At 56.7% G+C, this 51,659-nt stretch overlaps 1 protein-coding gene and 2 pseudogenes across 2 annotated transcripts; all 3 read left to right on the top strand.

The window, feature by feature from the left end:
- Positions 1 to 1,012: 1,012 nt before the first annotated feature.
- On the top strand, positions 1,013 to 46,158 carry PDXK (pyridoxal kinase). 2 transcript variants are annotated; one of them, XM_054468926.2, is made up of 11 exons: positions 1,013 to 1,309; positions 17,448 to 17,502; positions 25,275 to 25,379; positions 27,131 to 27,214; positions 29,630 to 29,676; positions 32,493 to 32,578; positions 33,998 to 34,043; positions 36,115 to 36,226; positions 37,287 to 37,423; positions 39,582 to 39,648; positions 39,826 to 46,158. In XM_054468926.2, the coding sequence occupies exons 1-11, from the start codon at positions 1,223 to 1,225 to the stop codon at positions 39,936 to 39,938; spliced, it is 939 nt and encodes a 312-aa protein (XP_054324901.2). In that variant the 5' UTR covers positions 1,013 to 1,222; the 3' UTR covers positions 39,939 to 46,158. The 2 variants fall into 2 exon arrangements, 1 of the variants encoding a protein (XP_054324901.2); XR_008496503.2 differs by lacking the exons at positions 1,013 to 1,309; positions 27,131 to 27,214; positions 29,630 to 29,676; ... (4 more) ...; positions 39,582 to 39,648; positions 39,826 to 46,158 and adding exons at positions 8,735 to 13,423; positions 14,373 to 14,469 and having other exon boundaries at positions 25,275 to 25,355.
- LOC129022647 (uncharacterized) lies at positions 17,907 to 22,829 on the top strand (annotated as a pseudogene).
- Positions 45,024 to 46,158, top strand: LOC129022648 (uncharacterized; annotated as a pseudogene).
- Positions 46,159 to 51,659: the final 5,501 nt, after the last annotated feature.

Below are 51,659 nucleotides of genomic sequence, written 5' to 3' on the forward strand. Positions count from 1 at the left end.
CTTTCTTTTAAAAACCTAGATCTCTAAGTAATGTCTTCCTCCCTCAGTCCTCAGCACCCGCTGAGGGCTACAGAGCCCTAGATGCGCTGTGTTAGGTCACCAAGACTTTAGTCTGGTGATACTGACCCCAGGGCCCCAAATCACCATGTCTGCAAGTCTGGAACCCAAAGGCCTCCGTTCCCCGGGGTGGTGCAGGGAAGCCGCAGGGAGTGCATCAGCTGTGGAGAGTGTAGGGGTGGGAAGTGAAGGCTGTGGGGTCCCCTAGGGGGTTAGGTTCGTCCTCGAAGGCAGGCCCTCCACAGGAAGACAGGGTTGGGGTGGGATCAGACACATGGCCCAGGCCCGGGCACCTGTGGATGGACGGCCGGGCATGTGGCCAGGGGCTGGGGGCCTCTGCAGGCCGCGCCACCGCAGTGGGTACTCAGGGTCCGCAAGGGTCTGGGGCGCCCCCAGAGAAGCCCGCCGCCCCAGGCCGGTGCGGGGGAGACTGGGTCCCACCGGCCCCGTGTCTGTCAGCTCCCGTGCGGCCCCTGGGAAGGGACGCGGATCGGATGCGGGCTCCGGACCCTGCAGGCAGTTGAGAGCGCGGTTCCCTTGGGGATCCGGGGTCGGGGGTCACTTTCGCGCCTCGGCACTATTTCCACGCCCGCGCGCACTCTCGTGGCTCTCCGCGTTGCGAGAGTGTCGCGCCCGGAGGTCAGGGGCGTGGAGCCCGGGCCCCCGAGTCTGCCCTGCGTGCGGCGGGGCGCGGGGCGCGGGGCGCGGGGCGCGGGGCGCGGGGCGCAGGGCTGAGGCGGAGCACGTGTGTTGAATGAATGAATGAACGAACGAACGGCGCTCCAGAGCCCTCTCCAGGCGGAATGAAAGTGCAAACCCAGCGTTTCGGGCGACAGAGTGGCGGGGGCCACCTGGCGCGGCAGCGCGGCCAGGGTCCGGTTTCGCTTCCTCCCAGCCCGGGGGCGGGGCCTGCGTGGCTGTCCCCGCCCCGGCCCGCCCCCAGCCCGCCCCCGGCGCCGCGCGGAACTCGCGGGTTCGGAGCCGCCCGCTGAGGTCAGAAGGAGGCGTCTGCGCTGATCGGGGCCGCCGCGCGCCAGAGCCGGAGTCGCAGCCGAGGGGAGCCGGTGCCGGAGCCCGAGCCCGAGCCGAGCCGGAGCCCGAGCCCGATCGAGCGGCGGAGAGCGTGCCCCCGCCTCGGCCCCGCGCCGCCGCGGCCAGGCCCGGCATGGAGGAGGAGTGCCGGGTGCTCTCCATACAGAGCCACGTCATCCGCGGCTACGTGGGCAACCGGGCGGCCACGTTCCCGCTGCAGGTACGCATCCGCCCGCAGCCCGGGCTTACGTAACCCGAGCCCGTGACCTTGGCGGGGCTGCCCGAGACGAGCCTCAGTTCCCCCAGGGAGGCTCGGGAGCTGCGGGCAGAGCCTGGCGCGGGCGCCCTGGAGGCGGGCGCGGGATGAGCCGCCCGCTCTGCTTGGCTTGCGGGGGCGGAAGCGAAGGGCTGAGCGCTCTGGGGGCCCCTGCGGGTGGGACGGGTCCGGCGTCGGGGTGCGCGGGTAGGAGAGAGCCCTGTGCGCCAGCTGTGGCGCAGCCGCTCGTCCTCGCCCCTTCCCGCCGACCAGGCCAACTGCCGCGGGGGCGGGGGGGCGGTGCGGCTCCCGGAGGCGAGGAAATGCCGCAGAGCCCCGAGGAGTCCCGGAGCAGTCACGCGAGCCGGGACCTTGCCCCACTGGAACGCAGAGGCGGCCGTGGAGCTCGAGGCGCTCGCGCGCTCACCTACTGGGCCCCTGTGGGTCGGGAAGTCAGGCAGAAGGAGGAAGACGCCGAGTGAGGTCACGGTGCCCACGAGGGTGGATCCACTCGGCCTGATCACGCCAGGAGGTGGCCGAAGGGAAGAGGGTGGGGCAGGGGGTGCCCTGCACCCTCTAGCAGAGCGGTATCCCTGCAGGTGTTTGCTCTGACGAGGAAAAGCCCCAGAGAGCAGTTCGGGACTGTGCGGATTGGCTTTAGGGAGCCACCTTTTAAAACGCGTTAGCCCACGGCTTCCTGGTTGCAGCTAAGTGGCCCGTGGAGGGGTAGGAGAGGCCTGGCTGCAGTGGCGTGGGTGTCACGCAGGGCCGAGGCAGAACCAGGACGACGGGCACTTCCTGGCTTTGTCGAGTCAGCAGGAGGGCTGGGGGTGCCCTGCCGGGTGGTGCTGTCCTATGCTGCCCACCTGTGGCCTGGTCACTGGGGATGGGAGCAGATGTGCCCGGTCCCTGTGCTGGGCCCCACGGGATGTAAAGAAGGGTCACCTGGGCACGGCGGGGCCTGCGGTGCGGGCTGGCCTGGGAGGAAGACAGGAAGAGGGGAGCAGAGCTTCAGTGGAATTTGAGGGCTGACCTAGGCGTGCCCCCAAGAGGACCAAGCTGAGCAGAGTTGAGCGTGGAAAGGCAGGGGGTTTGAGTCCGAAGTAAGTGGAGGTCCCGCTGGGAAGGATGCGGTGCTTCACAGGTGGTCTCACTTGAGACCCTGTTCCATCCAGCTGCGGGCAGACCCTGCCTGGGACAGTCAGGGTGCACCGGTTCTGTGGCCCCGGCTCTTAAGCACTGCTCTGGACCACTCCTAGCTTGAGGGGGTTGGGGGAGGTCACCACAGGCTGGCGGATTGCTTGGGCAGAGTCAGAGGTAGGATTGGGCTTGGGAAGAAAGGTGCAGGGTCCCTGAAGCAGGGGCAGCCAAGGAGTGTGGAACGAGCGGGCTCTGAGGACAGCGGCCACTCTCTTGGCAGAAGTGTGCAGGTCCTGCTGCGTCTGTCCCGTCCCTCTTCCCGTCCACCTCCTACTTCATTGGGCAAACTGTTTCCTTCTTTGGCTCACTCGGGATCCCCCAGCAATGTCCCTTGTTCTCGAACTCCCAGTGACTCAAGGGAGGGGTGTCCTCTGATTGCTCACCTCAGGTGGAGCCTCGAAAGGATGGTGCTGCTGTTCCTACCTGGGGTCTCCCCAGTGCCCAGCATCTTTACCTGTGTGCTCCACAGGGTTCCATGCAGGCATTTTGCTCCCATACCCCGACGTCCAAGCCTGGCTGGACAAGGAGAAGCAATGTGATGACCGAGGGGCTGAGATGGCCGGTGATCCAGCGAGCCTGGACCAGCCTTAGTGGGCACAGGAGGGACTGGGGGACAGAGCCTGGAAGTGGCCTTGGGGCTGGTGTTTGCCGCTTCTAGCTGCAGTTCCAAGGGGACGTGTCCCCAAAGTCTAGAGCTGCTCTTGCAAGAGTTTGTTCTTGATTTTGATCATCACCATATGGCTTAGGATTCCAAAGCCTTGTTCACATGGCTGAATGTGGGGAAAGAAAACTTAGAAACTGGCAGAACATAGCCTCTGGGTGGGCCCCAGAGATTTGCCTCAAGGCTACTTGGAATGAGACTGGAGAATGCCTCAGGGGTGTGGCATGTAGCAGGGCGGCTAGAGAGGCTCCTTATGGGGACTGACCCAGGTGTCAGGGGGTCCCACCTCAAAGCAGGTGTCTCCTCATCTGAGGGACCTGGCCCTGGTTTCTGAGCCTTCCGGAGCCTCACCTGCAAACTAGGCACAATACCTGTTTGCAAGATAGCACCAGGGCTCCTTGTGCCCTTCATGCCAGTCTCAGGGTACACCTATTGCCAGGGAGCTCCCACTGACTCCTTGTGAGTGTAGCACAGATTTGTTGCGACTGGACCATCTGCATGTCTGGGCTTCAGAGCTGTTCTCCCCAGCTGCTTTCTGCCAGGTCCTCTCAGAGGCAGCCACCCTCCCTGGGCAGAGCAAAACCTTGAGCTGTGTTTGGATTTTGTTTCTGGGCCTAAGCCCAAGGTACATTTTAGTGGTGGGGAACTAAAGGAGGGAACATGTTGGCATGACCAGTGCTGGCAGGAGGTGCTGTGTGTCAGGCAGCATGATTGGGGTTTGCAGATTGAACGCGGAGGGCAAGGGCAGGCTTGAGGTTTGGGGGTTCATAGAGGAGAGGAGCTGGGGGGCTGCCCAAGTCAAGCACAGACCTGCCCAGGACAGGCCATAGGATGCGCCCCGGGGTGGGGCACTTCCCTGCTGCTCTGGCTTGGATTCTAGACAGGAAGGAGTGGAGGGAACGAGTGGCTGCGGCCGTCTGCCCTTCCACGTTGCTAGGACGGTTTCCTCTTGGGTGTAGGAAACCTCAGGTTCTTCCAGGTCTGGGAGGTTTGGCTCTTTGGAGCCCCGGGTGTGTATGTGTGGAAAGCCTTCCCGGCTATCAGTTCAGCAGCTCACGTGTTTCTGTAGGCCTCACTGTGTGGGGGAGATCCTGGGGCCCTCAGGGCATCCTCCCAACCCCTTTTGCTCTATTGCTTCCGTAACCCTAAGGTACACAGCTGTAGGGTTATGTACGAGTTTGCCGGATTGAAAATACCCTATGCAGCCTTAGGGTCATGTAGGAGTCTGCCCGGACTGCCATAAAAGTACCACAAACCAGGTGGCTCGTTGTCGCAGAAATTCACCTCTCATAGTCTGGGAGCCAGAAGTCTGAGACCAGGGTGTGGGCAGGGCCATGCTCCCTCCATACAAGGGTCCTTCCCGGCCTCTTCCAGCTCTCGGTGGCCCCAGGCTTCTGGGGCTAACGGCCGAATCACTCCAGTCTCTGTCTCTGTCCTCACGTGGCCTCCGCCTGTGTGTTCTCTTAAAAGCACACTTGACATGGGATTCAGGCCCACCCGGATAATCTGGCGTGATCTCATCTTGGAGTCTTACATCTGCAAAGATACTTTTTCTTTCTTTGTTTTTTGGAGACGGAGTCTTGCTCTGTTGCCCAGGCAGGAGCGCAGTGGCGTGATCTCGGCTCACTGCAAGCTCTGCCTCCCGGGTTCACGCCATTCTCCTGCCTCAGCCTCCCGAGTAGCTGGGACTACAGGCACCTGTCACTATGCCCGGCTGATTTTTTTGTATTTTTAGTAGAGACGGGGTTTCACCGTGTTAGCCAGGATGGTCTCGATCTCCTGACCTCGTGATCCGCCCACCTCAGCCTCCCAGAGTACTGGGATTACAGGCATGGGGCCACCATGCCTGGCCTTCTTTTTCTTTCTTTCTTTTTTTTTTGAGACGAGGGTCTCACTCTGTCGCTCAGGCTGAAGTACAGTGGAGTGATCTAGGCTCACTGCAACCTCCCCCTTCCAGGTACAAGCAATTCTCCTGCCTCAGCCTCCTGAGTAGCTGGGATTACAAGTGTGCACCACCACACCTGACTAATTTTTCTGTATTTCTGTTTAGTAGAGATGGGGTTTCACTCTGTTGGCCAGGGTGGTCTTGAGCTCCTGACCTCAGGTGATCCGCCCGCCTTGGCCTCCCAAAGTGCTGGGATTACAGGCGTGAGCCACCGTGCCTGGCCCAAAGATCCTTTTTCCAAATAGAGTCCCCTTCACAGGTTTCAGTTAAACATATCCTTTGAGGGTCCAGCATTCAATCTGGAAGGAGCCTTCAGAGAAATTTGAAAGTGGCATAAACCAAGGGGTGAATTAAAGGCCCAGAAGTTGATGATGTCAAGCCGTCCTTTTTGGAAGTGAGGGGAGCAGCACAGCTGTGAGTCTCCAAACTGGGCTGTGCAGAGATCGTCCCAAGCACGTCTAAGGCCAGTAGCTGCCCTGTGGGGAGAGGCAAGCCTGTCCTGTCACTGTGCGTCCTGTCCAGGTGGAGAGGTAGTGGGCTCCCGCTGGCTGGGTGACATCCGTGTCCTTCGTCTGTCAGCCTCTGGAGCAGCCGAGGCCGGGTGCCAGGCACTGCCGCCTCGGACACATGTGACCTCCGTGCTGCAGGACCACAGTGCAGGTGTGCTCTCATAGGGCCGCTCCTAGGGAGGAGGTCGTAGACATCAGACATTAAATGATTGAATTCCATGGCTTTGAGAATCTAAATTGGGGCCTTAGCTCAAGACCCATTTAAATACCACATTGCAGAGACCAGAAGGCAAGACCATGGGACTCCCTGCAGCCCCCACCAGAAGACCCTGTGAGGTGGCTGGCTCCGTTTGGGGCCTGCAGGCAGCCTCATTCTTTCATTCTCCTGGTCCGTCGGTGTGGAGCAGACCTGAGACAGCTGAGGGGGCTTGGCAGAGGTTGTATTTCTCTGTCCAGGGGCCTCAATGCCATGCTCGTTAGGCAGGTGGACTGTGGCTCAAACACCCCACAGGAAGAGGCAGGGGGCTCCCTGCCCTGGAACCCTGGATGTCAGCACCTGCTCTGACTCCTGCCTGCTGAGTGACGTTGGCAAAAGTAGCTGTGGCAGAGGCCGAGGGTCCCACCTGCTTACTGGGCCCCGCTTCTCTGGACAGGAGCAGAAGCTGCAGAGCTTTGGGACCTCAGCACTTTAGCAGCACGTGGACACGAGCAGCGAGTCACCCCGGGCTCCCAGAGATGCACGACAGGGTCCCAAGGGGGTTGCTTGAGGGCCCTCAAGTCAGGAGCTGATTTCTATCCTCGAATATTTAAGCATCCCCAAGCCCAGGTGCGGCAGCTCACACCTATAATCCCAGTACTTTAGGAGACCGAGGTGGGTGGATCACTTGAGCCTGGGAGTTTGAGACCACCCTGGGCAACATAGCAAGACTCCAGCTCTGCAAGAAAAAAAAAAAAAAGCTGGCTATGTGACTCACATCTGTAGTCCCACCTACTTGGGAAGCTGAAGTGGGAGGATCACCTGATCCCAGGAGGTGGAGGATGCAGTGACCTGTGATGGTGCCACCGCATTCCAGCCTGGGTGACAGAGTGAGACCCTGTCTCAAAAACAAAAAAAAAAAAGTAAAAAATAAACATGTATGGAAATACAATGTATTTTTAACCAGAAAGTTGACAGAGAATACCGATGCACTAGGTAGACCCTGTTTCAAAAAAAAAAAATCCCCTGCTCTGCAAGGTGTCCTCTTCTTCATAGATGTGGCATCGCTGGAGGGTTCTCTTGGGGAAATGGTTAAAACACCTGGTGTTGGCTGGGCGCAGTGGCTCACGCCTGTAATCCCAGCACTTTGGGAGGCTAAGGCAGGCGGATCACAAGGTCAGGAGATCGAGACCAGTCTGGCTAACACGGTGAAACCCCGTCTCTACTAAAATTACAAAAATTTAGCCGGGTGTGGTGATGGGCAACTGTAGTCCCAGCTGCTTGGGAGGCTGAGGCAGGAGAATGGTGTGAACGCGGGAGGTGGAGCTTGCAGTGAGCCGAGATAGCGCCACTGCACTCCAGCATGGGGGACAGAGCAAGACTCCATCTCAAAACAAAACAAAACACCTGGTGTTTTGAAAAATCTTTACATTTTTTCTTAGAATTCCTAGGATAGAAAGAGCCTTCTTTGTCTTCAGAACTGCACTGTTAAGATCCTGGAAGAATACCACCCTGCCTTTTAAAAGACATCATTTTTGCCTTAACATTTTTCAAGGTGACATGCGTTTGCAAACAGTACAAAAAAGCCAGCGCTGGGCCAGGCACGGTGGCTCACGCCTATAATCCCAGCACTTCGGGAGGCTGAGGTGGGTGGATCACCTGAGGTCAGGAGTTCCAGACCAGCCTGGCCAACATGGTGAAACTCCATCTCTACTAAAAATACAAAAAATTAGCCGGGCGTGGTGGCACACTACTGTAATCCCAGCTACTCAGGAGGGTGAGGAAGGAGACTGCTTAAACCCAGGAGGTGGAGGTTGCAGTGAGCCAAGATTGCACCACTGCACTCCAGCCCCCGCGACAGAGCAAGACTCAGCCTCAAAACAAAAAAAAAAAAAAGAAAAGAAAAGAAAAGGAAAAAGAGCCAGTGATGAAAAGTGTGCCTCCTTCTTTGAGTGGCCTGCACTAACTTCCCTAGAGGTGATGCTGATGCTGCATGTTGGAGACGCTTCTGAGTGTCCTCAGAACACTCCCACGTGCTCTCCAGGCCACGCTGGGCAGCTGGCTTTCCTCCCGTCTAGTTGGGATTCTCTCTCTCTCTCTGGCCTCTGCCAGTCCCTGGATCTGAGCCAGAATGTGTCCCAATCCAGGAAACAGGTGTTGTTTCTGGTATTTCTTCTTTTTCTTTCATCTTTCTCCAAGAAGGAATAAAATTGGCTAGTTTTTTGCTTTTCTGACTCCCTTAGTTTGGGACTGAGGTTTCTGTTATTATTGTTTGGCTGTCATGGAGAAAAACAAGAACTTATCAGTCCCGTTTTCCTTTTTTTATTTTTATTTTTTATTTTTATTTTTTGAGACGGGGTCTCACTCTGTCGCCAGGCTGGAGTGCAGTGGCGTGATCTCGGCTCACTGCAAGCTCCTCCTCCCGGGTTCACGCCATTCTCCTGCCTCAGCCTCCCAAGTAGTAGCTGGGACTACAGACGCCCGCCACCACACCAGGCTAATTTTTTTGTATTTTTAGTAGAGATGGGGTTTCACCATGTTAGCCAGGATGGTCTCGATCTCCTGACCTCGGGATCTGCCCGCCTTGGCCTCCCAAAGTGCTGGGATTACAGGCGTGAGCCACCGCGCCTGGTCGATTTTTGTATTTTGGTAGAGACGGGGTTTCACTATGTTGGCAAGGCTGGTCTTGAACTCCTGACCTCAGGCAATCCACCCACCTCAGCCTCCCAAAGTGTTGGGATTACAGGCGTGAGCCACTGCACCCAGCCTATTGGTCCCATTTTCTGATCTATTTTTCCTTCTTGCCTCTGGCTCTAGCCCACATCGGTGCGTGTGTGTGTGTCTGTGGGTGTGCATGTGTATACATAGCATGCGTGTGTGCATGGTGTGTGTGTGGGGGGTGTACTTGTGTGTACATGGTGTGTGTATGTGGGTGTGCTTGTGTGTACATGGTGTGTGTGTATGTGGGTGTGCTTGTGTGTACATGGTGTGTGTATGTGGGTGTGCTTGTGTGTACATGGTGTGTATGTGGGTGTGCTTGTGTGTATATGGTGTGTGTATGTGGGTGTGCATGTGTGTACATGGTGTGTGTGTGCATGGTGTGTGTATGTGGGTGTGCTTGTGTGTACATGGTGTGTGTGTATGTGGGTGTGTGTGTACATGGTTTGTGTATGTGGGTGTGTGTACATGGTGTGTATGTATGTGGGTGTGCTTGTGTGTACATGGTGTGTGTGTGTGGGTGTGCTTGTGTGTACATGGTGTGTGTGTGTATGTGGGTGTGTGTACATGGTGTGTGTGTATGTGGGTGTGTGTGTACATGGTGTGTGTATGTGGGTGTGCTTGTGTGTACATGGTGTGTGTGTGGGTGTGTGTGTATATGGTGTGTGTGTATGTGGGTGTGCTTGTGTGTACATGGTGTGTGTGTGGGTGTGCTTGTGTGTACATGGTGTGTGTATGTGGGTGTGCATGTGTGTACATGGTGTGTGTGTGTGCATGGTGTGTGTATGTGGGTGTGCTTATGTGTATGTGTGTGTGTGTATGTGGGTGTGTGTGTACATGGTGTGTGTGTATGTGGGTATGTGTGTGCATGGTGTGTGTATGTGTGTGTGTGTGTACGTGTGTGTGTACGTGGGTGTGTGTGTACACGGTGTGTATGTGGGTGTGCTTGTGTGTACATGGTGTGTGTGTACATGGTGTGTGTGTGTATGTGGGTGTGCTTGTGTGTACATGGTGTGTATGTGTACATGGTGTGTGTGTATGTGGGAGTGTGTGTACATGGTGTGTGTGTATGTGGGTGTGCTTGTGTGTACATGGTGTGTGTATGTGGGTATGTGTGTACATGGTGTGTGTATGTGGGTGTGCTTGTGTGTACATGGTGTGTGTGTACATGGTGTTTGTATGTGGGTGTGCTTGTGTGTAGATGGTGTGTGTGTGTACAGGGTGTGTGTGTATGTGGGTGTGTGTACATGGTGTGTGTGTATGTGGGTGTGCTTGTGTGTACATGGTGTGTGTACAGGGTGTGTGTGTGCATGGTGTGTGTGTCTGTGTGTGTGTGTGCATGGTGTGTGTGTGTATGTGGATGTGTGTACATGGTGTGTGTGTATGTGGGTGTGTGTGTACATGGTGTGTGTATGTGGGTGTGTGTGTATGTGGGTGTGTGTGTATATGGTGTGTGTGTACATGGTGTGTGTGTACATGGTGTGTGTGTGTATGTGGGTGTGTGTGTACGTGTGTATGTACATGGTGTGTGTGTATGTGGGTGTGTGTGTACATGGTGTGTGTGTGCATGTGGGATGCATGTGTGTATGGGGCGTGTGTGCATGTGTGTATGGGGCATGTGTGCATGGGGCGTGTGTGCACGTGGGATGCTTGTGTGTATGTGTGTATGGGGCGTGTGTGCATGTGTGTATGAGGCATGTGTGCATGGCGTGTATGCATATGTCTGGGCATGCATGTATGTGTCATGGGCAAGCATGTGTGTGTGTGTGTGGTGTGTTGCTCTGCAGGCCCCAGTGTTGGCCGGTCCCCCCGTCTTTCCTGTAAGTGACTTCCCTCCTAGGAGGCTTGGTGTGACTGGCATTCTCTGGAAAGGGAGGGGCGGATCTGCAGAACGGGCAGCTTCGGGGACACAGGGGCTGCTGATTGGCATTGTGGCTTGTTGGCCTTGGTGTCTGCGGGTGCACACCCACACAGAGCTTTTGAAATGGAATCATGCGCGCCCAGTTCACAGAGCGAGTGACGCTGAGGAATAAGAACAGAGGAAACTTCTCAAGAAGAAAGGATAAAAGGAGTTGTCAGAGATGGGCTGAGCGAAAAACCGTGCGATCGGCCAAGGAGGGGCCGGCAGCGCCTCCCTTCCTGCGCACAGAGCAGCCGCCCTGTGCCCGTCTATTCCCCAGCTCTGCATGGGGCCTCTGTTTTAAAGGGTTCTGTGGCCAAGACAAGCCTGCCAGCCCCTGTCCCTGTCCTTGGCCACTCCTCCGGCAGCTTTCCCCATTCCTGAAGCAGGTGCCTAGCCCTGCTCAGCCTCTTGTCCCATCTCCTTACCTGTGACAGTCACCAAGCCTCTGGGAATGTGGTCACCCTAGGACAGCTAAAGGAGGAAGCTGTGCAGTGCACACAGGTTTGGCTGACCCCAAGGGCCAGTTGCTGTGCGTGGGAGCGAGTTCCAAGGGGTGGGAGGGAGCCAGCACGAGGTGGAGCTCTGCCGGCCGGGGCACAGAGAGGAACAGCATCCGGGAGGAGGGTGCAGTGGGTGTGAGGCCCCGTGGAGCAGATTCTGGAGCTAGAATAAGGTGGCATTTTTGCTGCACGCTGTGGGGGTGGACGGGGCCCGAGGTCACACCAGGGAGCCCATTTGGGTCAGGAATGCTGCTTTGGCAATCCCTGGACTCAGCCCCCAGCTGTCTGGCCATCTGGGCACTTCTGAGCCAGCCATGACCTCTGCCTTCCCTTAGCACTTTGCAGTGAGCCCAGCACCTGGCAGCTCCTGACCAACTAGTGCACAGTCCCTCTGCGGCACCGTGAGCCTGGAAGTAGGGGGCTGGGTGTCCGTGTGCTCTGAGCAGGGCTGGGGGCCCAGGCGGTGTGGGCTCTGGATCTGTGAAGGCTGAGGCAGGGGTAGGTCAGGGATGAGGGGAGACTGCTCTGGGGGGCTTGGGGCCATTTCCACCAGAAGTTTCCCTGGGAGTTTGTAGGACAGAGGACATGGTTGACGTGGATCATAGGGCTGACCAGTGACAGACGGTGGGAGGGACACCGGGTGCTTGGGCCCCAGGTTGATCAGGGTGAAGCAGTCGCATGATCTCTCCCGTCGTCTTTCCTCATTCTGGTTTCCTAAAGTGGTCAGAGGTCTCTTTGCAAAATAAGCTACAGGAAGGGTTCTGCTGGGTGGGTGGCTTCAGCTTCTGTGCAGCGCTCACCCTGCTCTCCCCTGGAACGCCTGGAACTGGGGTGGTCAGGCTGGGGTGGAGGAGCTATGCCGGAATGTTCCAGAGCTTCCCCCACTCCTGCCCTTCTGAGTCACTCTCCCTCCCCGGAGGAGGAGGATCAGCTGAGCTGCCGCGCTCACATAGTGTCTCGCTGTGTCTCGCTGTCTGCCTCACTGTGAGCAGAGTGGGATGCTGCCGATAAGGCGCGCACGTGGGCCCTGGGAGGAGCCCGAGGCAGCCACTCCCGCACGTGGGCAGGAGGAGGGTTGCTCACACCACTGGCCGAGGGAGGAGGACTGCGGGCTGCGCCTGGCAGAGGATGAGCTTGTGTCGCGGGCGGCAGGGAGAAGGGAGTCAGAGAGGCCTCGGCCTTGGATCTGCCACCACTGCTCCTGCGGTCCAGCTGGATGACTGGTCCAGCCAGATGACTAATGAGGTTGAAAGCCCTTCCGCTGTGGCCCCCGCAGGAAGTTCCCAGGAGGAAGCTGGAACCGTTTCTAAGCCATCCCACTGGCCTGGACTCTGCTGGGATTATTTTGACCCCCCAGGGCAGTGTAGCCATCTGACTGGCTTTCTCTCTGGGCAGGAGACAGGGCGCACGCCTGCAGGTGGGGGAGCCCCAATACGTCGCACGGATGAGTGGTGCAAAGCCCAGCCCCCCCATCCCGCACCCCCACCCCCCATCCCCCCGGCTCTTCCCGCCCTGGCTCCCCTGTGTGCTGGGTACTTGTTCCGTTTACGGAGCTACACCTTGCAGTAGAGGCTGAGCAGGAGCTTGTCCTTCAGACTTTTCATCGGAGACAGCCAGGCTGTTCTGTGGCAGCAGTGGGTTTGCCAGAGGCCAGGGGCTTTGGCCAGGGCCGGCAGGGAGCCCCAATCCTGAAGAACCCTCGTTCTTCGCGTGCTGTCGCGGAGGCTACATAGGCACGGTTGCAGCAGGGTCTTGGAGGCTGCAAGAAGGACGGTCTGAGTTGAGAGAGGGGAGTTGGCCAGGCACAGGGGTTTCAGAGCTTTCCAGGGTTCAGAAGGTGCCCAGGGTTCTGCAGCCCAGTGAGGAGTTCACAGAGTGATGGGTGACCCAGCAGCCAGGGACATCAGCTGTGGGAGTGGGACGCTCCGGGAGTCTGAGCTGCATCCTGTGGGCGCAGCAGACCCTCAAGGGCTGGGTTTAGAGGGGTACATCTGGAGGTGCGGGTGGGGAATGCACATTGAGGGGAGCTAGGAGCAGAACGGTAGCACAGGCCAAGCACGATGGCTCACGCCTTGGAATTGCAGCACTTTGGGAGGATGAGGTGGGAGGATTGCTTGAGCCCAGGAGTTCAGGACCAGCCTGGGCAATATAGGCAATATTTCTTCACAAAAAATAAAACATAAAAAATTAGCCAGGCATGGTGACACATGCCTGTAGTCCCAGCTACTCGGGAGGCTAAGGCAGGAGAATCAATTGAGCCCAGGAGGGAGAGGTTGCAGCGAGCTGAGATTGTGCCACTGGACTCCAGCCTGGGCAACAGCGTGAGATCCTGTCTCAAAAAAAGAAAACAAAAAAACAAAAAACAGTAGCACGGCGGCCTAATAAGACCATCCCAAGAAGGGGGATGAGGTGATAGTCCACAGGCCTCAGTGGACCGTCACGGCAGGTATGGGCATCAGAGAGTCTTGCTTATATCTCGTTGATTGATTGATTGATTTGGTTTGATTTGAATTTTTTTTGAGACAGAGTCTCTCTCTGTCACCCAGGCTGGAGTGCAGTGGCGCAGTCTTGGCTTACTGCAACCTCCGCCTCCCAGGTTCAAGTGATTCTCCTGCCTTAGCCTCCTGAGTAGCTAGGACTACAGGCACGAGCCACCACACCTGGCTAATTTTTGTATTTTTAGTAGAGACGGGGTTTTGCCATGTTGTCCAGGCTGGTCTCGAACTCCTGACCTCAGGTGATCCTCCCGCCTCAGCCTCCCAAAGTGCTGGGATTATAGGCGTGAGCCACTGTGCCCAGCCCTCATATCTGATTGAGAGTATGTACTGCCAAGCTCCATGGTGTGAATACTTCCGCTATAGCTGAATGTAAACTACCAACCTGAGCAGGAAAGAGCTGCGCAGCAGCCTCTGTCATGTAGCGTTCTTCCCTCCAGACACAATAGACACAAATAGCTGAGTAGACAACAGATAGGGTAAAATGCTAGTAAACTAGGAAGTGGTGAGGCTAGAATATATATTATGTTTACTTTTAATATAATTTATGTAGTCTGGGTGCAGTGGCTCATACCTGTAGTCCCAGCACTTTGGGAGGCTAAGGGAGGAGAATTGATTGAACTTAGGAGTTCAGGACCAGCCTGGACAACATAGTGAGACTCTGTCTCAACAAAAAAATATAAAAATTAGCCAGGTGTGGCAGCACGCACCTGTAGTCCTAGCTACTCAGGAGGCTGAAGAGGGTGGATCCCTTGATCCCAGGAGTTCAAGGCTGTAGTGAGCTATGATTGTGCCACCGCACTGCGGCCTGGGTGATAGAGTGAGACCCTGTCTCAAAAAATAATAATATAACTTACATAATTGTAAGTTTTATGACTCAGTTTTTTTTTTTTTTAATAGAGATGGAATCTTGCTGTGTTGCTCAGTCTCGTCTTGAACTCCTGGGCTTAAGTGATCAATCCTCCAGCCTCAGCCTCCCAAAGTGCTGCGATCACAGGTGTGAGCCACTGTGCCTGGCCATATGACTCAGTTTTTAATAATGACTCTATGTAAAACTGACCTGCACTATTGCATCTGGCAATTGTGTGGCCCAATCCATCTTCAAAGCCAGCAACAGTCGTTGAGTCCTTCTTTAACTTCCAATCTCTGATTTTTCCTTCTGCCTATCAGCCTGAGAAAACTCTGCTTTTGAAGGGCTCATGTCATTCAATTAAACTGTCCTGGATAAGAAGATCCTCATGGGAGAGAGATCTCATCACACTGACAGGTTTCACCCACACTCAGGGGGTTGCCCGAGGGTGAGCGGGGTCCCTGAAGGTCATTCTTAGAATTCTGCCACGGAAGAGCCCCATAGGCCATTATAGGGACAGGGTTTACTGTAAAACAAGGTGATTCGCATACACAGACCAGCAATGCTGTTCCTAAAGGGGCCCAAGCTGATCCCATCAGTCAGCAGGGCTGCTCACAGGGCACCTGGCCTGTCCTTGATGAAGGCGGTTCCTGTGAAGGCTGTGAAGGAGCTGGAACTGGGGCCCATGCTCCGGGCGGGAGGTGAGCGTTGTGGAGAGCCCAGCAGCCCGCTGGGCTGAACCATGGGCCAAGAACCAGTCTGTCCTTGGCTCCCTTGGGGATGGGGAAAGATGAGGTGTATCAGGCAGGGTCCAGTCCAGAAACAGAAACCGGAGCAACGATTGTAGAGGCCGTCCTTCAGCCAGGTATTGAGAGAGTAGAGAAGGCAAAAAGGGAACACAGGTGTCGTGGAGGAGACCCCTGCCAGCATCGGCTCCACACAGCTGACCCTGGGATAAGAGAATTGCTGGACTCTTTAGAACCTGGAGCTGGGAAGGCAGGTATCTGCCAGCTGGCGGGTGCTGGGAGTCTGTGGGGGCATGTGATGAGGAATTCTGCTGGTGGAGGGAAAGCCACAAAGCGGATTCCGCTGCTGCTATGGGAAGGGACGGTCACTACTGCTGCCCCTGCAGGGAGAAGAGCCCCGGGGGAAGAAGAGCGCTGCTGGCAGAAGCCCATTCTCTTCGCAGGCTTCAGTTTCACATTTTTGGTACCTCTGGCGGTGCCTGGGAGGGAGCCACTGCTGTACAGAGATGCCAATTCCAGAGGCATGGTCCGGCACAGAGCAGTGGCTTCCAGCTGAAGGACACGTGTAAGAGCAGGAGACGTCTTTCTCTGGGGTCCCAGCCTTCCGTCTTGGACCTTGGCACCCCACCCCCCGTGCATCGTCGTCTTCTGAGTCTGGCTTTGTCTGGCACATGAAGTTGGATGGGTAGACTCTGGAAGCATCCAGACCAGCTTGCGATGCTGATGAATAAGCTGATTTTGATGGGGTGTGTGAAATGGAGATGCCAGCCCAGGGGCTCAGCTTGCTCGTGCTCTCATTTAAAAGCAGAAAATAGCGACTTCATTCTCGGATACGTTTGCCAGCCCCAAAGGATTAATTATCTACACACCCAGAAGCAGTGGAGCAGAATATTTTGGCAGGATTTTCAGGATTTGTGTCATCGTTGCTTAATATCTGTTTCTTCACAGTCGGTTAGAATTTTAAAGGATTTGAAATACCGCAAGCTATCTGTGTATAGAGGCTGTGGATTCGGGCTGGTACATTTGCAAAGTGCCCATTTTATTTTTTGTTTTTATTTTTATGTTTTTTGAGACAGAGTCTCACTCTGTCACCCAGGCTAGAGTGCAGTGGTGCCATCACGGCTCACTGCAGCCTCCATCTCCTGGGCTCAGTGATCCTCCCACCTCAGCCTCCCAAGTAGCTGGGACTATAGGCATGTGCCACCACGCCCGGCTAATTTCTGTATTTTTTGTAGAGACAGGGTTTTTGCCATCTTGCCCAGACTGGTCTTGAACTCCTGGCTTCAAGCTGTACTCCTACCTCGGCCTCCTAAAGTGCTGGGATTACAGGCATGAGCCACTGCACCTGGCCGCAAAGTGCTAACTTTAACTTGTTAGATTAGTAAGACTGCTAACGTGTTTCATTAGTTTAGTGATAATACCGGCTTCAAAGAAAGACCTTGGCAAATACAAATCCTAAGCAGATAGCTCAACTCATCATCACAAAGCAAACCCCACGCAGTGAAGAAACAAATTTGGGAAGCCCCGGAAGCCCCTCCCCATCCCCACCCCCCTTCTCCACCCACCCCCCCCCCCCCACCCCCTGCGCTGGAAACAGCCGCTGTCCTAGTGCTGACACCAGAGGTGGCACTGCCTGGCTTTGAACGTGAAGGTGGAACTCAAGGGTGGTTGGCTGTTCAGATGCAGCAGGAAGAGAGGGTTTGGGGCATTGCTGGTGCGCAGGAGAGGGTGGGGATGGCCCCCCAAACTAGCGGAGGCCGGGCTTGGCCCTTGGAGATACAGGAAGGAGGCCCCCGCTCCGTGGATTCCGTCCTCCCTCTCCATCTGTCTCGAACCCTCACCATCTCCCTCCCTCTCTGTCCTCATGCGCCCACTCCCTGTCTCTCACTCAGGCTTTTGAGGCACGTGTGCTGCCCGCGGGGCCCTTGGCCTGGCTTCCTCCAAGGGGTGGGGTAGATGCCCACATTTTCACGGCAGAGACAGCCTCCCAGCCTCTGTTCAGTGTCTGGACAGACGGGTATTGCCTTCGTTTTATCGTTTATTAGTCTTATTGAGTGCTTTCGCTGGGTGCGATTTCTGGAATGATGCGTGAAGTGCTTCCCCATGGAGGTCCTGTGGGCTGGGCGATGCCCTCCCGGGCTGGTTGCTCCCCAGAGAGGGAAGCTCAGCTCCAGACACGCGAGGCCATGCCTGTGCACAGGTCATGTGTGACTCGGGGAGAGCCTCCTGCTCTGACGTGTCAGCCCTCCAGCCTGCACCTGGGGGCCCCGTGCCAGCCGGGACTCATTTACTCCCCTCTTCTGAGTCACCACCTGCTGGGGTTCGTGGGACCCCAGACCTGGCTCTCTTATGCCTACCTGTTCCTTCTCTGTCTTGCAGGTTTTGGGATTTGAGGTTGACGCAGTGAACTCTGTCCAGTTTTCAAACCACACAGGTAAGGCATTGGCTCCAGCAGCCGGCACAGAGCAGACTGTGGGTGTGAGGGACGGGGCGGAGTGTGGGTGTGAGGGACAGGGCGGAGTGTGGGTGTGAGGGACAGGGCGGAGTGTGGGTGTGAGGGACAGGGCGGAGTGTGGGTGTGAGGGACAGGGCGGAGTGTGGGTGTGAGGGACAGGGCGGAGTGTGGGTGTGAGGGACAGGGCGGAGTGTGGGTGTGAGGGACGGGGCAGAGTGTGGGTGTGAGGGACGGGGCGGAGTGGGTGTGAGGCACGCGACAGAGTGTGGGTGTGAGGGACGGGGCGGAGTGTGGGTGTGAGGCACGGGGCGGAGTGTGGGTGTGAGGGACGGGGCGGAGTGTGGGTGTGAGGCACGGGGCGGAGTGTGGGTGTGAGGCACGGGGCGGAGTGTGGGTGTGAGGCACGGGGCTTTCATATGGGTGTGAGGCACGGGGCTTTCATGTGGACGGGGACCTGGAGTCCCGGGCGTCGCTCAGGCAGAGCCTGCATAGCATATCAGGGTGTAGGCCTGGGTGGCCTCACCTCTGAGAGGGGGTGTGTTGACTCAGCTTGGCTGCTTTGAGGCTGTGTGACCCAGTGCAGGTGGCAGAACCTCTCAGTGCTTCAGTTTCCTTATCTGTAAGACAGGAGGGCAATCCTAACACCTGCTGTGAGGTTGCCAGAGTTGATTACGTCAGTTGCATCAAGTGCTTGGACCAACGCCTGGCTCAGAGCACAGCCGTGTGACTTCTGCTGTCGGCCTACCTCCTGGAGCTGAGGAGGATCCCCCATGGGGTGGTCGTGCTGGGGGACGTGTAGGTGGTTCTGGGTTTTCTCTGTTAACAGCAGTGCTGCAGGGGCCTGTGTGTGCATCTGTCTCCGTGCCCTGGGACGCTGAGGACTTTGCTGGCTCAGGGGACTGAGGGTGGCTGGCCTCAGAAGCCCCTCACAGGCCATGCTTTCCATGCCCCCAGCCCCATGGCCTGGAGGTGGAGGTGCGTGGAGTTCTCCCTCCTCTCTGTGGTCCCTATACTGCTTCTTCGGCAGAACAAAGCTGTTCTGTTCTTTGAAACCCCACCTTGCTTCCCCTGAAATTTCTCTGAACCCAGGCGGAACCTTGGGAGCACAGAACGTCCCAGAAACAGCCTGGCAGAGCATCAATGGGATATGTGGGCGGGGGGGGGGCCTGGCCCCTACTCTTGGGAGTGGGAAGGACTGCTGTGGTTTCTCTTGAGGCAGGCATGACACGTGCTAAGTGAGAGGAAAGAGTTGCTCGGCCGGTGCAGACGGACAGACTCCAGCTCTTGGCGGTGCAGATGGACAGGCTCCAGTTCTCGCTGAAACCCTTTCCTGCCTTTGCTTGCTGGGCGCACTGGGTGCTGTGAGATTTGGAGATGTCCCCGAAGACTCAGGCCCCCCAGGAGCCTCCCTGAACCCACATGTCCTTCCTGGCTGCTCTCACCGCCCTCCTTTAGGATTTGTTTTTCAGTGAGTGAGCTGGCTGGCTTGGACACTAAAGCAGGGTGTTGAGTGTGTTTCTGGGGACCGTGTTGTGTTCCATCAGTGCTGGTTCAACATCTGCACCGACCCGGCTGCCCTTGCATGGATTCCAGGATGCGGGGAGAGCCCCGGACTTTGGCAATGCCTTTCGGGCTTGGTGGAAGCTTCTCAGTGGGTGGTGGGCTGGCTGACCCGAGGGCCCAGAGACAGAAAAGCGGTCTTTGGCCTGCCCTCAGGGGGCTGGGATGAGGACAGGACCCCAGGCGCTTGGGAGCCTCCACAGTTACAGAGCCAGACAGACAGCCTGGGGGCGTCCCTTCCCATGGGGTCCAGCCTGTGGTTCCTGGGAGCCCCCACTCCAGCCTCCTCCAGATACCATGGGAGGCCTGCTGGTTTAGGATCCCTTAGCCAGCTCCGTCTATGGCTGTGGGCTGGCTCCCAGCACCCTGTACCCACACTCGGGGTCAGCTGTCTGTGCAGCCTGATCAGGAGGCCCCCGGGTAGCTTCCGTAAGGCCGTTTCTGTGGCTCAGGGGCAACTCCCTAGGGCAGTGAGGGCAGGCACCACTCTCCCCTGCACCGGGGCCCTTCTGCCTGCTCCCCTTCCCTCGCCCCTGCCACACTGTGCTGCTGGGGAGTGAGGCTGGTGCATCGTGTACCTGCCCTGGGTGCCACAGGAGCTGGTGGTCAGGACGGGGGACTCGGCCTCCTCCGTGCAGCCCCTCAGCCCCTCTGGGCTCCCGTGCCGCCCACTGTGAGTGCAGTGCCCACGATGACACTGTCTGTTCCACAGACCTTGACAGAGCTGGAGGCGCTTTTTGTTTTTTGAGTTTTTTTGTTGTTGTTTTTCCTTTTTGTTCCCCCCACCCACTGTCTAGGGGCTAGAGGTGCTTATTTTTCACCAAACTCACCTCCAGGAAGCATTTTACTGGGCCTGATTATGCACAAAGAAAGACGTCTGCATGCGCCACGGGCCTCCTGCATTGTAGGGGCTGTTCTGCTCCAGGCACCCTTGCTCCGGGGCTGCTCTCCCCAGGCTGTCTGGGGGGCCACGTTGTCATGTTCCTCCTGCTGCGTGTCCCATCGTGCGTGCCCAGGACCAGCTCATGCCCTGTGTGACCGGCCACACGAGTTCAGCCACAAGCAGCCCTGCGGACAGTCGGGCCGTTTCCACTTTTTGGCTGTTGGGGTCATGCTGCCATGAACGTTTGTCTCAGTTCTCCAGTGCGCACCTAGGAGTCGAAGGTGGGGTTGCACAGGCTGCGCCTCATTTGGCAGGGAGCTGGGATGATGCTGCCAGGGAGCTCATAAGCGACTCTGCCCAGGGTTTTCCTTTTCCTTTTTCTGTTTTTTTTTGTGAGACAAGGTCTCTGTCATTCAGGCCGGAGTGCAGTCCTGCGGTCATGACTCACTGCAGCCTTGACTTCCTGAGCTCAAGAGATCCTCCCACCTCACCCTGTTAGGTGGCTGGGTCTACAGGTGTGCACCACCACACCCAGCTAATTTTGCTATTTTTCATAGAGACGGAGTCTCACTATGTTGCCCAGGGTGGTCTTGAACTCCTTGGGCTCAAGCGATCCTATCCCCTTAGCCTCCCAAAGTGCTGGGATTACAGGTGTGAGACTCCACGCTCAGTCTTTTCTTTTTTCTTTTTTAGAGACAAGGTCGGTCTCTGTCGCCCAGGCTGGCGTGCAGTGGCACAACCAGCTCACCGCAGCCTTGACCTCCTGGGCTGAAGCGATCTTTCTGCCTCCGCCTCCCAAGTGGCTGGGACTACAGGTGTGCGCCACCACGCCCACCTCCTGCCCAGGGTTGTTACTGGGATGGTCACGTGGGCAGCTTCTGCCTGGGATGGGCCACAAAGCCAGACTCCCGGCGGGGACACGGATGTTCCACACAAGCCGCGTTGTTGGTTCCCTGACGCCCGTCAGGCTGGGGGGTGGGAAAGCCAAGCCCCCAAGTGCCTGCAGAGCCCACCTGGCACAGGCCTTGCCGCCTCAGGGCTGCTGCTCGCACTTCTGCCCCTTCCCCTGGCTAGGCCCCCGTTCCTTGAGGCCGCACCACACCCCCATTCATTTTTCCACACCCTGAGCTGTGCCTCCCAAGCCAAGGGCAGCCAGGCTTGGCAGAGCCTCCGCCTTGCGGCCAGTATGCCCAGTGGCCCCTTTGAGAGGATTTGTTGGAGCTCTCTGTCTGAGCTTCCTGGACTGAGGGCATTGGGAAGGAGCCTGCGGAGCTGGAGGTCAGCGGGTGGACGGGTCGTGCTGTCCTGGCTTCTGGAGTGTGGAGGCAGAGGGGGTGGGACAGGTGCCCTGCTGCTGGGCTTGGTGGTCCCTGCTGCAGGGAAGGGGCAGCTGGTGTGAACACGAGGAGCTGCAGGGCTGGAGAAGGCCAGGGCCAGAAGCCTGCCAACGGACACCAGCGAGGGGCCAGACCCGGGCCAGGAGGCTGCCGATGGACACCAGTGAGGGACCAGGCCAGGGCCAGAGCCTGCCGACAGACACCAGCGAGGGGCCAGGCCAGGGCCAGGAGGCTGCCGACGGACACCAGCGAGGGGCCAGGCCGGCTGGGGTCTGACAGGAGCGCCAGGCTCCTTGGGCTGCCCGAGGAACCGCTTGTTTGCCTCTGTTTTTTCATCTATAAATGGAATGAGTTGGACACAAGATCCAAACGCCCTTCCCTGTTTGAGAAGGTTCTTGTGGGCTCTGGGCCCATCCCACATCCCACAGTGGGCAGGAGGCCACCAAGAGCTGCAAGACCATGCCCCCTGTTTTGATAGGAAGCTGGGCCTCACAGGGGCCTGGGGCCTGTGTCTGAGACCCGGCCAAGTGCTGGACGTCTCCCCTTCCTCATGGCTGTTATGGCTGAATTACGTCCCCCCAAATTCTCATGTTGCAGCCTTAACCCCAGCACATCAGAGTGGGACTCAGAGCGGGACTCAGAGCGGGACTCAGAGCGGGACTCAGAGGGGGACTCAGAGCGGGACTCAGAGGGGGACTCAGCGGGACTCAGAGCGGGACTCAGGGCGGGACTCAGAGCGGGACTCAGAGCGGGACTCAGCGGGACTGAGTTTGGAGATGGAGCCCCTACAGAGGTCATCAGGTTAAAAGAGGCCATCAGGGTTCTGGGTGGACCCTGATCCAAGCTGATTGGTGTCCTTGTAAGAAGACGAGATGAGGACACAGACACACACAGAGGGACAGCCCCGTGAGGAAACGGGGAGTCAATGCCGTCTGCAAGCCCAGGGGAGAGGCCTCAGGACCCCAGTGCCCAGGACAGAAGGAGAATTGGAGCCGCCTGGCTGCAGTCCTTCCCGATGGCGCCCTGTATTAGTCCATTCTCACACTGCCAATTGTTGGGAAAGGGCTTGTGGAGTGCCTGTATAAACTGGCCATGAAAATATGGGACAATAAGTTGTGGAAAGCCACAAGAGGCCTCTGAGGAGGAAAGCCTCCTAATTGTCATCATGTTCCCATGCTCAGAGCGAGACCCGCTCTCTTATCTGTAAACACTGTGTTCAAGGAGAAACACTCCTTTGATGCACTGGAATGTGGACAGACACACGGGCTCCTAGTTAAGCCCGCTCCCACCAGCTCCTCTCCGATAAGTTAAAGATATGCTGTTTGAGCACAAAGGAGATTCATTTAAACCGCTATTGCTATAGGTTACGCCTATGACGTACTGCCTCCCTTTCACTGTTTGGCCGTGAACATCTGCTTCTTAGATCTAAGTGACTGTACTCAATAAATAGCGTGGAGACCAGAGCTCGGCGCCTTTTGCAGCTTCCATTTTGCAGCTGGCCCCCTGGCTCCCACCTTTATGAACTCTTTTCTTTCTTTTTTTTTTTTTTTTGGAGACGGAGTCTTGCTCTGTTGCCTAGGCTGGAGTGCAGTGGCGCGATCTCTGTTCACTGCAAGCTCCGCCCCCTGGGTTCATGCCATTTTCCTGCCTCAGCCTCCCAAGTAGCTGGGACTACAGGCACCCGTCACCACGCCCGGCTAATTTTTTTGCATTTTTAGTAGGGACGGGGTTTCACAGTGTTCGCCAGGTTGGTCTCAATCTCCTGACCTCACACACCACGCCCAACTAATTTTTGTATTTTTTAGTAGAGATGATGTTTTACCACATTGGCCAGGCTGGTCTCAAACTCCCGACCTCAGGTGATCCACCTGCCTCAGCCTCCCAAAGTGCTGGGATTACAGGCGTGAGCCACTGCACCCGGCCCCACCTTTATGAACTCTTAACCTGTCTCTTCTCATTCCTTTGTCACCACCAGACTTTGGGTACCCCATGGGTGGTGTTGAGGCTGGTCCCCAACACTAATGAAGACATACCTGAGACTGGATCATTTATAAAGGAAAAAGGTTTAATGGACTCACAGTTCAGCAGAGCTGGGGGGGGCCTCAGGAAACTTACAGTTATGGCAGAAGGGGAAGCAAACACCTCCTTCTTCACGTTGGCGGCAGGAAGGAGAGGTGCAGAGTGAGGGGCCCAGGGTTTTAAAAGCCCCTTGAAACCATCAGCTTTTGTGAGAACTCAGTCACTATCATGAGAACAAGATGGGGGAACCACCTCCATGACTGAATGACCTCCTGCCAGGTCCCTCCCATAACATGTAGGGATTATGGGAACTACAATTCAAGATGAGATTTGGGTGGGGACACAGCCAGGCCATGTCACCTCCCCAGGAAAGGAGCACATGTGCAGCAGTGGTGAGTCCCACCCTGCCTGGAAAGATATTCAGAATCCGAGGGCAGAAAGGACCAGGAGTGACCATTGCTCGCCTCCCTCCTACCCTTCGCCCCAAACCCCGCCCCGGCCTGGCAGAAGCCTCCCCAGCACACACCCTGCACTGGAGGGGCAGGCTGCTGTGTGAGGCACTGACCTCGCCCACGGTGGATACCCCCTGCCCCTCCTGACCCCCAGTGACTGTTAACCCAGAGTCCATCAGGGGCTTGGTCTCTGGCAGACCCACCCCTCAGTGTACACACTCTGGTGTCCCGGGCAGAGCACAGGGCAGGCGCCCCCAGGTGCTCCCCCCAGACGCCGCACTGTGCCTGGAGCGTGGCTTCTGATAGCAGTCTCAGGACCTTTGCGCCATACGTGCTCCTGTGCGACAGCTCCTGGGGAAAGCCAAAGGCGTCCCTTCCAGCGGGAGCCAGCGACTGGTACGCAGGAGGGCCCTCAGGGGCAGGAGCCATGGAGCCCTCCTCTGGTGTGGGAATTCAGGGGATCTTAGCCACAGGGCATGGCGCGTGGGCTCAGAGCCGGCCGTGACCTACCAGTGCGTGATACTTGTACTTTGCTGTTCTAGGAACCCATACATCAGTTTTCCTTATTTGCTGAAAAAGGCATGCATTAGAGGGGTGATTAATGTGGGAGGAGGCCAGGAGCCCCTCGATGTGAGGCGTTTCTCATGGGCGAATGTGGGGTATCCATGGTGGACCCCCACCCTGTGTGGATGGCTGCCCCCTGAGCAGTGCTTTGAGCTGGAGCTGTGGTCGGGTTCCACAGTGCAGGAAGGGCTCCCAGGAGGCTAGTGGTCCCGCCTGCAGGAAGCTGATGCGTCTGTCCTCACACATTGATATGCCTGTCTGCCTGGGACAGACACTTCACCCTGGCTACCCGTCGGGCCAAGGGCAGGTTGTATACACCTGGGCTGAGGCCTCTTTCTCATTCACGTTTATCTCTTGCTCAGGAGTTGATCTAAGACAGGCTCTAATGGCACCTTAATAAGCTTGTTGGGGAGGAGTTGGGGGTGGGGACATAACAAGCCCTACCTGCCAGGGTGTCCGGGTGGCAGTGGCCGGTGGCTGAGCACCCCGGCCTGAATAGCTGGGAGCTAATGCAGGAGACGCTGGGAAACAAGAGGCTGTGACATTGTGGGGAGGGAGTAGCCGGGGGCATTCCGGACAGCAATGGGAGAGCAACGCAGCTGTGAGCTGGTGTGTCTCTCCCCACACCCTTCCTGTACCTGGGACGCAGCTCCCACAGGAACTGGCAGTGGGAGGGTGGGAGCCGCTGGAGGTCGTAGTAACAATCCCTGACAGTGTAGGGGCAGGGGGCTCACAGGGGACTCGAGGCATCCCGTGTGGACAGCTGTCAGGACCTGCCAAGCACTGCGCCTGGTGATCCCCTTCAGGTTTGAGCCAGTCCATGGGGAGGAGCCGTCCACCAGGCAGCCTCAGGGAGAGTGGGCGGGTGTCGAGGGAAGCCCGCGGCCCCAGCTGGCCCCCTTGTGTCTGAGCCCCCGTGGTTTCCTCTGCCTCTAGGCTATGCCCACTGGAAGGGCCAAGTGCTGAATTCAGATGAGCTCCAGGAGTTGTATGAAGGCCTGAGGCTGAACAACATGAATAAATATGACTACGTGCTCACAGGTAGGTGCTGGAGCGAGCTGCCGCAGGAGACTACGCACCCCACTCCAGCCAGGGTGGGCTCAAGGAGGTCCAGAGCACCCCCACCCTGGGCCTGTCTCGGGTCACTGCCCCTTCAAGGAGGGCCTTGGCGTGCCCAAGCCACCATCACACCCCCGGTAGCCTGGGGGGTCCTGGCCACACTATGCCTGCCGGGACAATGACTGCCCAGGCTGTGCCAAGTCACCCCCACTCCTGTGACTACACTGGGGTTCCAGTGCCCAGGGGAGGGTGCAGGCAGGGTGTTGGGAACGCTGACCGGGGCAGGACAGGTGGGTAGGACACTCAGGTAGGTGACGGGCTGCTACCTGGTACACTGCCATCCTTTGTCAACTTTCTGGTTAAAAAAAAATTGTATTTCTATACATGTTTATTATTATTATTATTATTTTTGAGACAGGGTTTCACTCTGTGGTCCGGGCTGGAGTGCAGTGGCGCAATCATAGCTCACTGCAGCCTCAACCTCCCAGGCTCAGGTGATCCTCCTGCCTCAACCTCCCAAGTAGCTGGGAGTAAAGGCGTGCACCACCATGCCCAGCTAACTTTTTACTTTTTTTTTTTTTTTGTGGCGACAGGGTTTTGCCATGTTGCCCTGGCTGGTCTTGAACTCCTGGGCTTAAGCCAGCCACCCACCCTAGCCTACCAAAGTGCTGGGATTACAGGCGTGAGCCACTGCAGCCAGCCTGGTTTCTACACTTTTAAATGGTTAGGGGAAATACTTAGCCTCCCAAAGTGTTAGAATTACAGGTGTGAGCCACTGCGCCCAGCCTCTCTACATGTCTAAAGGTCACATATAAGGCCAGGCACAGGGGCTCGAACCTGTAATCCCAGCACTTTGGGAAGACTAGGAGGGAGCCTCACTTGAGGCCAGGAGTTCAAAACCAGCCTGAGCAACATAGTGAGACCCTGTCTCTACAAAAAAATTGTAAAAAATTAATTAGCTGGGCACAGTCCCAGCTACTCGGGAAGCTCAGGTGGGAGGACGGCTTGAGCCTGGGAGTTCAAAGCTGCAGTGAGCTATGGTTGAACCACTGCACTCTGGACTGGGGGACAGAATGAGACCCTGTCTCAAAATAAATAAGATTAAAGTGTCATATGCTTATTACTGAAAGTAGAAATATAAATAAAGGAAAGATTACTCCTTCACCTCTCGCCTGTGGGTTCATTCCTGTGAAGCACAGCGTTTCTGTTGGAAAATGCTGCCGGGTCTGCCCTCCATGTCTTTGGACTGTGAGGACACCTCGCCTGCACCCACCTCCCTCCCCCCAGCTCCTGAGCACTGTGGGGACACCTCACCTGCACCCACCTCCCTCCCCCCGCTCCGAGCACTATGGGGACACCTCGCCTGCACCCACCTCCCTCCCCTCCACCCCCAGCACTGTGGGGACACCTCACCTCCACCCACCTCCCTCCCCCCAGTCCCCGAGCACTGTGGGGACACCTCACCTGCACCCACCTCCCTCCCCCCAGCTCCTGAGCACTGTGGGGACACTTCACCTGCACCCACCTCCCTCCCCCTGCTCCGAGCACTATGGGGACACCTCGCCTGCACCTCCCTCCCCCCTGCCCTGGCCAGCACTGTGGGGACACCTCGCCTCCACCCACCTCCCTCCCCAGCCACCCCTCTGCAGGTCTGCTGGCACTTCTCTTTCTTTGTGCCACAGTTGATCGTGGTGAGTCTGTTTCTGAGGGTAACCTGGATTCTCCCCCTAAAGGTTATACGAGGGACAAGTCGTTCCTGGCCATGGTGGTGGACATTGTACAGGAGCTGAAGCAGCAGAACCCCAGGCTGGTGTACGGTAGGCAGGGGCCCACCCTCAGGTCTGGCTGCTTGGCCCCACACGGGTGGGGCTGGACTGGGAGCCCGGGAAGGGACGTCTTAGCCTCCTTCCTCCTCTGCACGCCTCCGTGCCCTGCCTCTCTGGGCCAGTGAGTTGTGTCTGCCCGGCCTCTGAAGATGTGGGCCTGCTGAAGTCCGCTGGGCTAGAAGCGTTTGCAGGTGACCCTGGTGTCTTGTGTGGCTGGTGTGAGACAGGAAGGGGTGTCAGTGTGCTCATATAGCGGGGCTGCTGTGTGAAGGCCTGGGGCCCAGGCAGCACTGTTGTGTGACTACACTGATCCTAAAGGCGGAAGGGCAAGGGGCCACACCCAGGCAGGACCAGCTAGGGAGTTGGAGAAGGGAGGGGTCGCACCCAGGCAGGGCCAGGCTAGGGAGTGGGGAAGGGCAAGGGGCCACACCCAGGCAGGACCAGCTAGGGAGTTGGAGAAGGGAGGGGTCGCACCCAGGCAGGGCCAGGCTAGGGAGTGGGGGAGGGAGGGTCACACCCAGGCAGGGCCCACTAGGGAGTGGCCAAGTCTTTGGGGCATCTGCCTAGATCGGTCTTTTGTTAGAGGCCAGGCAGTGCTGGATCCATCTTGCCGCCTGGGAGAAGGGGCAGTGTCTCCAAACCTTGCAGACAGGCTCTCTCTGGGGCGCAGGTTTCCCGAGTGGCAGGAGGACAGGTCTGGCCCAGCACATGGTTTGCCACGCTGTGTACTATTGCCCAAAAGGAGTGTGCTTGTCGGTACAGACGTGTGAGGCCCGGATTGTGTGTGCTCAAGGCCAGGAAGAGGAAGGGAGCTGCTGCACCTGCTTGGGTGACAAACAGTGATGAATAGCACCTCACAGCAATTAGGATGACTGTCATCAAAGACACAGAAAATAGCAAGTGTGGGCGAGGATGCAGAAACCCTCATGCACAGCTGCTGGGAGTATAAAAGGGTACAGCCACTGTGGAAAACATGTTGGTAGTTCCCCAACAAGCGGAACACGGACACCATGTGACCCAGCAATTCCGCCTTGTGCGTGTATCCAAAATAGCTGACAACAGAGACTCAAGCAGATGTGCGTATTTCCACGTCTGTAGCAGCATTGTTCCCAGTGACCAAAGGTGGAAACAGGCTGTGTCCGTTGATGGGTGATAGACAAACAAAGTGTCCGTGCATACAATGGAGTATTACTCAGTCTGGAAAAAGAAGGAAATTCTGACACACTCTGCAATGTGGATGGTGCTTGAGGACATGATGCTTAGTGAAAGTAGCCAGACACTAAAAAGGGTGACTGTTACACGATTCCGCTATCGGAAATAGCTAGGAAAGGCCAGTTCATCGCGGTAGAAAGCAGATGAAGGCCCGGTGGGGCTAGGAAAGGCCAGTTCATCATGGTAGAAAGCAGATGAAGGCCCAGTGGGGCTAGGAAAGGCCAGTTTATCGCGGTAGAAAGCAGACGAAGGCTCGGTGTGGTGGCTGACGCCTGGAATCCCAGCACTTTGGGAGGCCGAGGTGGGTGGATCACCTGAAGTCAGGCGTTCGAGATCAGCCTGGCCAACATGGTGAAACCCCATCTCTAATAAAAATACAAAAATTAGCCAGGCCTGGTGGCACGCACCTCTAATCTCAGCTACTTTGGAGGCTGAGGCAGCAGAATCACTTGGACCCGGGAGGCGGAGGTTGCAGTGAGCCAAGATTGTGCCACTGCACTCCAGCCTGGGTGACAGGGCGAGACTCCATCTCAAAAAAAAAAAAAAAAAAAAAAAAAGCAAGCAGACTAGACGTTACCAGGGCAGGGGGAGTGGGGAGTGAGTGTATAATGAGGACAGAGTTTCGGTTTGGGAAGATGAAACGTTTTGGTGGTGGATGGTGGTCGTGGTTATACACGGCGAGAATGTCCTTAGTGCTCCTGAATTTGTACACCTAAACATGCTTAAACTGGCAAAGATTATGGTATATATTTTTTACTATATTAAAAAGTTAAATTAAAAAAGGGAAGATATCTACTTCAACTTGGCAGCTTAAAAAGAAAAAAGAAAAAAGCCAAATGTGTTTGCTCACACTTGTGATCCGAGCACTTTGGGAGGCCGAGCTGAGAGGATCACTTAAGCCTAGGAGTTCAAAACCAGCCTCGGCAACATGGTGAGAACCCATCTGTACAGATCATTTAAAAGTTAGCTGGGTGTGCTGCTGCATGCCTGTGGTCTCAGCCACTTGGGAGGGTGAGGCAGGAGGATCGCCTGAGCCTGGAAGATCGAGGTTGCAGTGAAGCATGATTGCACCACTGCACTCCAGCCTGGACAACAGAGCAAGACCCTGTCTTAAAAAAAGAAGAAAGAAATGTTGAGGGTTTCTTACTCGTCAGCTGTAGCCTTTGCTGATAAGATGCCCTTGTGTCTCTGCAGTGTGTGATCCAGTCTTGGGTGACAAGTGGGATGGTGAAGGCTCGATGGTGAGTAGTTTCACGGTGTGATTTAAAAGTGTGGTGAGTGGAGCTATTCCTGTCCAGCCAGAAGACAGGCCCACATCTCTAAGTGTCTAACTTGGTGGGACTCCTCTGTCCAAGGGTAAAAAGACAAACCTTGTTAGGAAGAAGAAAGGGGACCGACATGTTTTCTGTAAAGTGCCTGACAGTAGATAAATATTGATGCCTTTGCCGGCCGCACAGCCCTGCCACAGCTGTTCGCATTAGAGCACAGCCGCAGCCGCAGATAAGAGGTGTACAAACATGATGACTTCTTTTCTTTTCTCTCTTTTCTTATTGAGACGGAGTCTCACTCAGTCACCCAGGCTGGAGTGCAGTGTCACGATCTCGGCTCACTGCAGCCTCTGCCTCCTGGGCTCAGGCAATTCTTATGCCTCAGTCTCCCAAGTAGCTGGAATTACAGGTGCGCAACACCACACCCAGCTGATTTGTATATTTTTACTAGATACGATTTCACCATGTTGTCCAGGCTGGTCTCGAACTCCTAGCCTCAAGTGATCCGCCTGCCTTGGCCTCCCAAAGTGCTAGGATTACAGGCGTGAGCCACCATGCCCAGCCATGGATGACTATTTTCTAATAAAATTTCATTTGTGGACACTGAAATTTGAATTTTCTATAATTTTCATGTGTCACAAAATGTCATTCTTTTTTTGACTTTTTTCCCCTAACCATTTAAAAATGTAGAAACCAGACTGGGTGCAGTGGCTCACGCCTGTAATCCCAGCACTTTGGGAGGCCAGAGCGGGTGGCTGGCTTGAGCCCAGGAGTTCAAGACCAGCCTGGGCAACATGGCAAAACCCTGCCATCTCTAATCAAAATACAAGACAATGAGCTGGGTGTGGTGGCACCTACCTATAGTCCCAACTACTTGGGAGGCTGAGGTGGGAGGATCACTTGAGCCCAGGAGGTAGAGGCTGCAGTGAGCTGAGATCGCACCACTACACTCACTCCACAGAGCAAGACCCCATCTCAAAAAAACAAAAGAAATCTAGAAACCACTTAACCCATGAGCTGTATAGTAATAGCAGCAGCTGCAGCCCACAGACCTGGACATCGGATCAAGTGGATGGAGAACAAATCCATTGTGACCAGTCCAGAAGCCTAGAATTTAGAGGCGGAAGGAACCCAAAGGTGATCCTGCCTGTGGGTTTTTAACTCAGCCATTCAGTGCCCAGGCGATTTCAGTATCTGCCTTCTTTGTTGTTGTGTCTAGTGTGTCTGTTTGCTCACTGTATATTCACTGAGCACAGCGGGCTTCTCCACTGGCGCAGGGCATGCCTGGGCCTGTGCCCTCCCTGCCCCGCTGGGTCAGTGGTTGAAGTCCCGATATCTGTCGTTGGGCATCTAACTGGGTGGCGTGGGCTGGTGTGCTCAGCGTCTGTCTATCCACTTTCTCCCGTGCTTGTTCTCTGGAAGGTTCCCTGTCCTGCACCCATCCTACAGGACCCCAGCTTGCAGCTCTCTGCCTTCCCTTCATGATGCTCCCTGGCGTGGGCTCTGCTGACCCTCGGCAGACACTCGCATTTGGATCACGAAGAGTTGGGGCCACTGTCCAGTTCAGTGCGGCTACAGGATCTGGCCCCTTGATTTTGATCACATTTGTTTTCCTGAACGAGTGGCCTAAACACGAGCTCCTGTCTCAGATGAGCGGTCACCCCGTATCTCCCCTTTCCATGAGGTTAAAGGGGTATGTTGGCCCTCCCTACCCAAAATGGGGCTCTAAAGAGCTTTCCTGGTCCAGGGATCGGGGACATCCAGGTGCCACCCACCCATCCTTAGTGCCTCCTAAGCCATGTCTGGAGCAGTGGCCGGTGTGTGACCACCTCGTGTGCTCTGAGCACCAGGTGCAGACATGCCTCCTGTGGGGCCTCTGATCTCCAAGGGAGGTTTCCGGGAGCAAAGTGAAGTGAAGGGATTGGAAACTCAGGCCACTCAGCCAGCAGGGGCTGGTGAAATGTTCCATAAAGCCCACAAAATTCTTCCAGAGCTTCGCACTGGCTCCGGCTTAAATTTGATTGCTAAAGAAAACCATGTGTTGCCTGGCACAGTGGCTCACGCCTGTAATTCCAGCACTTTGGGAGGCTGAGGCAGGTGGACCACCTGAAGTCAGGAGTTTGAGATCAGCCTGGCCAACATGGCGAAACCCCGTCTCTACTAAAAAAAATACAAAAAAATTAGCTGGGCATGGTGGTGGGTGCCTGTAATCCTAGCTACTCGGGAGGCTGAGGCAGGAGAATCGCTTGAGCCCAGGAGGTGGAGGTTGCAGTAAGCCAAGACCACGCTGTTGCACTCCAACCTGGGCAACAGAAGCAAAACTGTCTCAAAAAACAAAACAAAACAAAACAAGTGTTGAATTGTTTGTCAGGCAACTTAGATAAAAACAAGTAGATGAAGGGTGCGTTGACTCAGCCAGGAAGAGCTGGCGGGTTGAGCTCCCAGTCGCAGATGGGCATGGCCAGCACCCCCCAGCCTCCCCAGATGGCCAGGGCCGCTCCATCCACCCGTGGGGTTTCCCTTTCCTCGTCTCCCTCCTCCCTCCCTCCCTCTCTCCTTCACCTCCTTCTCCTCCCAGACACTCTGCAGGGACCCACTGTGCGCCCTGAGTCCTCCCTCGGCATAGTGTGCCTCAGCTACACGCTGCCCCCGTGGTGGGAACAACTTGTCTCTACAGTCGGGGGGCCTGGCCCCTGAGCCTGGACTTCAGGGGGCTTTTTGGGGAGCACTCCGTGGTGGGCTTCCCTCCTGGTGACTCAGCCTCTCCTCCTGTCTCCTTTGTTGGCCAGTACGTCCCGGAGGACCTCCTTCCCGTCTACAAAGAAAAAGTGGTGCCGCTTGCAGACATTATCACGCCCAACCAGTTTGAGGCCGAGTAAGTCATTTTATTTTATTTTACTTTATTTATTTATTTTTCAAGACGGGTCTCTCTCTTGTCACCCAGGCTGGAGTGCAGTGGCACGATCTCAGCTCACTGCAACCACCGTCTCCGGGGTTCAAGCAATTCTCCTGCCTCAGCCTCCCGAGTAGCTGGGATGACAGGCGTGAGCCACCACACCCGGCTAATTTTTGTATTTTTAGTAGAGACGGGGTTTCACCATGTTGGCCAGGTTGGTCTTGAACTCCTGACCTCAGGTGATCCACCCATCTCAGTCTTCCAAAGTGCTGGGATTACAGGCGTGAGTCACCGTGCCCAGCAGAGTTAAGTCATTTTAAATGGCAAATGCTACCAGTCTTTCCCCAGGGAGAGCTGCAGAGAACATGCCAGAAGGGTCTCCACTCTGCCCTCGGGCTGCCCGTTTAGCTTACGAAGTGGTTCTCAGGAAGGTCCTGCCGTGGGGCGAGTGCCCTTTGATACTGGAGCAGGATGTGGTGGGGGCGCCTGGGTTGGAGAAGCCCCTGCCCACCTGGGTCCCAGGCTCACGCCTTCTCTTTGGTGGTGGCAGCCATGGGCGATGGGGATGGTTCTGCTGCCCCTGTGCCTTCCTGAGTGGCAGGGCCCCTGGGAGAGGAAGAGGAGGGGCGACCTGGGGAGCTGTGGGCTTGTCGGGACCACCGCAGCAGAGGGAGAGTCGGGGCAGCACAGGCGGCCAGGTCATCTGCCGCCCTGTGAGGGGAAGAGGAGTGTGTTGGGCCTGCCTGTCTGATACCGAGTTTGAAAAGGTCTTTCTTTGGGTGCATGGCTCCCCCCAGCTGAAGAATCACACACCAGGGGAAGCCGCCAGCGCCCCAGTGCCATGAAGAGTGGAGCTGCCTGCAGAGGGGGCTGGTGCCTGTCACAGCTTAGCTCTACCCGGCCCTGAGCCAGGTCCCGAGCCCCCCATTCACGCAGGGGTGGGGGCGCCTGGACTCTTGGAGGCCTGGGATCCCTCACCTGGGCCTGTCCAAACTCGGGGGTGGCATCTCACTCAAGGCCCCTGAGCCATGGGTGGCCCATGCGTGCATTAATCACTAGCGACTCTTTGACTTTGTATGGATGTCAGTCACCTATGCTGAGACCCTGCGCTGTGGCATGGGCCTTAAGTGGGGGCCGTGGCTGCTGTGCATCACCACGGTTATGTATAAACAGCAGCCATGATTGGGCCTTACGTGACTCCTGTAATGTGAGGGTCCCCTTTAGAACCAAACCCCACATGTTGCAGGGGCCCCGGCCCATGGTGGCCAGTGGACGAAGAGTTAGCTGCCTGTGGGGATGGGGGTTTCCAGAGCCGCTGCGGTTTGGGGAATGTCAACACACAACCCGGAGAGGAGAGGCTCACCTGTCCCCACCTGCCTGTCCCCGCCTGTCTTCCAGGTTACTGAGTGGCCAGAAGATCCACAGCCAGGAGGAAGCCTTGCGGGTAGGGAGGCCCTCTGGGGCCTGTGCGGGGCAGATGTGCTGCTCACGGTGGGGATGGGAGACAGGCTGCCTGAGTGGCACCACTGCATCATTTCTCCCCAGCAGTGACTGAACAGTCTGTACCAGTCAGGGGCCTCCAGAGATCAGCAGGATGTGTGTGTGTGTGTGCATGTGTGGACATGTTTGTGCGTGTGTGTGTGTGCACGTGCGTATTGTGTGTGCATGTGTGCGTGTGTGTGCGTGTGTGCACGTGTATGTGTGCGTCCATGTGTGCATGTGTGCACGTGTTTGTGCGTGTGTGCACATGTGCGTGTGTCCGTATGCGTGTGTGTCCATGGGTGTGTGTGGGCATGTGCGTGTGTGCATGTGCATGTGTGCACGTGTTTGTGCATGTGTGTTTGTGCGTGTGCACATGTGTGCGTGTGTCCGTGTGCATGTATGTGCATGTGTGTATGTATGTGTGTGCATGCATATGTGCACATGTGTGAAGAGATATTGTAAGGCGGTGGCTTGAGCTGTGTGGGGGCTGCTGGGCATATTTGGAATTTGCAGGGCCGGCTGTTGGGAAGGGCAGGCTGGAGGCTGGACACAGGAGCAGATGCAGCAGCCCAAGATGCAGTTTCTTCAAAGTCCTTTTTCTCCGGGACTTGGAGACCGTGGGTGTCTTGCTAGCATTGAGCCTTGGTTGAGTCATCTTAGTCTGTTGGGGCTGCTGTGACAAAATGCCTGAGACTGGATGATTTATAAAAAACAGAACTTTTGGCCGGATGCAGTGACTCACGCCTGTAATCCCAGCACTTTGGGAGACTGAGGCGGGCAGATCACTTGAGGTCAGGAGTTCGAGACCAGCCTGGCCAACATGGTAAAACCCCATCTCTACTAAAAATACAAAAATTAGCTGGGTGTGGTGGTACACGCCTGTAATCCCGGCTAGTTGGGAGGCTGAGGCAGGAGAATCACTTGAAGCCAGGAGGCGGAGGTTGCAGTGAGCTGAGATTGCACCACTGCACTCCAGCCTGGGCGACAGAGTGAGATTCCATCTCAAAAACAAACAAACAAAAACAAAACAAAATAAACAGAACTTTGTTCCCCACAGTTCTGGAGGCTGGGAAGTCTAAGGTCAAGGCACCGGCAGGCTCAGGGTCTGGCGGGGGCTACTTTGCTACCCGGACTGCACCTTGTTGCTGCGTCCTCATGTGTGGATGGTGGGGGGCTCGAGGGGCCCATGCTGCTCCCTCCAGCCCTCTCATCAGGCACAGAGAAAGGGGAGCCCTGGTGACTTAATCATGCCCCAGAGGACCCCCTCTGAATATTGCCACATGGGTGACATGTTTCAGCATGCATTTTAGAGCAGACACTGTCAGACTGCAGCAGGAGTCCATGTGCTTTGGGCTGCATTCCCAAGCAGCCTGGCGCTGCCCTGAGTTTTGTCTTCACAGCCCCGGAGCCTGGTCCTGGGAATGGGCCACTGCAGCGGCCACTCCTCCCACTCGGAGGCCTTTCGCTGACCTGGTATTGGGTCCTGGGACTGCAGAGTCAGCTGACCCTGGAGCAGGGTCCAGATTCTGCTATGGACACGTGCTGGGTGGCGATGCAGCACGTGTGTGTGTGTGTGTGTGTGTGTGTGTGTGTGTGTGTGTGTGTGTGTGTGTGTGTGTGTGTGTGTGTGTGTGCATGCGTGCTGCCTGCTTTGAGGCAATCGTGCGGTGGAGATAGTTTCTACGAGAGTTACAGAAAAGCCAATGTACAGAGGGGCCAGCTCCTCCCCGCTGCAGGACAGGCACGCGTATGTCCACTTACCTACCCAGCCCCCGAGGGGGAGGCCCTCGCCAGTCACCTGTGGGGAGCCACACAGTTTGGGCTGACAGTTTGGGGGGGATGGTGGCTGACCAGGTGGCTGTCTCCCCTCCGGGAGTGCCGCCATTGGGAACGGGCTCTGGGGGAGTGGGGTGTGACCGGCCGTGGCTGACGCTCCCCGTGCCACTGCCTCGTGATGGATCGGGGAGTGGGGTGTGACCAGCCGTGGCTGACATGTGACCGGCCATGGCTGACGCTCTCCGTGCCACTGCCAGGTGATGGACATGCTGCACTCTATGGGCCCCGACACCGTGGTCATCACCAGCTCCAACCTGCCCTCCCCGCAGGGCAGCGACTACCTGATCGTGCTGGGGAGCCAGAGGAGGAGTAAGTGCCCCCGTCATGCACCGCGGCCGCCTCTGCTCTTCCCAGAGGAAGGTGTTCTTTGGGGCTGCAAGAGTGTTTTGGGTTCAATAGCATGAAATTTAAGCCTTATACAGCACCGGGATGACGCCCCCTTTTTACAGGCTCTCAGGGATCAGGTGGGATTCCCAAGGCCTCACAGGTCACGATGAATGGCCTGGCTGGAACCGGCTTCCACGAACTCAGCATCATAGGCCTCCCTCAGAGCCAGGCGGGGTCCCTGAGTTCACTGGGAGGATGCATCCACCCGGCTGTGCTGATTGTTTACACAGACACCACCTGGTTGACTTTCTCTGAACAGTGTGAAAATGACACAGAAGGCTGGGGCCATGCACTAAGCTAGTGGCCGCAAGTTCATACCCATGGGCCCAAAAGAACAGTTGTGACCTCCTTGTCGCTGTATGTTTGGACATGGGAGCCTTGCGGGCACACACATAGGCACAAATGCACATACACTCGGGCACAAATGCACATACACACGGGCACACACGTGGACACGGGCACACAGGCACACGTGGACACGGGCACACAGGCATACATGCACACATACACACAGGCACACAGGCATACATGCAAACGGGCACACACGCACACGTGGGCACATGCACACATATGTGGACACATGCATACACACGGACACATGCATACACATGGACTCACACATGCAGACACGCGGACACATGCATACACACATGCATGCACATGAGCGCACACGCACACACACACTTGGATGCATCCAGGTACATCCTAGTTCTTCACACCGTTGTTACTCTCGGGAGTTGCACAGCGACCCCCAAGGCGGCCTGACCGTGTGGCCCTCTGAGGGTGCAGTCGTTCCCTTTCCCTTGCTGCGGTGATGGGGACCCCATGCATGCCCTGAGCCCCCACGTCCTGAGCAAGGCCACCTTGTGCTCTGCCCCTGTGACCCTCCCTGCTGCTGTGCCCGGGGGGACCAGGGACGGGGAGACTGGCCCTGGCAGAGGAGCGGCAGATCTCAGTGACCTTGCCCATCTTCTCCCCCTAGGGAATCCCGCTGGCTCCGTGGTGATGGAACGTATCCGGATGGACATTCGCAAGGTGGATGCCGTCTTTGTGGGCACTGGGGACCTGTTTGCTGCCATGCTCCTGGCGTGGACACACAAGCACCCCAATAACCTCAAGGTCAGCCACACGCACCGCTCCCCTCCTCACCCACTCCCACGGCACCTCATGGGGGGCAGGGTATGAGAGTCCTGGTGGGGGGTCCCTGCTGAGCTGACAGGGCATGGCCCTGAGTGCTGGCCCCAGTTGCGGGGGAGGGCAGTGGCTGGGCCATGGGCTCCGGAGTTGCACCTGTCACCCTCACATCGCCTCCCATCTCCCCTTATTTGGGACCTAGGGATGATCAGAGTCTGTGAGGGCTTGGGTGACAGATGTTTCAGAACAGACCCACAGGGGTCCCACCGGGACTCAGATGCTGCCCGCTTGGCGTTGGCACAGGGCTGTGGGATGCATGGAGCTGTTGTGTCCTTGGTGACTTGGGGGCTGCTGCGGAGGAGTGGCACCCTGCAGCATTTCCCACAGTGTGACTACAGCAGTGACCTGAGGGACTGAAAGGCCGGAGCCGCCCATTGGGGACAGTAGGCGGGAGGCTGAGGACAGGGGTTCAGGCAGGTGTGGAGAGCCGTCTTTCTGGGCGTTTTGTCTGGATGTCTGCCTGCTTTTCGAGTTTGTAGAGATCGGGTGGCTTTGCTTAGACACTGGGTGGAGTGGGTGTGTTGGGTGATTGACATGGCAGGTTGGGATGTGGGGTCTCGTGAGCCTTTCTTGTGTGCCATGGTTAAGCACACAGCTCAGCGGGGACAGAGGAGTTTTGTTGCAACTGTGGCGCTCAGATCCGTGACCTCCTGTACTGCGTGCAGTAAAGTTGCTTGTGGCCTCGGCAGGTGGTTTTGTCAGCCGAGTCCGCGGACCCCTGGAGTGTGTCTTCTTACAACACCGTCCAGAGCCCCACTGTGCTCTGAGGTGGTCCCCAGCCCCTGGGCTCAGCCCCCCAAACTCCCCTGGGTGCTCCCCACTGCGTCCGCAGTGGGTTCAGGTGGGAGGGAGGGGCCTGCCCTCCCTTTGGAATGTGGGGCAGGGCGGGGTGACAGGAGGAAGACAGGACACCTCTGTCACTATTGGGTGCGCTGGGGAAGGAAGAGTTCAGAGGTCAGGACCTGCAGGTGACTCTCCCTGTGCTGTCTTTGCCGGGCCCCTCAAGGGGCCATGTGTCCCCCAGGGTACACCTCCTCCCCAACAAGTCAGTTTCAGCTGAGTGTCCTGGTGTGTAAAATGGAAGAGGTGGACTGAGGCCCTTCGCCTCCCATGGGACTAGCCCTCTGCACACCCTGAGCTAGAATGCACAGCCCCCTCATTCTGTCCCTTCTGGCCCCTCAAGGGCAATTAAACAGGGCCATTAAGTAGGCCTGCCGTGTTTAATTGGTGATGCAGGGCAGTGGAAACGTGCTACCTGGCGCCCCGAGGAGGCCTCACTGCCAGGCCGCCCAAGGTCACATTCTGGGTTTGGCCAGCCCAGGGTTGTGGAGTCAGGGAGTGAGTTCCCCGTGCTTCCCCAGCACCTTTGACTCTGAGGCATCACTGAGTGATGATTGGCTGACTCTGAGGCATCACGGAGTGATGATTGGCTGACTCTGAGGCATCACGGAGTGATGATTGGCTGACTCTGAGGCATCACGGAGTGATGATTGGCTGACTCTGAGGCATCACGGAGTGATGATTGGCTGACTCTGAGGCATCACGGAGTGATGATTGGCTGACTCTGAGGCATCACGGAGTGATGATTGGCTGACTCTGAGGCATCACTGAGTGATGATTGGCTGGCTCTGAGGCATCACTGAGTGATGATTGGCTGGCTCTGAGGCATCACTGAGTGATGATTGGCTGACTCTGAGGCATCACTGAGTGATGATTGGCTGGGCTTTTGGCAGGAGCTCTTCCCCTTGTAGACTGTCATAAGGAGTTAATTCTGGGAACTCTTACCAAGCTCCTGCTGCCTGTCAAGTTCTATGCAGGTCACGAGGCTGTCCCTTCTGTGAGCCATCTCTTGTCCAGAGCAGGTGACTGGGACCAGGCATCCGCTCAGCCCTCCGGGCTCTCTGTGGTGGGCAGTCCGCAGCCTGTCCTCCAGGGTTCAGCACGTGCATTGGCGGAGCCGGCTCCCCAGTGGCTCGGAGAGCAGGACGGCCCTTGTGTTCACTGGAAATCCCCTCCTGGCAGCAGTGGGCACGTCGGGTGTTGTGAGTGGGCCAGGGGCACAGCAAGTCTCTCCTCCCTGCAGGTGGCCTGTGAGAAGACCGTGTCTACCTTGCACCATGTTCTGCAGAGGACCATCCAGTGTGCAAAAGGTAGGGCGGCCGGGCTGCGTGGGCTCCTGGCTCCTGAAGTGGGTGGGAGAGGAGAGCTGGCATGTGCTGGTTTTGAAGGTGTGACCAGTGTCTCCTGCTGGCCTCGCCTTTGGGAGTGGGGGCAGCAGCGGGAGCCCCTCTGAAATGGGAACTCAGTGCTCTCTGCCTGCCCCGCAGCCCAGGCCGGGGAAGGAGTGAGGCCCAGCCCCATGCAGCTGGAGCTGCGGATGGTGCAGAGCAAAAGGGACATCGAGGACCCGGAGATCGTCGTCCAGGCCACGGTGCTGTGAGGGCCGCGCCGCTCGCCCGTGACACGCAGCGCGTTGGTGTCTCCGTGTTTGTCCCTGTGAAAACATGTAACGTCTGCCTTAGAGCCATGACCGAAACTTGATATTTTTTTCTTTCATGAGTGTCCGGCATCTGCTGGTCTTCATTGTGAAATGTGCCAGTCGTGCTTTGTGAAAAATAACAAAGCGGTCACAGAAATTTGTGATCTGAAAACCCGGCTCCCTTCCCCACAAGGCTCCTGGGCCTCCGGGAAGACGGGCCCCTGTTTGCCATCTCGGGGGTGTTCCATGTGGGAGGGTGAGTGGGTGAGGCTGAGCCTGCTGCGCATGGAGCCTCGAGTGAGCCCCGGCTGCCGCTACCACACAGAGGCCGTGTCGCGCGTGGGCTGGGCCTGGGTGGCGTCTGTGTTTGCATCTCTGAGAAGGAGTCGGATGGTAACGGTTCGGGTCAGGAAGAATTCTGCCAAGTATCTTTACTGTCATTCTGATCATAGCCCCTTTGTTCCTGCATTTGAACTTCTGTTTCTTACTTTGCTGCTCATTTAGTCCCTGGGGATTTCAGATCTTAGGCTGTTGTTTCACCGTATGGGAGGGTTGATGTGAGCTTGCTCGGAGGCACACAGGTGCAGCGTCAGGGACCTTCCCAGGCCCCAGCAAATTCAAGTCGGTCCACAGACCTCTCAGGTATCCGCGGGACCTCCTGTAACCCATCGGCATCTTCCAGGAATCCGCTGAGCGACGTGAGGAAGATGCTAAGCAGTAAGGTCCGTGCTGGGCCAAGAGCAGCTTTGAAGCTCCAGAGAACCACCCCGTCAGGTTCCTTGTGGAAGCTCCCCTCATCCGTGGTGCAGCAGGCTGAGCACTGCGCATTTGCCACGTGCTGCCCGTGACAGCACATCAAGCCTCAGCATTTGTAGACAGGACAGGGGTGCCTGCCCCCTGCCCCTGCTGGCACATTTAACCCTTGTCCCCTGACCTCAGTTCTGTGCCCCACCAAATGCCCAGGGGCAAAAGGCCACCCTGGAAGCTGCCAATCTTCCGAGGTGGGTGTGAGGCACAGTGGGGGTGGGCAGCTCCCAGGCCCTTGGGCAGGCTGGGGTGGCGGCAGAGGCCACAGCACCAGCTCTGACAAGTCCCATCATCCTCTGCTCAGCAGTGACCTCCCTGGCCTCACTTTGCCCGGAGTTTGGGGTCCCCCCAGGTATAGCTATAGGCGGCAGTGCCTGTCTCTGGCCTGCCTTGATTTCAGCCACACCCCGGCAGCCCTGCACCCCAGCTCTGGGGTGTGCAGAGATTTGTGTCTCCAGGGAACCCACGGCTGGAGAGAAATAGGGAGATGCAAGAAGTGGGGGCCCATGGGGCCCCTAGGAAGCAGACTCTCCAAGGGGTACCCCCACCCCACTACCTTCTCCACAGACGGGCCCCTCCTGGAGCCCACACCCTCCTGTGAGGCCATTCCAGTGTCCTCTAGAAAGACTCACTTGCCAGGAGTGCGTTCTTTGTTGAAAAATGCCCTAAAGCGAAAAGATGCAGGTTTATACGGAACCCCCACCCCCGCCCCCACTCTCCCACTCTGTTCGTTTTGAATGTCTTCACGAGCGTGCATCAGGGCGCCTGCCTACCCCACCTCAGCCGGTGAGTCAGACACGGGTTTCCCAGCCATGTTTCCTGGCTCCGAGGACACGGGTGGCAGGCCCCTTGCAGCCCAGAGCCACTGGTCCCTGCAGGGCGCCGCCACACCAGCAGAAAGGAGGAAGTCTGTGGCTGGAGCCTGGCGGGGAGGCGGCCTCCCCAGTATGTGAGTGCAGGGATCCACCAGAACCACCTGGCCCTCTGTAGGGCGTTTAACTGGAAATACCCTCACTGCCAAGTGGAGACTGGGGTGTGTGCCACATTGCCAGCCACCAGGAAAGCTTTTCTTTTTCTTTTCTTTTTTTTTTTTTTAAACACCAAGAACATGTATAGCATGGGGGAAAGAACCTAAATGTCTCTCTTCTGTGAGCTGGTGAAAAACCCAGCATGAGAATGCACTGTCAGGTGTGGGGCTCCTTCTGCCTGTGCAGCGGGTGTTACGGGTGGTGTGCCCTGGCGAGCAAGCTTTGATTCTTGGTTCTTTGAGCTCGTTTCAGAGGCTGAGTCCCCACATCAGCTTTAGTTCTTGGACTTCCCTGCATTAAGCAAGAATTAGGAGAATGGCTGTCCCTGCAGGCACCTCCCATAAATCCTGAGCTCTCTGGCGCAATCTGAAACTTCTCTTCCGTTTTCTTTGGCTGTATCAGCCGAGCCAGGAGAGGCCTGGGCCATGACTAAGGAGAAAGAAATCGGGGGTTTCTGAGAGCAGATGGTGCCTTTGTGGGTGCAGGGCTTTTGTGGAAATTGTCAGCCTCTATGGGCAGAGTCTGGCATCCCCTCCCCAGACTGCCTGCTGTCACCACGGAGCAGCTGGAGCCTGCCCTGTCCACGGCCCGTTTCCACCCGGGCATGTTCGTCTCTCATGACTTGGGCAGAGGCCCCTGGTGGTCTTGAGTTTCAGTTTCTCATCCAGGAAGGTAACCATGGGCATTGGCAATGGGTTTCCATATGGCTTGGATCCAAATTAGAATTGATCTTTGTTTTCACTTTCTATAGTTAATAACATGCAAAATAATGAGAAGAATTTATTTTAAGGTGAGAGCTGTATTCGTCCAACATTGCCTGCTTATTGTCAGGGTACAGAATTTTAATACTTTCTTAATCCAGTTTTTCAAACTTCTCGTTGTAGACCGTAAGGATGAATTCCGCAATAGGATCCTTTTTAAAATCGATTTTAAATTGTTGCCTAGTCCTGCCAAGGTTATTATGTGCATCTGTTATTTTTCCAATACATGTAAACAATTGCAGCGTGATGCTTTGTTTAATGTCCTGTTCTTAAGCTCGTTAGAGCCAGTTTTGAAACGTTTGGTCTTACCGTGAACGGAGGCTGGCTTGGCTTAGCCACACTGATGAGTTAAGTGAGGGATGTCTCCATCTCGAGATCACCAGGCAAGAGAGTTGCCCGCACCAGGTGGGAGGCCGAAGCCCCTGGGGTAACAGTCCCCACCGCCACCCGAGTTAAGACAATAAAAGCTATGTGGTTGAGCTCAGGCCTCTCGTGCCTGGTGTCAGAGAAGGCAGAGCCCACAGTAGGGTGCAAGGTGCAAGGCCCTGGGAGGGCACCGGCCAAGGAAGGTGGTATAGATGGCCTTCAGATTGCTGGGCCTTGAGCAGCTCCCCGCCCTGCCCATCCACCTGCCCTGGCTGCAGCCTCGTTCTCTCTTTAGTTTAACTGTGCAAAGAGGGGAGGTTGAGAGTGTTCTGGCAGCTGGAGCTCTTCTCCTTGTCCTTCCTGCCCTCCGATGGGGCCACCTGTGTCAGGGCAGCAGGGTCCATGTTTATGGGGATCAGAGGCGCCCACTGTGTGGCTGGACTGTACTCTGCTGCCCGGGTAGCCAGGAGTCTCTCCCTCTCTCCCCTGCCGCCTGCCTGGTCTCATGGGCCTCCTTCACACACCCCTCCTTGTGGATCGCCTGCCTGGGCCCAGAGCAGGGGAACTGGAGTTTGTGAGTGAGCAGAGCAGGTTATGTGCAGACAGGGAAACGAGAACTTTGGACCTGGCTTTCTGAGTCCAGGTGAGAGCTGTGTGGCCCCCCAGTGCCACTCTGCCTGCCAGAGTGATGTGCCTGCTGAGCCTTTTCCTTCCGCGCCGCCTCTCACTGCCAGGCCAGCGGCTTCTGCTGACACTTGATGGAGAGGTGGCTCCCGTGTCCGTCCGCCGAGCACTCAGATGGATGCTGATCACCAGGGCCAAGGGGGCTCCCAGAAGGACCCCAGGCCCTGGGGAGGGTGGCTATGGGAGGCCAAGTCCACTGCCTGGAAGTCTTGTCAGCCCTAAGCCAGGGAAGCCTGGAGCTTGGCCTGGCGGGTCTGGGTGGACACCATCCCCACTCCGGACTCCCAGCACAGGGGAGGAGGCCTGAGCCTGTGTGGCCCTGTAGCCCTGGGCAGAGCTGGGCCTGTCATGTGTTCCTGCCTGGCAGGTGCAGGTGCTGGCCATATGCAGGTGGAAGGAGGTGGGAATCTTGGATTTTTTTTTTTTTTTTTTTTGAGTTGGAGTCTCGCTCTGACACCCAGGCTAGCGTGCAATGGTGTGATCTCGGCTCACTGCAAACTCCGCTTCCCAGGTTCAAGTGGTTCTCCTGCCCCAGCCTCCCGAGGAGCTGGGATTACAGGCACGCGCCACCACGTTCAGCTGAGTTTTGTATTTTTAGTAGAGATGGGGTTTCACCATGTTGGCCAAGCTGGTCTCAAACTCCTGACCTCAAGTGATCTGCCTGCCTTGGCCTCCCAAAGTGCTGGGATTACAGGCATGAGCCACCACACCCGGCGGAATCTTGGAATTTTTATAGACAGCACCTCAGTTTCTGACTCCAGCCGCACACCTCCTGCCTCTACCAGCAGGGGTTGCCACCAGGCCAGAGCTAGGGCCAGGTCCTTGCGTCCATGCCCCCCGGTAGGATGGACGTGAGCCATCCTTCTAGGGGACTTTTTTCAGTGTGCGACTCGTCTCTGTTAGGTGGTAAGAGCCAGTGTGTGTGGCCTGTGCCATGCTCCGCAGTGCGTGGCAGGGCTCTGTGTGTGTCCTGTGTCCCCTGTCCCTGCAGGGCCCAGCAGGCATCGTGGCGTAACAGCTGTGTCCAAGCCACTGCCCGGGCATCCCATCACCCACCAGGGCTCACAGTCTCTCCCGCTGGGGGCTTTCTGTCACATGTGTGTCTCCTGTCGACTCTGCAGTTTGTTCTCAGAGCAGAATGTTTCCTGTTCTCAGTGCGCGAAGACACTGATTTTCAATCAGCGTCTAAAACCACGTTCCTGCCTTTCATTGCAACACGGTGTGTTCATTTGTTTAAAACAGAGTTTCATGAGTAAGTTTAGATGACTGGTCAATATCTTAAAAATTTATATTAATAAGAAGTTCTTCCTGGAATTTTTCTTTCAATTCTGGCAGAATAAACAGGTGTTTTTAGTTTTCCCACTGTCTGAGCCAAGCAGGACCCTGTCCCAGAGCAAGAGATGTCCCCTTCCATCTCTGACCCTTGCCTGGGACAAGCCTTGATGGGGGGCCCCAGCCTCAGGGCTGTGGTGGGAACAGCACCCCCAAATGCCAGCTTCTCCTTTCTTCCCATCCACCAGTTCACTGCGGGGCCATTTCTGGTCTTTGTGCAACAGGAAACCCATTTCTGGTGGGATATGCCTTCCAGAGCCACAGGGCCACTCACCCCATGCATCTCTGTCCTGCCCGTCAGTGCTGGGACGGACAGCAAGGGCAAGCCCAGTGTCTGGCGGATAGGTGGGTGGAAACAGAGGGGAGAATGCCATCCTAAGCCTCTGCTTGGGGATCCCCCACACGGCCTGGGTACTGCCTGGGAAACCTGTCCTAAGTAAAACCATGGGCCTCGCTTCGCCCACCGGCCTGCGAAGCCAGCGTCTCCCTGAAGTTGGATGGAAGCGCCTTTGTCCTCATTTTGAGCTGCAAGCTGGGTCACAGCTTCTGAAGGCCTCAAGTGACTTTTCTAACCCAAGACCCAGCCCCTGGCAGGAAGAGGGTGCGTGCAGGGCTGGTGGGACAAAAAGAGGCCTCAGCAGGCCTGGCAGACCCTTCCAGTACATCTCAAAGCGTGTCGAGCAGCTGGGAGCACCTGTGTCAAGCTCGAGCCGTCATAGGTCCCCATGAGGTGTCTGAAGCCCCTTCTTGGTGATGGGAGGCAGAGGTGCTGACGTTCTGGAGAATGGACGTGAGTCCTCAGCTGGCTCCGCGTGGGCCCTTGGAGGGTGCCAGGTGTGTGGTGACCTTCTGGATGCGTTTAACTTCATGGCTGCATCATTCCTGATTTAGAATAACTGGAGCTTCATCTGGTGATTGCAAAACTGGACCAATCGGAGGACAGCGGCGCAGCCCAGTCCCTCCCTGGAATGGAGCTCAGCTCTTCGGAGGCATCAAAGCACCTGTCGCCTCCGTGGTCCCACTGCCGAGGGAGTGCGGCCTCCGCAAGGTTCGGGGGTGGCTTCGTTTGCCCGGAGTGGCCTGCCCTGCGTGTGCCGTGTGGATGTTTGTGAGCCTCGGTCCCACAGCACTGTGTAGGCTGCATCTGTTTCGTGCTGGTCCTGTTGACTTGTATGATATCCACAAATAAATATTTTCATGGCGGTCGTGTTGAGGTGTGATGGTTCCTTCCCATCCCAGGAGCTCCCTACCTGTGATTGGCTGAACACCCAGTACCCCGCCAGCCACGCTAGGGGTTGCTGCTGGAAATGGTGGCAGCTGACTCCCTAAAAACCTCTCCCTTAGAGGAAAGAGCATGCCTTGCCCCTGCCTGCCGGGCAGGCCCCCTCCCATCCTGCACTCTGTTCTCTGCCTTGGGGGCTGGCCTGGGTGCCCCGGCCTGGGCTTCCTGCAGGACTTCTCAGGGCAGAGCCCTCAGGGATAGGAGGCTCCCTTCCCCGCCCTCCCTGTGTGATTCTGAGGCCCAGCTCTGGGTGTTGGCCAAGGGTGTCTGCTCCTCCTGGGATCCACCTGGCTCCTTCACACCTGGGTGGTGACATGGTAGTGCCTCTGGCTTGGCAGATCTCGTGTTCCCTGACTCGCGCACCTGTGCAATAAACCCACAGACCATCTCCAGCAATGCCAGGCTGGTTGCTGTGTGCCAAGAACAAGGAGAAGGCGGAACCAGGGGCTGCAGAACCAGCCCCTCCCCAATGAGGCCCCCCTCTGGACGCCCCTCCCCATGGAGAACACCAGGAGCCACAGACCCCAGACCACAGAGCACACCGGGGAGCGCACGGGGCGGCCGGGGCACGGTGTCTGCCGCCTTGTTTATGGGATTTGCTCCGCGTCTAGCACACTGATGCCTGCACTGCTCCTGTCCCCTGCAGTGGCTACTCTGGGCCTACAGGCCTAATCCTGGTTGGCATGAAAATGTCCTGAGGCCACCGTGACAAATTTCCACAAGCTGTGTGGCTTAAAGGAACACATTTGTTCTCTTACAGTTGCAGGGGCCAGAAGAGTCTAAAAACAGCAGGGCCGGTTCCTCCTGGAGGCTTAGAGGGGCTGAATCCGTTTCCTGCCTTTTCTAGCATCTGGAGGGCGCCTGCATCCCTTGCTTATGGCCCCTTCCATCACCAAAGCCAGTAGTGTCACATCTTTCCACCTCTCCCTAACCCTGACCTCCGCCCTTTCTCTTAGAAGGATCCTGTGTGACTTTGGACCTACCTAGATAATTTAGGGTCATCTCTCATTTCAGGAACCTTAATTTAATCCCACCTGCAAGTCCCTTTTGCCAGGTAAGGTCACAGATTCACAGGGTCTGAGGATGAAGGTGTGGACCTCTTTGAGGGCTGTGATTCAGCCCACCACGTCTGGTGACGAGAGATGGAGTATGTTCTGCAGCGGTGGGGGCCTATGCAGACCTATCCCAAAGTTCAAGGAAGCAGAGAGGCTGAAGAAAGAAGCTGCACTTGGCTGGGTGCAGTGGCTCAGCCCTGTAATCCCAGCACTTTGGGAGGCTGAGGCAGGTGGATCACGAGGTCAGGAGTTAAAGACCAGCCTGGCCAACATGGCGAAACCCCATCTCTACTAAAAATACAAAAGTTAGCTAAGCGTGGTGGTGGGCGCCTGTAATCCCAGCTGTTCGGGAGGCTGAGGCAGGAGAATCGCTTGAGCCCCGGAGGCAGAGGTTGCAGTGAGCCAAGTTCACACCGCTGCACTCCAGTCTGGGAAACAGAGCAAAGACTCCATCTCAAAAAAAAAAAGAAGAAGAAGCTGCCCAATCCAGTTTCTCAGAAACATTTAATAGGGACTTCGGAACAGAAGCCATGTCTGTGTCTGGGGCCCACCCATCACCCCCAAGCCTAGGGCTTATGTACCATAGGGGAGGGGTCTGTGTGGTTCAGAAGGGATGTGCTGGACAATTGAAGCAGACAGCATCCCAGTCATTTGCCCTAAGGGCAGGATTTAGGGTAAGTACCTGCCCTTACACAAGGAACAATAGATGAGCTGAAAATCTTAGAGGGCTTCCTAGAACTGGGGTTCATCAGACGCCAACACGGTGGGTTAGCCTCCAAGCTGGAGCTGCTGTGGCGTGTCCAGGGGTGGGGCATGTGCTGGCTCAGTCACCTCCCCCTCCGAGGGTCTGAGCCAAATATCCAGCAGAAAACACGCGCGGCCCTGAAGCCTCAGCCACTGTGAGGACTCTGGCTGCGCCTTCTTCCCCCGGTGGGTGGGAAAGGCCGGCCTCAAGTCCAGGAGCTGCCCTTGAGGCCATGCTGGCTTTTAGGGCTTCAAATCTGGGTTCCTAGGAAAGAGGGGCTGGGCTCCAGTGGCATGGGGGTGAGGACGGCAGAGGGAGGGAGGCTGGGAAGGGAGAGAAGGGACCCGATGGGCAGTCAGGCTCTCGGGGCTTCTCTGGGGACACCACCAGCAGAGTGCGGTTGTTAACACCTCCCTGGGGCTTGGGGTCCTCCTTTGGCCCCAGTGAACACCTATCACACACTCGCTGGGATGGACTGACCTTCAAGGTTTGCTGCCACCCCTGTCCTCCACCCTGGTAGGGCCCTTCCAAGACACTTGTGGGGACAGGCCGGGCCTGGCCGGCATCGGTAGGCTGCACTTTCCGGAGGCCTCTGGGATTACAGGCCACCTCGCCCCAGCTGGAATTCTGCCTAAATTACCGCATTGAGGAGATTCCCTCACAAGGTGCGGACTCAGGCCGGCCCTGAAACAGCCGTCACCTCCACGAGGCCGTCCCGGGCCCCTGCGCACTGCCCTGCTCATGCCCCCATCCATGCCAGCTCCCACCAAGCCCGTGCCCTTGCCAAAGAGCCGGGGGAAGGGAGGGGAGACACTTCTCTTTCCTTATTTCTATTATTATTTTTTTTTCAGACAGGATTTCACTCTGTCACCCAGGCTGGAGTGCAGTGGTGTGATCTCAGCTCACAGCAACCTCTGTCCAAGCAATTGGCCTCAAGCAGTCCTCCCACCTCAGGCTCCCGAGTAGCTGGGCCACAGGCGCACCACCACGTCCAGCTAATGAAACAATTTTTTTGTAGAGATGAGGTCTTGCCATGTTTCCCAGGCTGGTCTCGAACTCCTGGGCTCAAGTGATCCTCCCTCCTCGGCCTCACAAAGTGCCGGAATTATAGGCGTGAGCCACCACTTCTGGCTCTTATTTCTGTTTTTTTCTGGTAACAGCTTTATTGAGTTACAGTTCATTCCATGTGACTCAGCCATTCAAAGGGTACAGTTCAGGCTGTGATTATAAAGGCAGCACTGTTGAGGACACTAAGCCTGGATGGGTGTCCCCCCCAAATTCAATGATGTCCTGCAAAAACTCACGTCCACCCTGCACTTCAGAATGTGACTTTATTAGGCCAGGTGCAGTGGCTCATGCCTGTAATCCCAGGACTTTGGGAGGCCGAGATGGGTGGATTGCTTGAGCTCAGGAGTTCAAGACCAGCCTGGGCAACATGGTGAAACCCTGTCTACACTGAAAATACAAAAAAGTAGCCAGGCATGATGCCGGGCATGGTGGCTCACGCCTGTAATCCCAGCACTTTGGGAGGCTGAGGCAGGCAGATCACCTGAGGTTGGGAGTTTGAGACCAGCCTGACGAACATGGAAAAACCCCATCTCTACTAAAAATACAAAAAAAAATTAGCCTGGCGTGGTGGCACATGCCTGTAATCCCAGCTACTAGGGAGGCTGAGGCAGGAGAATCACTTGAACCTGGGAGGCAGAGGTTGCAGTGAGCCAAGATTGTGCCATTGCACTCCAGCCTGGGCAACAAGAGCGAAAATTCCATTTCAAATAAAAAAAGTAGCCAGGCATGGTGGCACGTGCCTGTAGTCCTAGCTGCTCAGGAGGCTGAGGTAGGAGGTTCATTTGAGCCTGGGCGGGGGTTGGGGGGACGGAGGCTGCAGTAAGCCAAGATTGCACCACTGGACTCCAGCCTGGGTGACAGAGTGAGACCCCATCTCAATTGAAAAAAAAAAAAAAAAGAATGTGACCTTGTTTGGAAATGAGGTCTTTGTGGATGTAATTAGTTACATAAAATGCAGTCGCCCCAGGTGAGGACCCTAAATCCAGGGCCTGGTGTACTCGTAAGAAGAAGGCCTCGTGAGGCGTGTGACCACGAGGTCAATGGATCGCAGTGAAGCTGCTCCAGGCAGAGGACCGCTGACACCCTGGAAACCAAGACAACAGCTGCTTCAAAGCGAGGGTCTGAGGACCAGGCACAGTGGCTCACGCCTGTAATCCCAGCACTTTGGGAGGCCAACACAGGCAGATCACTTGAGGCCAGGAGTTTAAAACCAGCCTGGCCAACGTGGCGAAAACCTGTCTCTACCAAAAATACAAAAACTAGCTGGGTGTGGTGGTGCACGCCTGTAATCCCAGCTACTCGGGATGCTGAGGCAGGAGAATAGCTTGAACCCCGGAGGCAGAGGTTACAGTGAGCTGAGATCGTGCCACTGCACTCCAGCCTGGGCGACAGAGTGAGACTACGTCTCAAAAAAAAATAATGTTTTGGGTTCAATAACATGAAAATTATGCCTTATCCAGCAAGTGGTGAATTTCCTGAGCTCTTGTGACCCCCCTCCCCAAAAGGAAGAGCAGACTGAACAGGCTCGGGAAATTTTTCTGTGAAAGGGGAGGGCCTGGGGGTGCGAGCAGGCTCACACCCAGTGTGCACTGGGCATACTCAGGTGTCAGCAGCCGAGCCAGCAACACTGGGATGATGCCCCCTTTTTACAGGCTCTCGGAGGTTGGGTGGGATTCCCGAGACCTCACAGGTCACGATGAATGGCCTAGCTGGAACTGGCTTCCACGGACCCAGCATCATAGGCCTCCCTTAGAGCCAGGCTGGGTCCCTGAGCTCACTGGGAGGACGTGTCCACCCGGCTGTGCTGATTGTTTACACAGACACCACCTGGTTGATTTTCTCTGAACAGTGTGAAAGTGATGCAGAAGGCTGGTGGCCCCAAGTTCACACCCATGGCCCCGAGAGAGCAGTTGTGTGTGTGGCCTCCTCACCACCCTCGCTGCGACATGGGAGCCTTGCGGGCACACACATGCAAACACATGCGTACATACAGGCACACACACACATGCAGATGCACACACAGATGCACACAGACACACGCATGCACACGCAGATGCACGCACGCACACGCAAACGCACACACATACGTGGGGACGCCGACGCACAGGCATACACACATGCACGGACACACGCACTACGTGGATGCACAGGCACACTGTGGACACACAAGCATACACACGCACACACACAGATGTGTCCAGACATCTAGTTCTTCACGCCCTTGTTACTCTCAGGAGCAGCACAGCGACCCGAGGCCGGCCTGACCGTGTGGCCTCTGAGGGTCCAGTCTTCACTTTCCCTTGTTGCGGGGATGGGGCCCCCATGCACACTCTGTGCCCCAGTGTTCTGAGTGAGGGCACCCTGTGCTATGCCCCTGTGACCCTCCCTGCCTCGGTGCCACCCTTCCTGGAGCCAGAACACAGAGGCTGATCCTTCCCTGAGTGGGAGTCGCGAGTCCTTTGCCTTCTTCCCCCATCTCCTACTTGTAGCCCCGAAATGTGCTGCCCTGGGCCCTGCCTCAGGTTTCCATATGGAAACGGCACAGGCCACGCTC

Source organism: Pongo pygmaeus, chromosome 22 (assembly GCF_028885625.2).
Source record: "Pongo pygmaeus isolate AG05252 chromosome 22, NHGRI_mPonPyg2-v2.0_pri, whole genome shotgun sequence".
Classification (NCBI taxonomy): domain Eukaryota; kingdom Metazoa; phylum Chordata; class Mammalia; order Primates; family Hominidae; genus Pongo; species Pongo pygmaeus.

Excerpts from the sequence above, each read along its gene's own strand:
- PDXK (XM_054468926.2), top strand. The coding sequence starts at position 1,223 with ATGGAGGAGGAGTGCCGGGTGCTCTCCATACAGAGCCACGTCATCCGC. Across the intron at positions 32,579-33,997 it reads CCCAACCAGTTTGAGGCCGA|GTTACTGAGTGGCCAGAAGA; the intron begins GTAAGTCATTTT and ends CCTGTCTTCCAG. Across the intron at positions 37,424-39,581 it reads AGCACCCCAATAACCTCAAG|GTGGCCTGTGAGAAGACCGT; the intron begins GTCAGCCACACG and ends TCCTCCCTGCAG.